Source organism: Physcomitrium patens, chromosome 24 (assembly GCF_059467195.1).
Source record: "Physcomitrium patens ecotype Gransden chromosome 24, ASM5946719v1, whole genome shotgun sequence".
Taxonomy (NCBI): Eukaryota; Viridiplantae; Streptophyta; class Bryopsida; order Funariales; family Funariaceae; genus Physcomitrium; species Physcomitrium patens.
Genome location: NC_143433.1, coordinates 5,592,172 through 5,650,224, shown reverse-complemented (window position 1 = coordinate 5,650,224; position 58,053 = coordinate 5,592,172). Strand labels below are relative to the sequence as shown.

At 32.8% G+C, this 58,053-nt stretch overlaps 4 protein-coding genes across 5 annotated transcripts; 2 read left to right on the top strand and 2 right to left on the bottom strand.

The window, feature by feature from the left end:
• Positions 1 to 7,407: 7,407 nt before the first annotated feature.
• LOC112276510 (uncharacterized) lies at positions 7,408 to 10,356 on the top strand. Its single transcript, XM_024507898.3, has 7 exons — positions 7,408 to 8,102; positions 8,230 to 8,313; positions 8,460 to 8,680; positions 8,832 to 9,023; positions 9,241 to 9,439; positions 9,653 to 9,700; positions 10,066 to 10,356. Exons 1-7 carry the CDS (start codon positions 7,632 to 7,634, stop codon positions 10,147 to 10,149), a joined length of 1,299 nt encoding a protein of 432 aa, XP_024363666.1. The 5' UTR covers positions 7,408 to 7,631; the 3' UTR covers positions 10,150 to 10,356.
• Positions 10,357 to 11,516: 1,160 nt separating this feature from the next.
• On the bottom strand, positions 11,517 to 14,352 carry LOC112276932 (FHA domain-containing protein FHA2). Its single transcript, XM_024508751.3, has one exon. The coding sequence runs from the start codon at positions 13,324 to 13,326 to the stop codon at positions 12,373 to 12,375; it is 954 nt and encodes a 317-aa protein (XP_024364519.1). The 5' UTR covers positions 13,327 to 14,352; the 3' UTR covers positions 11,517 to 12,372.
• Positions 14,353 to 16,277: 1,925 nt separating this feature from the next.
• Positions 16,278 to 19,113, bottom strand: LOC112276897 (transcription factor MAMYB). Its single transcript, XM_024508701.3, has 2 exons — positions 18,442 to 19,113; positions 16,278 to 17,785 (listed from the first exon to the last, which is right to left on the bottom strand). The coding sequence occupies exon 2, from the start codon at positions 17,749 to 17,751 to the stop codon at positions 16,816 to 16,818; it is 936 nt and encodes a 311-aa protein (XP_024364469.1). The 5' UTR covers positions 17,752 to 17,785; positions 18,442 to 19,113; the 3' UTR covers positions 16,278 to 16,815.
• Positions 19,114 to 24,369: 5,256 nt separating this feature from the next.
• Positions 24,370 to 33,884, top strand: LOC112276976 (uncharacterized). 2 transcript variants are annotated; one of them, XM_024508840.3, is made up of 23 exons: positions 24,370 to 25,176; positions 25,615 to 26,502; positions 26,662 to 26,766; positions 27,060 to 27,283; positions 27,474 to 27,563; positions 27,784 to 27,918; positions 28,087 to 28,205; positions 28,453 to 28,620; positions 28,755 to 28,842; positions 28,952 to 29,057; positions 29,195 to 29,305; positions 29,453 to 29,616; positions 29,770 to 29,887; positions 30,093 to 30,317; positions 30,565 to 30,755; positions 30,913 to 31,080; positions 31,239 to 31,344; positions 31,453 to 31,590; positions 31,694 to 31,858; positions 31,975 to 32,184; positions 32,309 to 32,503; positions 32,653 to 32,724; positions 32,849 to 33,884. In XM_024508840.3, exons 1-23 carry the CDS (start codon positions 25,120 to 25,122, stop codon positions 32,993 to 32,995), a joined length of 3,990 nt encoding a protein of 1,329 aa, XP_024364608.1. In that variant the 5' UTR covers positions 24,370 to 25,119; the 3' UTR covers positions 32,996 to 33,884. The 2 variants fall into 2 exon arrangements, with proteins under 2 accessions (XP_024364608.1, XP_024364610.1); XM_024508842.3 differs by having other exon boundaries at positions 24,977 to 25,176; positions 25,678 to 26,502.
• Positions 33,885 to 58,053: the final 24,169 nt, after the last annotated feature.

Genomic DNA, 58,053 nt, shown 5'->3' with positions numbered 1-58,053 from the left:
TGTTGATCACGTTTCTAATTCCAAAAAGTCAATTAAAAGATACCTATAAAGTCAAAGCAGCATCTATAAAGCTTCTAGAAAGCTTCCATACCAAATACTATAGAATCAATTTACTTCTACCTACTTTTATTTACTTCTACCTATTTAAACATGTAATTATTGGCTTACATGCATATGTCCGTGACATAATGTGTCAATTGATGGATTAATAATATGAAGAATGCTTGGTGAATCAAAACCAACATATATGCCTTCTTATCAATGAGCTCCAATGGTACACTATTGAGGTTCTGGTACTAGAATCCAAGCACGACAACCAAATACTTGTAAGTGAGATATATTTGAAACATGATCCAAAATGAGCTCATATAGTGAAACAATTTCAAGAAAAGAAGGGTGGAGGCATATTAATGCTGCAGCATGTAAAACTGCATGATTCCACATAGATGCAAGTAAAATTTGTGTGGAAGAGTGGCTGGGTAATGAATTGTATATGCTTTATAAATGAATCCACAAGTCCATTTTGAACATGTTCATATAGAACTCAATATGTCAAGTCAATTCTTAGTACAATACAATAGTCTTCAAAAGACTTTGATATAAATTCTTTTGCATTATGCATACGCAATGTTTCACAGGATAATCAAGAAAATATACCCGAGAATGAATAAGCATAGATATGAGATTGGCAAATACCATGTTTCAGATTGATAATAAAGAAACATGTGATTGTTTACCTGATGCATCAACAAGGATCAAAAAATAATTAAATAGTCCTGATATTGGATTAATAGGACCACAAATATTACCATGCAATCTTTCAAGCATTGGTGGTAATTCTTATGGGAGTTTCCAAATTGAAGGCCAAATAATCATCTTGCCTTGCACACATGCACAACATAATTCCATAGAGTCTACATCCACAGGCTTTAAATTGTGTCCAGTTATACATAGAATGATCTTTTTAAATAATATAGATCTTAGATGTCTCAATCGTCCATACCAGAGAGAAGCACGACTCTTTGTGATAGATGGTGTAAAATTAAATATAATGGGAGGCCGAATTGTAATTTGGTATAAACCATTTTCTATAGCAAAAGCTTCTTCAACAACTTTATAGTTCTTCACAAGAACCAAAGTCTCTTTTCTATTTAAAATGGTGGTCAAGAGGTGATAATCATTGATATGCACATCTCAATAGTTGATCGACTCTGAGGTGCTGAGGATGCAAACATCGCATGTTTACATTTTATGATGGAACCCGCAAGTAATTTTATCATTATTGTGCCTTCTTTGAAACAAAATACATTTATTCTAGCCATAGTCATTATATTTTTAATTTGCCAAATTGAAGATTTTTTAATAAAAAATTGTCTATCCACAAGATAGTATATGTTGTTGTAGAATCAATGAGTGCATCATTTGATTCATCATTAGAGGTTTTGTCATTCATATAAGCCTCTAAATTATCAATACCAATTAAATCCATGGATGCATCGATGGTATGAACTTTACAAGCTTCAATTTGTAGTTTTTTATTTTTTGAAAATATTTTAAATTAATTTTTTTGAAGTACGGCATGCATGTGCTAAATGTCCAATCATTCCACATTTATGGCAAGAATACATCTCTAATTTTTGTTTTTTACTATAATTAATAATAGAATGTTTATTCTTTCCATATGGGTAGAAATGGTCATGACTATGACTGCCCTAATGCTTATGAGCACGTTTTCCATATATATATAATTTTTTCTTAGACTTTGAAATATTAAATGCATGAGATTCTGGAACTATGGTTCTAATAGGATGAGCTTCCATATTGCACAAGAGTAACTCATTTTTCTTCTTCGCAAGAAGTAGATTGGACATGAGATTAGAATGACTTTGAAATTCCATTTTCCTATGTTGTTGTACAAACACAACAAATACAAGAGGAAATATAGAGAGAGTTTTTTTAATCATTTCTTCTTTAGAGATGCTTTGTCCACATAATTGTAATTGTGAGATAATACTATATATTTTACTATTGAAAGTATTTAAATTTGGAAAATCCAAGATACATAAATGTGTCTAATTATGATGTGTACGTGGAAGGAAAATGATCTTTTGATGATCAAACCTAGATTTAAGATTCTTCCAAAGTTTAATAGGATCTTTCATTTCCAAATATTGATGTTATAATGCAAGTATAAGATGACGACGAAAAAAAAGAAGTACTTTTCAACAAATAGTAGGAGGAATAGAAATACTTATTATATGAGATTCTTCAAACATAATGACATTTGAGAGTTGTTGTGCAAATAAATTTGCTTTTGCCATTTTTGTCCATAATAAATAATTATTTCCATCTACAATCAATGGTGGAAATAAAAAAATTTGAAAATGTTGAGATGCACAGTTAATAGTTGGAACCATATTAGAAGCAGTTGAAGATGTTGAAGCACTCATTATAAATAAATCTATAAAGAATACAAGATCAAGTAGAAAAGTTGAATAAAATATATATTAAAATATAAAATCAAATAATATGATAAAATTGAAATTGAAATCAAAAATATTAATTTATTAATTTTATTTTTTATTTTTTTAACAAGATTGTGGATTGTGGCAGCAGAGCAATAGTAGCGATAGCAATAGCAACAATTAGCAATAGGGTTGGCAGCTATTCAATGACAGTTCACGGTTAGCAACGACGGGTAGGTGGCAATGGTAGCAGTAGTCAGTGGTGATGTCGATGATAGTTTGGCAACAATTGGTGGTCAACAGTGGTGTCGTAATACGTGAAGTCTTACTTAAGAATGCTCTGGGCATTTGGTTGTGGAAGGTAGAATGGATATTGCTACATTAAAATCCTAATTCTAATAGAATACTAATAATACTAAACAAGCTTTAATCAAATTCAGAGAAACCTTAAAGAAATTACAAAGAAACAATAAGAAATCTTAAAGAAATATTAAAATGACTACAAACATATCTTAAATACATCTCAATTCAATCTTAATTTAATTCTAATTGAAATCTTATTGGACTTCATTCAAACTTTAGGCCAAAAACTAACTAAATCTAAAATCTTAAACAAACTCAAATAAAACCTTATACCCTAAAACAAATCGTGACCAAATCCTAACCAAACCTTAAATCCTAAACCAAATCCTAAACCCTAAATCAAATCTTAAATCCTAAATCCTAAACCAAATCCTAAACCATAAATAAAATCCTAACCAACCTTAAATCAAACTCTAAATCCTAACTAAATCCTAATCCTAAATCAAATCCTAACCAAATCCTAAACCCTAAATCAAATCCTAATCCTAAATCAAATCCTAACCAAATCCTAATCAAATCCTAACTCTAAATCAAATCCTAACCAAATCTTAAATCCTAAATCAAACTCTAACCAAACCCTAAAGCTTAAACCAAATCCTAATCCTAAATCAAATTCTAACCAAACCCTAAAGTTTAAACCAAATCCTAATCCTAAATCAAATCCTAACCAAATCTTGACCCTAAATCAAATCCTAGTAATTCCTATAACAGATTTAGACCTCAATTACTAATGAATGAAGTATTCATCTTAACTCAAAATTTACAAGCTTTTTAACAATTAAGTTGATAAGAAGTACAAAAGATTTTAAAAAGGATCGGAATTACCAAATAGACGATAGCCTCAAAAACGTGCTTGGATATTGGCCGGCCTCCTTCTCTGACCTTGATGCCAATCTCTTAGAACTAATATCTCTCCTTTTTGCTATTTGATTGATCTCAAAATTCTCATACACATAGTAAAACAAGTCCAAAATCTTCTCACGTAAATTTCCTCCAATCCAACTAGTAGATTGCAAAAAATCTTTAAAATCCTCACTAGCTCTAAAATTCTACTTTCTGAGACCTTAATCCACTTAAACCTCAATAACCCTCAATTCAACTATTAGATCAAGATAAGATTTACAACACATATTAAACACAACTATGACCATTAATCCACAAAATTTCACCCATAGATCTATTATAAAACTCTTGAAATCTCTAGAAACGTCAACCATAATTTATTTCACAAAACCCAAGTTATCCAAAAATAATCTTGATTTTGTAAAGCTCTTACAAAGTCATAACAACTTCAAATCACCCAAATCCAATGCTCATAGAAACTCTATCTAGTTTTCTATCAAATCCCACTTTCCAATCTACAAAAGAATCCCCAAGTTGCCGTAGGTGCTCAGTTTTGTGCCTCATGGTCTGATTTCGACCCAAGTTAATAACCACCCCTCCTCGGGTATCAATATCTAGTTTTTCTAGGTAATTTTTACTAGAATTTATTCTTAACTTCTTCCTAAAAATACTTATATCATTTATTTTTTCAATCTATCTTATTTTGCCTTATTTATGGCCCTATAAAGTAAATAGAAGTCACTTTTATAAAAAAGTAGTACTACTATTAAAAGTTTTATTACCTTCCTATCTTTTATCCATATTTTTCTACTTTATCTATTAACTAGGCTCTTCTATAATAAGATCCATATTATCATCTTTTACCATATAGTCATGTTACAACACAATGACGGTAGTAGGGCGGGAGTGGCAACAATAATCAGTGACAAGATTAGTAGCTATTCGGTGGCAATTAATAATCAGCAATGGTGGTCAGGCTGTTTAAGCAACAAGATTGGCAACAAGGTTGGCAGCAAGCGGCAGCAGTTTTTTGGTAGCAGTTTGGTAGCTGTTCGGCTGCAGGCACAAGGTGCAGTACGGAAGTTAGATTGGAGCAAGTATTCTAAGCAAGCAGGGCATAGAATAGAGCAAGTATTGTAAGCAAGCAACTAATGTATGAGGGGCCAACAAGAAGTGCAGCAAGATCATGAGTCACACAAGGAGCAGGAGTAGTAATAGGTTTGAAGAGTCAAGACTAGAGTAAAAAAAAAAAAAAAAAAAAAAAAAAAAAAAAAATTGATAGTGTAGAAGAGAGTCATGTTGATAACATGTTGAGATTGTTTAGAAAGACACAAGAGTAGTAATAAGTAATACATATACATACAAGAGAGTTTCTAAGGAGAGAGAGAGAGAGCTTCATACAAAAGTCTATTAATCTAGTTGTGTCTCATATACAAGAAGAGAAGGAGAGATAATAAACAGTTCCTCTCCATTATATTCCAAATATTGTAACTATAATTGTACTGTAGACTAAAGTAAATATTATGGAGAGCCGGCTACATTTAATGCTCTCGAATAAAATCCATTCCAAACTGAACTACCTTGAATGAAATTCAATCGATCAATTCCTTGCATTCATTCTAGGCAGTCTGCACACGAGGCAAATGGTGTGATGTTTAAGTGTTGGGACGGGATGCTCTCTTTACTTCTTCAATGCGCAGCCATAGATTGCGCTTTCAGTACCTAAGAAAAGGCTACAACAAGTGGGTTCAAAACAAAGTTAAAGGTATCATCTAGTCATGCTTAAAAGCTTGTTTTCATACATCTAGGCAACTTTTTTACTATAAGTTGCTTTTTTGGCTCGTGGTGGATTTTTATTAGATTTAATAAGAGTCCAAATTAAAATTGCAACTATATGTATTAAAGAAAAATATTCATGTAAAAGAATAAAAATAAAAAAATGAATGGTTACAAATATAAACAAAACAATGTAAGTGTTAAAAAATGCAACAAAAATAAAATTAATAATTATAACGTCATAGATCGTGTTGTTTTAATTGGTGATGGAATCCTAAACTATGTAATTATATTTATATGTGTGTGTATATGTTATTTTCAAATAAATTATTAACCTTTATTTATTTATTTTTCTACCAAAATTATTTTAGAAACTACCATCAGCTTTTACTTTAAAATGTATTATCACAATTACTATGAGATACTTTATTTTTTTTAATTTTTTTTAGCTTTCATTAATGAAACATTTATATATACATATGCATATGTACACATTTTGTTGATATTTCACTGACATGGAATTAATGAAACTCAACTCCTTTTATAAGCCAACATGAATATGAAATTGATTTTTCTACATAGATATGAAAAATCAAAAAGTTTGAAGTACAGGTTAAATAACAAAATAAAGTAAACCTTTGCACAATTAAACCTAAAATAATGATAACCGTAATTGGATCATCTAAATATTTGGAATTCAACTGGAAGATATGCTAATAAATTTAAAATTGTGTTAAGCAAAAATAGTCAATGAAATGAATATAAATAAGGTTAGACTATAGACCAAATTCAAATATGTACTAAATGAACTTCATTTCAAAAAAGTAAAATATGGAAATGATTGATAAGTGGAGATATAATATGAATAATGGTAACAATAATTATTATTATTATCATGATGTTTATATATAATAATTTCAAATATTATAACATCCATTATAAAAATATTGTTGGAAGTTAATATATTTATAAAATTACTAACTAGGAATTTGTACTATATTTTGAATAAAAAGATACATTGCAAAACCAACTGCAGAAATGTATCACTTAATGGTGTCTGAAAATATATATTTTACTTCTTGCAACTAGTATTCAAATACTTGTAATAAAATACAATGGTAAGAAAGCAATACATGTTACATGTAGATAATGTAAAGAAGATGTATGACTACAATTTCATATATATATATATATATATATAGATATTTTATTACATGCAATCATTTTGAGTTTGGGATTATAAACTAATCCCAAACTCAAAATGAATCATGTATTTTTCAAGTTAAATATCAAATCGAATGAACTTCAAAACCTCTTTATTCTTTTTTTAATAATTAGAAGCTTTAAACAATGTCAAAAGCCTCTTTATTTATTTATTTATTTATTTATTTATTTACAATACAAAAGATATCCTTTGAGATATCAAAGAATATTATTACCTTTTGAGTTGAAATATTTTAGGTTTGAGTTTAAAGGAACGTAAGGAAGGATGTAGAAAAAGAAAAAGACAAGAATGAAAGAAGTAGAAGAAGAAAAAGAAATGAGGTCAGTAATGCGGGGGATACAGGGCTCCGCTGGACCTTTTCGCCGGCGTCGGTATCCTCTTGAAAACCCGGCGCACTCGACCACTGTTAAACAAGCTAATCGTGGCTAGTCTGAGGAATTATAATACCAAGTCCTCGAAGCAGATCGAACTACTGATCCATAGCAAGTAGTAGTAGTAGTAGTAGTAATAAACTGGACCTAGACTATTGATTAGGAGATACTTTCTTTCTCAACATCATGCCGACGTGATCAGTGACGACTTCTACTAGAGTCACGGACAAAGGAATTTATTGTTATAATATAACTGATTGCAAGAGCACGTCGACCAGGACTTCAAGTGGATATATTGCACATGAGCGCACCAAGAGCCAAAAGCATCACGTCGCCCAGTGGAGCTAGCTAGAGATAAAGTTTAAGGGAAGATTAGTACAGTTTGCAAGCATGTTGTGACGTCGAGGCACATTTGCAATCGTTGAAACCGACACCGTTTTTGTGTTGTTATTGAAGTCATTCTAGTCCCTAGGCAAAATATTGCCATATAGTGCTGGTCCAGCAGCAGAAGGTGGATTTACGCTACATGTGAAGGGTTGAATTCTTGTTTTGTGAAATGAAAGTGAAGTGCTTGCTTCGGTTAGTTTGATGGACTCCATCTTGAAGAGCAGAAAGCGTTTGGCTTTCAGTAGATCGGTGGTTGTAGCATTATGTTTAGGTTTCATTGGAGGCATGGTTCTGCAAAGCATTACCGGTATGCCACCACTGCTTGGGGATGGTCGCTTTGTTCTGGACGCAGCAGGTTCTAGGTCTATACAACCTGTACGGCGTTGCGACTGCGTTCAGAATGCTACTCACGAAATTCAACCCCCTAGTGGAGTGCCTTCAACCGGGACTGGTGTCCAAAAACTTGATCAATCCTCGCCACCACCTTGTTGGCGAAACGAGACGGTCGAATTGGTGCCACCATCAGAAGGAAGTACAAACCAAATCGGGTCGCAGAATTGTTTGAGAGATGAGAGTGAATATGAATGGCGAGCTGTCAAAAAGCTGCCTCAGCAGTTCATTCATACGAATTCAGACTACCATCGCCGTAATTATACCAAGCTGCCGCCTCAGGTACTCGTAATAACCAGGTCCATCTCTTTGATTGTGATGAATCTCAAAGCAAGCTTGTTCGATCACACTGTAAGATTCGAAAGTTCCTCAATTCAATGACATGCGATATTGGTGGACACTGACGCAGGACAAGCCTCCGCTGAACATGAGTCTCCTTGCAATGGCAGTTGGGTTCAAGCACAAGACCCACGTCGACGCCATCGTTCGTAGGGTAAAAGGAAGTGTTTCCCGAGTCTGGGTGAATGGAGGGACGGTCTCACTAGGATCTGAATCATTTCGCATCCTTGTAGAGAAATAGTTCTGGACGAATCCGTTGATGTCTGAGATCGATCGACTTATGTGTGGTTTGCGATGCAGTTTTCCGGAGATCATTTTCAAGTGGTGCTGTTCCACTACGATAATACCGTCGACAAGTGGAGGCAATATGACTGGTTCCAGCGAGTGCTGCACATCCAGAGCGAAGGCCAAGGCAAGTGGTGGTTTGCAAAACGTTTTCTGCATCCAGACGTGGTGGCACCATACGAATACATTTTCATCTGGGACGAAGACCTCAATGTTAAAAATTGCGACCCTCACAAGTCGGTTCCCGCTCTTCCACTATCTCATCTCCTACGGGCTAGCCTCAACCTGGCAGTACTTCTTGTTTGTTGGCTAATGTTTGCAGCCAATTTGCGGGGAAACCGCTGTGTGTTCACCTGTCTCTTGACGACCAATCATGCTCTTGTCCAGATTCATTGACGTGATGAGGAGGAATGAGCTGCAAATCGCGCAACCAGGACTTGAGGGAGTTTCACACTGGCCGGTGACGAGACATGTAAAGCATCCTCAAAACGAGACAGAGATACACCTTCGCACTTCCATGGGAAAATCAAACGGCCAGCCGTGCTCGAATACCAACATCACAGCCCCTCCATGTGCAGGGTATGTCAGCGCAATTAATCCAATTCGTATCATGTGCCCTGAAGGGGCCGATCAACTATCCACGCATCTAGATCAAATGATGTGATCTATAGCAAAGAGCATTGAAAACTAGTAGCCACCGTAGAGCACCCTCACCATCACTTTGCACAGGCTGCCCTGGTCGTGTCTTGCACAACTTTACCACGATCTGACAATGGTTCTGCACTCTTTCTCCCAGGTACGTAGAAATCATGGCCCCGGTGATTGAGCACAAGGTCTGGCGTTGCGTATGGCACATGATTCACAACGACCTAATCGGAGGCTGGGGTCTCGACTTCCTCCTACACGTATGCGTGGATGGACCTCCGGAGAAGCACATCGGCATTGTGGACTCTCAATTCGTGGTTCACGACGACGGACGCTCTATTTACGCGAAGGTATTACGTTCGATCGATCGATACACTCAGGCCTTCGATTAGACTCTTGCACCGCGCATCTGCCCAACATTGATCTGCTGTGGCGCCAGCTGATCAGTAGCTGCGAACATGTTCCTAGATTCACACCAGTCAATGTATATCATGCTAGTCTACAGCCTGATCGAAAATCTGATTTGATCTTCGCTGGTAACATGTTTCTGTGGTCGCGTGTAGGCTGAAGGAAATCAAACTGCCAACGCCGCGAATGATTACGGGAAAGCGGTGCGATCACATCTTTCCCTTTCTCTGTTGTGCCTTGCAGTGCTATAAGCAAATGAAGTACTAAGGATGTTGTATAAGTTACGCTCTGAATACATGGCACCCACGTTTCTGCTTCTTATTGGTGTTTGTATCGGTGACGGTAGGTTTGACCTAGAATAAACATTGCTGTCTTGATTGTGAAACTTGAATGTTTCTGAACATGGATTTGTTGGTCATGGGGAGAAGATTATACCAGTTTAAGAATATAACTGGATTAGCCGAAACTGGTACACCATTCATCTAATGTAGACTTGGATATGATACCTTGCAAAGTAAATTATGATATGTTGCAAAATTTTAAACCTCAAGTGTTTGGATGTTATCAGGTTTTGCGAAGGAACTATTGGGAGCTTGAAGAATATTTTAAGAGATGGGGAGCAGCATTATCAGCGAATAATACTAAGTCATAGCATGCAAGCCTTCTTCGAACATCTTATGGATAGAAATCACGCTATGTGCATTTTCAACAATTAGATATTATAATCCTCAAAGAACTTTATTTAGATGAAAACTGTATATTAGAGATTCTGAAACACTTGGAGAATGAAAATTCATGACTAGCTCGTACCAAATTGTGAATCGAATAAATGTTTCTTCCCCTGGATTTACAAAAAAAATTGGTAGAAATGAATTTGTATATATATGCATATGCATACGTATTTTTTCATTTAAGTTTAATTGTGTAACATGTACGTGATGTAAAAACTTCAAATTCAAGATGGATTGCTTGCTGATAAATGTTTCCGTAAGATTTCATCAAGTATTTTCACAAGAAAGTTTTGCATAATTTATTAATTTCTCTACTGATTAATTAATTCATTTGGTTTCTTAAGTTCAATCATTTGTGGGAGGATTTTATTTTTAAATTTTAAATTTTAAATAAGTTTTAGTGAAACAATAAAAAGTGACGTCTGTCTGTGTGTATATATTTACACATAAACATGTAAAAATTGTTGCCACACAAAGAATTCACAACCTCCTTTAATGAATCAAGATTAAATAAACTCATTATAAATAAAATTTTATTATAATAAATATTGTGAATATGTATGAATGTATATACACACATTATATATGTGTATATATACATAGTATTCGAATTAACTATTAAAAGAAAAATTCGGTTTTTTTAAAACTATGATACCAACAAGCACATATCTTATACACTATTAAGAAATAAATAAAGACCATACTTTTTTTAAACTACCAGGTAAATTATAAAATAATTTAATGTCATATACAACAAAGAGTTAACCATGAGTAGTAATTATGTTGATTTATTTTTATGAAATAGTGGTTTCGAAAACAAGTACGTGTACAAGTTGAACAGTGCAATAGAAAAGATCTCACGTTAAAAACACCATATAACTTTTTTTTTAGTATCACACGATATATTCAATAATAAAAATCTATCATATTCATGACAAGCACATTACAGTAACCTTATTCATCACATTTACCATGAAAGACTACAGAATTTAGACAATTGTTCAAACATTACAACCCACTGTTATCCTAGAAATCTTGTCAATTTACAATGATTATGTGGTTTCGGTGTACGTTTTGCGCATGTGGAAGGCTAATTCCAAGTTTTCCTGTTCTCATTGCACTTCACAATCATTCATTTATTATCAATCCATGAAAAACTCATCGCAATAAAACTTTAAACAATGGTGGGTAAGATTGACAGATGGAGTGATAATATTCCATTCACAACCAGAACTACATTTTCCCACACGAGTAGAAGCATAGGAGTCAACACCAATGGAAACATGGGTGAAGGCGAGAAATATTTGGCAATGGGGCCCATTGCTAAACATCATTTATTCAGAGAGAACGAGCATGGGTATACGTGCAGGTCTCTCTCTCTCTCTCTCTCTCTCTCTATATATATATATATTGATGAATTGATACATAGGACACAGCCAACCATATGGCAGGGGAGGGGTGAGCCTTTAACTCTGCTATACTCTTGTGATGTAGAGTTGAGGGCTAAGAACCAGAATGGAAGAGCCATTCCTATTCCTGTTCCTGGTCCTGTTGCTGGGTTCATTCTGGAACCCACATAAGTGAGCAAAACTAGCATGATGGACTCGACGGAACATCACTGGATTCAAATCGGTCACCAAATGCGATGCCCAAACCCTCGCAGCATTCCAAACCAACGGCAGGATACCAATTATGTGGAATTGCACAATGGCAGATAGGAAAGAAGATCGAGATGGCACACTTGTGAGAATTCACAGAAGAGTGATCTCGGATGGGAAAGATGACTATCCTGGTCTAGCTAGAGATAACTCCGTCAAGCAAAGGATTTAACCATGATTTGTCCACTTGAGCGCAGCTCCCTCTATCTGTCTGTCTGTATGTCTGTCTGTCTCGTCCTGTTGACATGGATTGGATATCTTGGAGACCACCGTTGTATTAACATGGGATAGATCAGTTTCAACATGAACCCACCAAGTGGCACATTGCTTTGTATGCAACCCGAGCTCGTCGAATAGTTGCACCTCCACAAATCCTTACACGAGTAATTACACGATCAACCTCAACCTTTCCACCAAAAAGATTCAGGGGGGAGGATCACAGGAATAAAACTAATGATACCTTTCACCGCAAAAGTTGTAAGCTGGCTACTGCTCCTCAGGGTAGAGCGAGACGTATTCAACCCTGATTCCTCCTTTCAGCTTGGTGTTAATGACGAAGTTACCTTGATACTTTTTCAGGAGACTCACGAGTCCCGACCACGCTTTGCCATTCCCTTTACCGTCTAGCTCCTGTCCATCCTCATCTACACCCATGATGCTCATGAGTTGGGGCGACATTTGCCTGTTCCTGAAGTGGTCTAAGATGTCAGCGTGCAGTTTGGACACAGCCATCCACTCTCCAGGATGATACTGGCTTTTCAGCTTTTCTAAAATGATCTTCACCACTTCTCTTTCTTCAGCCTGTTCATGTAGAACGTCCGCTCCTTCCTCGTCGTACCCGTGTCCCTCCCTTGCCCCTGTGGTACTACCTTGCGGAGGAGAAGGTTCCACCTCCTGTTGTGCCATCCAAGGAGCACTGGCCTGTTTGCGCTCCCTAGCACCTGCTCCAGCCGGGCCGTTCTTACCTTGTCCCTGCCCTTTGATCTTCTTCGCAGGCGCAGCAGCAGATGACTGTACCAAAGTTGCCGAGGCCGCTCGACTGCCACCCACAGCCCGTTTTCTAGGGTTAATGGGGCTCGATCCGGACGCAACAGAGCGCGCAATTTTCTTAGCGGGGAGAAGGAAGTAGAATCGCTTCTCCCCAATTTGCAGAAGGTCCTGTGAATCCAACTTCACGGGAGAAGTCCCCGGGTAGTGCAGCACCCCTTCCACGTAGCACCCATTCTTCCCCAAAACCTCCAGCACAAACCGCTGCATCTCGAAGTCATACAAGATCCTCGCGTGCTGCCGGGAGATGTTCATTCCGCCCCCCAACCCCGCCAAATCCACATCCACCGACGATTTTTTACTATTCCTTCCCAACACTATCGAATACGTTTGCATGTAATACTCAAAATCCTCCCCTTGCAACTTCGCAAACCCCGCCTCCATCTCCCCCATCTTGCTTCGCTTGCTTGCCTGCCTTCTACTCTTTTCTGCTTAACGGACAGTCCACTCCTCACTCCCAACCTATCATACCATGGCCCTTAAATCCCTCTTGAATCCAGCACCTACACTCTGACAAAATGCCCCAATTCATCCCTTCCTCCTATCTCGTTGCTTCTCGAACACCCTCCCGTCTCAAATCACACACCTCTCACACACAGGCACTATCTCACTATGGACACAAGAACCAACCACACAACCAACTCGAGCACATCCCGTCTGCCAACCACCTATCTCCACGTCAATGCAAGTCTGTGCGGTGCCCCACTCATCCGGTGGCTCACAACCCAAATGCAAAAATACTCTCTCAATCAACGAAACTAAACTTCAATAACAGCAGATGAAAGGTGACCGGCACGGCAAACCCCCCCCCCCCCCCCCCCCCCCAAAAAAAAGGATGGGATGGGGGAAAAAAGAAGCTAAAAGCAATAAATCTGTCGACAAAGAAACTCAATATGCACATGCCGTGAGGCACGTCACGGACCGACATGCTTCACGAAGACTCTAGAGTGTCGTCGGATGAAGCTTCGCAATCTTTGTGCGAGGATGGAGTCAAACGGAGCGACGCTGACGACCGGGTCACAAGAGGGTAAACTTTGCGATGCTGGGGGTTTCATGTTTGGAATTGGCGGATGTCAATTTGGAAAACGGATAAAACAAGTGCCGCCTGTCGTGATTCCACCACTCGTACCACCTCCATCGCCGTCCAATTCTCGCTTCATCCGTCTGTCCGTCCGATTGCACTTCCAACTCTGTCTCGCTGTCTGTTTCTCGGTGCAAGAGGTGTGCCTGAAAAAGGATGCCAACACTCGCAGTAGACGGTTCCACACTGGGTATTGAGATAATTGCGACAATTGCGAGGATTGTGGCCACCCAACTTCGACTGTGAGTGAATGAATCGGTGGGCGTCGTCGGAGATAAGTAAGAAAATCGTGGGTCGTCGAATCACGACCCACGTCCAGGAGCAAAACAGAGTCCCGCGAGCACCGAGACGAGACGGGCCAGAATTAGGGCTTGAGGCGAAGGAAGAAAACAATGGCGAAAATAGTTCGGAGACGAGCCTCGAGGCTGGTCGGTTCGGTGGTCGAAGCTCTGGTGCCTGAGCTAAGCGCCTTTCATTTGTTTGCACAAATATATTTATATATATATATATATATATATATAGAATTGTTAAATTGACCCAAGTATTTATTAAAACGACCCAATTATTTACTAAATCCTAACCGTCATCAAAAAATTATCCACTGCTGGATCCATATTGGTCGAAAACCAATGAAAAAATGAAAAAATGGTGAGATCCTCAACCAACAATGATGAGTGGGTCAATTTAATAATTCCCTACATCTATATATATATATATACATATACATACGTACATACATTGCTCAACTGAAGATGTGATTTTTATATTTTTTTCTTATGTGTTGTTAATTTCTATCATTGCTGTGCTCTTATTCTCATCTACATCTAATGAATTTATTACATATTAAGGCTTTGAAATGAGAAGTGTGTTTGGTTTGTTGCATTCTTTTCAAGGTCCATCCATGCATGTGTTCTCTTGTAGGGTAAAGTTGGAAAAAAAATCACTTATATCTTTTTCAATAATACATTAGATTCTTGTAAAATCGACCTTGTATTATTTTATTTTGTACTTTAAAAATTAATCAAAATTAATGTCCTCCTAAGAATCTACCCTGAGCAGAAAAAGTTGTAAATCATGTTATAAAAACATGATTGATTATTTTACCAAAATTGACAATGAATTTACTTTTTAATTCTGTATATCAATATTATTAATCCCATTAGAGTTTGTTGTCAGAAAAAAATATTATGTTCCAGTCATGAGTTAAAAACATGTAAAAATTATATTGATTACAGGTTTCATAAAACCACTTCATAACCTGCACAACTAAAAAAATCCTACAAGAGTAAACTTTTATTTTATCAAAAAAAAAAAAAAAACAAACAAACAAACAAACTTAGTCATAGTAGTCTTGTAAGTTTGTTGTTGTTGTTGTTTTTGTTTTTTTTGTAATATTAAAATTATTATTAAAATAAAAAGATATAAAAAATATTAAAAAATTGCATGTAAGTATCGATTTTTAAAATTTTGTCTTTTATTCATAATTTTTAAATGCATTCCAATATTAAGTTGAGTAGTTGACACCACATTGTGCCAACAACATTATATAATCTTATTTTTATAATGACAATGTAACTCTTGATAATCCAATCTTAACAAAGTACTATGTTTAGTTGTATCATGTACTTAAAAGCATCACCTAGGAATAAAGTACAAAAAAGCCAAAATGTTTAGTTTTAAGTTTAAAGAAAATTATGCATTTCAGAAGCTTTTTAACATAGAGTTTTAAAACTTTAAGAGGAAAAGAGCAAGTTATACTAACATTTGTAATTAACATGTAATCATTTTTGTTATATGTATATGTTTTATTTTTGTAACACATATTTTATGATATAAATGTTGAAATAGGATATTAAATGCATCAAAATGGTTTAAAAGGTTAGAGAATGCATATACAATAGACATCAATTTTTCCATTTTTGGGGTTTTGAAGTAAAAGTCAAAAGATTAATTTTAAACTGTTGCTAGTGAGGAATAGGGAGGACAAGAAAAGGAAGGGAGTAAAGTGTGTAGTATGTGGAGCGGTAACCAGTGGAGGAGTAAATCAATGCTTTGCGCATTTCCAGCGCTACCCTAATCATATTTCATGTGACATGTTTTCAACGTGTCTTTAATATGCTCATTGTCTACATAACCCACTTAATGATGGTGCAATAAATGATCAAGTTGGCTTCAGAAGCAACATCGAATTCTCAGCTTAATTCTATGAGTCTAGCATCACCTTCACGTCGTATGCCACGTTTGCTTTTGCTGCACACATCTGTATTGTGAACTTGAGATCTTCCGTAAGTTAAATGATTCTTAAAACAAAGGTAAGGATCACTTATTGATGTAGATAAACCCTCATTGCTGACGCAACAGCAAAAGGTCAGAATTGTATACCTGGAAACTAGAAACAGTGCTAATTCTCTCTTCTACGCTGAGTGCTTCACTGTATGCTCTATAATTCATCTCTCATCTAGAAGGACTCTATAGAGCTCCATTTTGTCCACTGAAAAAGGTTCAGTTGCAACATTGATCTGCACTTTTTACTGTTTGGACAATGCACTAAAATAATCCTGTTCCGCAAGTGTGATGTACAGGCAATCGTAATTGCTTATTTCTCAACACGGAGAAAGAGAACTCTCTGACCTGTTGGTTGGAGTTCCGGGTCCCCTCACTAGCTTGTTTCATAAATGTTCAAGAATTCAAGTATTCTGCTCATTGACTGCAAATGCAGCTCATCAAGAGAAAAAAAACCGACACCGGAATTCTAAAAAAGCACGAAATACCCGATGGAGGAAAACGTACTCATCAACACATTATTCTAACGCTTGATCTACCCTAGAACTTCGAAAACTGTCTCGTAACTCAGAAAAACGCTTGAAACATTGAGCTTTTGATCGGCCTGGAACAGCGTCAGCAATCTTATCCCACCTCTTTAGAGTGTCTTTGGGGAATGTTTTCAACGCTGACACAAGCACCCTGTCTTCAGTCTCGGTCCAAACAGAAGTCGTTCCATTGGTAACATCGGCCTGACCACCCTCCCATCTCTGAGACAATGGCGAGTCAATAACTTTTTCACCACCTTTCCTCTGAGCAAGAAATTTTGCGTATGAGTCCCCATCTGTAAACTTCTTCTCTCCCAAAAGTTTAGCCGTCTTAATCACATCCTCTGTCGAGTGAGAGCCTGCAAAAACCTCTGAAATAACATCCCAACGCTGCAAGGTTCCCCGAGGGAATTTCAACAACTGCTTGCGCAGCAGCTCAATGTCCTCTCCGGTCCACTCTTTGTCTTTTCCACTCTTCAGTTGTTGAGGCACGACATTGACAGCTGTTCCATTCGCATAACTAGTCGAAACAAGAGAGGGCGATGACATCAAATTCTCTCTAGAAGAGATTCTTCCAACAAGTGCATCAGACTTTTTATTGAAACCTTTTGGTCGTTTCTCCGGTTCTCTCGGTGATTCTTCTAATGGTTCTGGTTCTGGAAGCAATTCTCCAACACCTACTCTGCAGTTTCCACCAGTCAATGACACCGGTGCAAAGGGACCTATGACTAAAGAAAGAGCCAGCCAGAGGCTTAAAAATTGAAGTACCCCAGTCTGAAACCACGAGAGAGCTAGAAATAAAACTCCAGCGCTTGAACAAACTCCAATATGAACGATGTTCAGTTCTTTCTCTTCGACGGTAGAATCCAGAGGCCCGGATTGAAGTTGGAACCTCGGCTTCACGTCATCTATTATGTCGAAATCCATCCTCTAATGGACGTTGTTAAATGCAACCAAAAACCTGGAAGTGTCACCCAGACGAGTAGAAAGTAAGAGACGCGAACGTAATCAATATCTTTACTCAAAGACCGAAAGCGACTGCAGAGGAGTCCAAATTCAATTACGACTGATACGAGACGGGTGTAAATGTTATATACAGAACTTCTCAACTAAACCAATATTTGTAAATCAGTAGACATCAGCGCGAAAAAGCAACACTAAACTATAAAAGTGCTAAATTTGCAAGTGAAAGTCACTAACCCTATAAAACTTAACGAAGCTATCAAAAAATCGGACCCTACTTCTCCAGTAGACAATGTCTACAACGACTCTTGATGAGTCAGAACTTTCGAACACAGCACGCTTTTCAGCGGCGTTGCTAACTCTTTTCTACAAGAGGAGAATGACAAGCACACATATTTCCTAAAACGCGAGACCTTTCCACGGCGACCCTAAACCAGCATCAGCAAGCTCGGTCGGTCTTGAATACTCATCCCTCTGGCCTAAAATAAAATATATATAGATCAAATAAAAACAAACAAACAAGAAAAAAGTCGGTGTGAAAGTCGCATTACACCTCACTGGAAAAAATGACAACGAAATGTATGATGGACGATAAATTGTCCACAGCAATCTGAAAGACAGCATTAAAGAATGAGGCATCAAGATGTAACGCACGTTCACTTCTACGGAAGGCTACAAACCCTTGCAAAAACGCATTTCCTCCCACCAGTCGCCCTCGAGTATAGATTTCCACAAGAGCAAGCAACAACTCGCCGTCACAATTTTGTCGCCACTCCCATTGCGTCGGAATTCAGCGGCGGTGGCTGAAAGGAAGACGATCCGCAACTTCAAAAAAATTAATACAATACTCCGTTAAAAAAAGTATCAATCAAAAACAAAGTGCGGCAGTCAACTGTTGCCATGGGCCTGAGCGGCAACAGCACATGCAAGATTGCAAATAAGTTGGGGGATAGATTTTCGCGAAGCAAATGAACGAGCCGAACACTCGTGTTTGTGGTCTGACGTGCTGCCGAAGCATGTCGTAGATGAAACCGACAATTTCATCCGACGAAATCGGAAACACATTCATTGTGCATTCCTTGACCAAGTGCCCCCTTGACTAGTGCCTACTAATACATTTCTTGAATACTTCGGCCATGGTTGCAATGTGCACGCAGATGGGTAGTGTTAATATTGATATGAAAACACATCCGGGTGTTGTTCCGCAGTCATAGAAAACCTAAAACCTCTGGGCCGTTGCTCCTAAGCTTGCACTCCAAGCTGGGCACCATCTGCAATCGATGCGCGCAGGCACGATGAGCCTGCGCCGCGATGTCGGCGACGTGAGTTCTGTTTGGGCAGATATGTGGAGGAGTCGCACTGATTTCATGTTAGGTCATCGTGAGCGGTATCGATGCGAGTTAGAGCGCGCGCCCGAGGCTCGTGGAATTAGGTGCTTGGTGATGTCTTTGGGATCCTTGGAACGAGGAGCATGGCGAGGAAGAGGACACGGTACGAGAACGTTCCATGAGCGAGGAGAGGGTGTTTAACATTGTGGTGTACTTGGTGGAGCGAATGCGAGGCGAGGCAAAGGGGCAGGGAGTTGCGGAAGAAGGAGAGGAAGGAGAAGAAGAAGGTGGGTTATTGAGGGACGATGGAGAGTGATGGGGCTGCGGCCATGGGTCCAGCCGAGGCATGCGTGTGGTGGAATGCGAGGATGCGAACTGACGATGGTGAGAGCGTGAGTGCGTGAGTGCGTGGAGTATGGGGTGCGGTTGAATTGGGAGAAGGGATGTGTGAAGAGAGCGTGCGAGAAAAGAGTGAGAGAATAGGCAGTTTCTGGTTTGTATTTGTTTGTCTGTCCAATGTAGTGCAGTGCTAGTACAATATAATGGAATGTTAGGGTGGTATAATAGAGATTGATAGTACAATTTAGGATGAAGGAAAAAAATAATTTAGGACAATTAGATGGTAGGTAATTTCTTTTTTCCTACATATCTTAAGGTAACAGTTTTTTCTCAGAATTGCAATATTAATAATATGTGGGAAATGGCTTCAAAAACAATTTAGTAATACTTGTGAAATTTTAGATATTAATTTTAACTCTATAGAAAAGTAAAAAAGAAAAATCACTCCATGAGCACAACTACATATCATGTGACAAAGACTTAATTAATCATTTGTTGTATCTACAAGATAATGATCTCCATTTTTTGTTGTTTCTTACCAATTTAGTACTTATTTTACATTAGCACTATTTCTTTCCATTGGTCTAAAACTTTAAAATCACTCCATAGAATACTAAAATTATTTCTGTATTATGTTTTCATTTTGTTTGTTGAAAAGTTTTATTACTATATATAATAAACTTTTAACAATGTGATTTATCAACACTTAGATTTAAAAAAAAAAAAAAAAAAAAAAAAAATCCACTTCAAATTGGTTGCATAGTATATATACACATTGATAGGCTTTGTTTTTTATTTATTACCTTGCTTATGATTTAGATTTGGGATCTACTTGATTGTTCCACTTGTCAAATTGAAACAAACATGTTTCTTGTTTTTTCAAAATTCTTAAAATATAAATACAAAATATTAAAGGTTTTGATACACTAAAGTTTGTAGTAATCAATGAGATGATACTGATAAAAATTTTGAAGTCACAAATACCTTTGTGGTCAGTGTTAACACTTGACATAACCATTTAAGCAATGCATGTTATGACATCAATTGAAGCATCTCAAATATTTTATTTATAACAACTTGGTCTTCTTCAACCAATTATTTTATTTGAATGAGTTACATTTTACAAGTGTCAAGTCTTATTGGAATATAAGTATTTTAATATTGGTATTCTACTATTGGTACATAAGATTTTTTTTAAAACAAGACAATATATGTAATTATGAACATTAATATCTTTTGATGTATTTAATTATAACTTAAAGATTCCACATTAGTGTTTGGGAGCAGATTTTTTTGGTTTCTTGCAACTTCATCAACAATTACATCAACAATTGCAACATTTACTTGTTACATCCTTTGTTTTAGAAAACAAACATATCAAATAAGTTATGTTCTATGCTTTTTAAATTGATAAACATGGTTTCATTATGAAGTTCTATGACAAGGTTTGAATCAATATCAAGAATATTATTATTTTTGGATTGATAAAAAAACAATACATCAAACTACAGATGCTTTAGATTTTAATAACTATTATTTATACTTTTTTTAGATAAGTAGTTTAAACTTATTGTTTGAAAAATGTTTATTAACTAATGTCTACTCCAACAACATCAAGGCTTTGAAACTATGTACTTAATTTGGTAAAATAGCATCAATGACAAAAATAGGCACAATAATTAAAAACTTTAAAGTTATTTTTTGTTCATAATTTGTCAAATTTGTTATTTGTGTCTTTTCTTTTAATTAAGAAAGAAAAGTGTATTATGAAAGATCAAAATTGCTCAAGTCTGTAATCAATCTAAGTTCTTTTGAAAGAATTATATGCCACAAGCAACTTGTGGAAGAAAAATTATATCTTTGACAAAAACCTCTTATATGTATATTTTGTAATATTTTTCAACACATGTTTACACATGTGTTATAGGAAGAATGTTTATGTAAGACACGTTTATTACATGATATTTTTTTTCTAGTTACTTTTATAAAATCTTATAACAAAGTAGAAAAATAATAAAATAAGATATTTAAATATATAAAACTGCATACTAATCTATTAAAAAGCCTTAAATTTTATAGGAATCTATATTTTTGTAGATGTTTATCAGTTATTGCATACAAAAAATTAAAAGAATATATATATATATATATATATATATATATATCAGATTTTTTTCCTAATTAAATATGCAAGTATCTATATTTATTTATATTCATATATATTATCTATTATCCAAAATTTTATTATAATTTTAGTATACACCAAAATGACTAAAAGTGTTATATTGGTATATAATAAATCAAATAAAATATATTTAATATACTTATTTTTTATAGTATAGTATATATATATATATATATATATTAATAAATAAATAAAATCCTTAGTAATAATCTCATATATTTTGCAATATTTAAAATAATATTAAATATACCTAGGTAGACATAAACATATAGTAAATCAGTTCATTAATTTAAAATTTTATTGTTTTTTCTCATTTTTGTAATTTATTTTTTTGGTAATTTTTTATTATTTTTGGGTTTTTAATTGTGTATGTGAGCTTTTTTTCACTGTTCAAAAAAAGGTTAAAACATCTTTATTCAAAATAATATTTTTTAAAATTGAGAATTTAATTTTTAGTATGAAAATAACAAAAATTTACTAGGTGCTTTCATGTTTGATGCAAAATTAATTATGCTTTCAACTTAAATCTGTTTTTGAACTATTATTAAACTTATAATCTTAATTTTTGAAATGTATTAAGCTAAATTTTATAATATTACTCAAGATTTACTAATTAAATATGTTATGCATTGTTAAAAATATATTATATTATAACTATCATTATATAGCAGAGATCTTTTGTGTATTAAATTAATTTACATGTAGATAGTTGAATTATATGAATTGTTTTCTAAATCTATTCTTTACAAAATAAATAACATTTATCAATAAATAAATTATCAGTAAATATTTATTGATAATTAAGTTGTTTATTGATAAATCAAATGGCTTTTATTATTAAAGTTCAGATGTTTAAATTGCTACAATAACATTAAATTTTACTTTTAATTCATGAGTTAAAAATATAATAACATACCAGCAAAAGAGCCAATGAAAAACCTTTTTTATATGATCTAGGAAAGTATTGTGGATCCTTGATAAGTACATCAGTCATTGTCAAAATAAGATAAGATCCTATGATAGTTTCGAACTCTTGGTTATTAATGCCTCTTGCTATCAGTATTTAGTGTGGAAAAGTAGGAGTTTTAATATATAATGTAGTAACTTATAAGACTTATTTATAAATTTTGTTAGCTAAAAGAATCTAAGCTAAAAAGTTCTTGGGCATAACAATACATATTTTTTTAAAATTTAAAAGCTGTTGATTAAAATAAATTAATCAAATATATTAAACAGGTAAATGCATTTTTAAATAATATATTATACAATTATTAGAAAACTTTCTACAAGAAACTATAGTTCTTTTTCATAAATGATACATTTTAATATGGATATATAAAATTTCGTCGAATAAATTAAATCTCTCAAAGATTTTTTTAGATAAAAATTTATTATGTTCATTGTTATTATATTATTATCAAAAAAATTTACAAATGTATAATTTTTCTCATCAAAGATGTTAGATTAAAGACATTTAAATTATTTTTTAAAAAATAATTTATAATTTATAATTAGTATTTTTTCAAATGGTTTTATAATTTCAGAAATATCCATGAAAAGTATATTTACAACACAAATATGTAATTTGAAAATAACTACAATAAATTTCTAGTTAAATTTGATTGGAATTTCCAAAAACATGTGCATGGGAGTGTACATGTGGAACCATTGATTTCCAAACGTTTAGTGGTCTTAAAAACTTAATTTTTTCCTGAATGTTTTTAAAATCCTGCAAAGAAAAGAAAAGAAACGAAATTAAGTGTATATATATATATATATATATATATATATATATGCAGTAACTTCATAAATTGAAAAATCATAATATTTTGTTGCTTACATAATTTTCAACTAAAAGAATAAAATCCATTGGCCTAAATAAATCCAATTTCAATGTAAGCATGAACTTACTTAGGCTTCTAAATTTAATGTAGTGCCTTGATTAATTTTCCTGCTTTTAGTGAGACCTCAAAGGCATTTGAGTATTGACTTTTCCTCATTGCATAGTTTAATTCAATAATTTTGAAATCTTGTTAAAAAATAAAGTTCATAATATTAGTAAGTAGGCAATGGATGTAACCAAAAAAGATATATTTAGACTAAAGAATAAAAACAGTGAAAACTGCGTTTTTCCATTGCTGTGTTTGACATTACCAATGGATTAGAGGAAAGCATTTCTAAACGAAACAATGAAGATTTAAGTGGGTAGTTATTGATTTCATTATATTTCACATGTGTTTCATTTAACATATCATTTTTTAATAAAAGTCTATGGAAAGGGGGGCTAAATGAGGAATACGAAATCAAAATAATGAGCATAATAAGTGTGAAGTGGATTTGTTTCTAGAGACTTGGTCTTTGATAAAAAGTATTGTGGCACGGTTACGCCCATGTGAATAAGTCTAATAGTCAGTAAGGCAGGGGAGTCCGTTTCCGTGGACAAGTAAGCAAATTGCCAACGGTTATCGGTGGGTCCCATGCGCGCAGATCCGCCTTTTACCAATGCGTCGCTTGATCTGAGGTTTCCGTTGAGCGTCCGTGCTGGCACCCGTCCCGAAAGCTCACCATCCCGTGAGAATTCGCGCTGGCGAATGGTCCGTAGTGAATATCACACCCCGACCCGGCCCCGACCCGGCTGAGGCTCTGTTCCATCGTTTCCGACGGGGCTTCTGCTGCTCACGAATTGCTTGATCACGTCGTGACGGTCCCTCCGCATTACGATTGAATGGTTCGATTTCTCTTGCGTCTTGGCGAGACTGAATTGATGGCCCACGTTTGTTGCGAATTCCTCTGATTTGGACACACATTCTACGTCTGGAGCCCCGCCTGACTTGCATATCTGTTCGATTTCTTGCGACCGAAGTGGCACGGCAATCTGTTCTTGGGACGCACGGTCGGATCGCGTTTGGAGAAAAAGGATCGGTAGACTTGTGAGATTGGATACTGTGTTTCGCGTCGATGTGCTCTTTGAGACGTTTGTGGTTGTGCAGAGTGTTGGAAAGTCGTTCTGGCTTGCTCGTGAGTCGCTGTGGTGTGTTGTGAATGAGTTAGTGGCATTCGGTTGCTTATTGAATATCTTCTTGGCTCGATCGCTGATCAGCTAGTAATTATGGCTGTTCATCGTTTACTAATTTGATCTAGAGTCCCGACGCGATGTCGTGTTGCCGTAGGTTCTAGTTCTGTGTATGTGCGTGATCTTCCCGAATTTTTGTGAAGAGCCCTATTCCCTTGCTTAGTAGTACCGATTTTATGCTGTAGAAGAATTTGATATTCAGCGGAGTAAAGATATCGCATCGGTGGTCGCGTATGGTCCTATGCCCTTTTAGATCGGCTCGTAGTTTTCCTGAAAGTGCGACCGACGCTAATTTCGAGTCCTACGAACTAGTTATCACGCTTTAGTACGATATTGGCACTGTAGTAGAACCACCCCTCGTAATTTTCAGTGATAAGAGCTTCACGGGGGATGCGCATTGCGACCGAATGGCAACTATGTTTACTGATGGACATGACAAAGGTTCTTTCCCTTGGATTCGCAAGGTATGTCTTCGCTCTGTCTTACGCCATTTCCGTTTAGTTTGGCTTAGTTTCATTCAAACATTCTTTGCCGTTGTGAGCTACAGTAGGCCCGAAAATGCGGCCCTTGATGCGGTACGGCGAGAAAATCGCAACTAGTGAAACGTAGAAACGACAGTATGGTTTAGAGTTGAAAGTGAGGCTCGCCTACTTAATTTCTCTCCACATATCCTTTCTACTTAATTTCCCAGGCAGAGGGCATCGTCTGGTGCGAAGATGTTGCACAATTATGTGTTGCGTTTCGCAGAATTTGTCGACATTCCCCAGGGAGACGACATGCTTATACTGAATCTAATCGCAGTGTGTATTATTTGTTGTATGTTCAGTCCGGTATTGAATTGGAATTTTCTTTGTCATACTGGTTTCGTCTAATGATACCTATAACTTATCGTTGGCATGCAGCACAAAACGACAATGACGAGGTTGGACGGTACTGACGGATCTAATCAAGAATTTGGAATGCAGGAGCTCACAAGAAATCTATGTAATCCATCTCCTGCTATTGCCATCCCTGAGGTGACCCGTGGCGACCGCCCTTATCCTAGTCACTCAACTACGTTTGAAGGTAGTGGAGTGCCGCATCTCCTATTCCCACGGACTACCAATCTTTCTGATAAGGTGAAGGGTCGGTCAGAGTGCATGGCAATCAGCACAAACGATTTAGAAGAGAGCGTGGGATCTATATCAGCTGGTAACCCTGGTCAAGATGACTGTGAGTCTGAGGATGAACAGGACTCAGGCCACTATTCCCCCATGTCCTCCACATCTGGACCGTCTCCGAACAATCTCAGTCACTTCCCCAATACTGATATTCGTACGAATGTCAATGCGCTTAAAGAGGCTAAAAGCAATTGGAGTCCCAAGAAAGGCGGGCAATACGAGCTAAGAGACAGTTATGACAGGAATGAGAAGGGACGGAGAGAGAGTTTAGAAGGAAAGGAAAACCTCGATCGAACTAATAGCTTTGCACTGAGCGATACACGCCAAGGTGATGAGAAGACACAGTCTGAAAGCAAACTAGAAGAGATACCGGCCAAGAAAAGCCCTCTCAGTGCGCCGCAGATACACGTGGATGAAAGTGAGCTTACCTCTGAAACTGAGATGTCCGAATCAGACTCTAGTCTTGTAGTCGATGACGACGACGACGATGAGGGCGAAGATGAAGGCGAAGATGACGACGACGACGACGACGACAATGCCGTAGGTTGGGTGCCTTACCGTACTTCTGTAGAAGATGCAGCTGCTTTAGCTCGGCTCAGACTGAGCTCAGACTCTGGTATAGTGAGATATGTAAGTGTGATCTTTTCTTCTTCCGCATGCCCCCTGCTGGTGAATTTTCGAATTGAGAGATTTTCTCTTTTAAATGAGTTATGTTTCAATGATCTTTTTGTGCTCCCTGTTCTTGAAGGTAATGTAATATTTGTAGGGTCGCTAACTGACCATACACAGGTTGACCAAAAGGAGAAGTGCGCCAAGCCTTCAAAATTAGCACCACCTACGCATACTCTTTCCCCACCACGGAAGTGGCTCTCAGAGCCTGATACGGACGAAAAGGTACTCACTCATTTGACTCTGTTGCCTGCTTAGTTACTGAATTTCCAACTCTCAAACTTCCCGCTCGATATATCCTACCCTGTACGGTCTCGGTTTGTACTATTCATGGTCCTTCCCCACGTATACAGCATTGTCGCAAAACGTTCCACCTTCATTTGACATCAGATCTGAAGTTCGTGGTTAGTACCATGCAGTAATTGCCGTTCTCAAGATGTGCAAAGCAGCTGTCAGTCTAAATTTGTGCTACTCCTCCAGAGTAACAGTGAAATTGATTCACGATTTGATATGAACAGGATAAAGGGGAGGATGTGAGATTTCTGCGGCGCAGTAATTCAGATGGTATCATCGGTCCTCCAAGCGCGCCCCCCATGCTAGACGATATGGTGTTAGAGCCGCCTGACCGGCCAGTTGAGCCGTCCCCCGCTTCCCCCACGTACTCTGCTCAAAATGCTTTCGGTTATGACGCAGCTGCAGTCGAGCAGAGTGCGCCGACAAAACGATTTGAAACTAGTGTGAGGTGATTGCTCATTGACATCTCTGCAGAGTGAAGTCATGCCCAGTACTTGCTTTCGCCTCAAGCCATGCACCCAACAGATTTCACCAAATTTTCGTTCACATGACTATTCTCCTGTAAGAAATTCGTGAAGACGATCTGTGGTCTGCTTTATCTTGATTAATTGGAACTGAATTCTTTGAGAACCGTACAGATCCGTCTCGACAATGGTCACTGAGGACGTGGGTGTATCGTGCCGGTATCCAGCAACTCCAGTGCCTCTCGCCAACCCGGTCTTCCTCAGGTTGAGATTTGGCACTATTTCACGCCCTCCACTCTACTGTTGAAGGATGCTTGGGCTGTTAATATGTTGAACGTAGAAGAGCTGCCTGCTGTTAGCTCTGGTTACTTTACCTGCCTAATCAATTCCAGGTTATAGGGTCCACACCACATCGAGTTGACATACTTTGCTGATTCATTCTCGTAAGGTTCAAACTTTTCACAAGAATCTCTTTGGGATGCAGTGGCCAGGCTGCATGGCAGTCAATGATAGCATACGATGGTTGCGTGCGGTTGTGTCTAAGGGCATGGTCCCGTGGATCGACGGAGGCTCCTGAATTTCTTCAAGATGAGTGCGCTGTACTAAGAGACGCCTTCGGGTAAGAGAACGAAGCGTGGCGAGCATTGAACATAATCTCTTGAGCTTATCTCAATTGGTGTGCATTTCCATTTGCATGCGAGTTCTAGTACTCGGAACCATTTTAGGCTTGTATGGCAACGACACATGCGTTTCCATCCAGACTTCAAATGTGGTAAGTGTTGTGCAGACTCACACAGATCCTATTGCAGCCTCAGGAAGATAGGTCGAGGACAGAAACGAATGGGGACTTGGAAGCTTCTGTGCCTGCCAAGCCTAAGATTACAAACGGCAAGTTGAAAATTCAAGGTACACATGGCTCGATCTATGTCCGAATTCATTTGAGTATAGATTGTTACGTTTCAGTTAGTCGGTGCACACGTGAAGTTTTACTCACGTGAAGAGAATTTTGTTATTCGGTTCAGCTTCGAGTGAATGCAGTACTGTATTGTAGTCCCCAAAAGCGTGTTTGATTGCATGGCCATGGCCATTTCAATCATTTGCGGGTATTCCTGAAGGTACGTTACTGATACTTTTGCTACTAACTTGACGACAGTGAAGAGGATTCGCATCATCACCAACAAACCAATTCTACGTGGCCACACCTCCGGTCAACGTAGTTTGGCATACATGAATGCTGGTGCACACTACATGCGTCAAATGTCCGGACTCTTTAAGGAAAAGGTCAATAACCTGCGTCTGAACGCTGTTAAAGACACTCAAGGTAATACCGCTGCTTAGCTAGGTTGTGAACATCCCAAGTCGCTCAATTACATTTATTTCACGGATGTTCCACATCACTGAGATTTTGAATCAGGACCCACCTAACGTCCCCAACTGCTTTTATGATCGTGGCAGAGATTTTTACCTGTGTGATCAAGTTGAAGAGCTCATCAGAAGAAGAACTAACCCGCATCCAGCCTGGATCTTCTGATTCCGCTGTACTGTAAGTATTAATGTTTTTCCCTCATTGGTGATAGCTCTTCCAGATGCTTACTGTCGCCTAATTCAGCAGGATGTGCAGAAGTTAACAGTTACCTTTTGATCATCCCCAGGTTTCCTGAGAGTTCAGGAGATGAGCTACTGATGGATATTCTGGACTCCAAGGGAACCTCTCAGGGTCGTTTGCTCATCCCCGTTGCATCAATCAGCAATGATCCGGTTCGTGCTTGATAACTCTTTCCCATATAATCTCATAGACCTGCATAATCGTAGGTGTTTATCATGAAGAAGCTTCTGGAATGTCCTTATCGGCTCGCTTCCGTTCCACTCGTCCTCACGTTGTGCGTTAGTTGCAGAATGATAGAGTGCGGTGGTATGGAATTTACAATCTTGGAGAGCACGATTGTGTGGGGAAAGTCCAGCTATTTTTGCACTACACCACTGAATCCAATGAATTTTCTACCAAGGTTGGTCTCATTTCAGGTCCCAAATTATTTTCTGTGCCTGCGAGAATCCTGGAATTTGACGCTTTTTCTTTGCCGATATATCTCTCACATTGAGTCCGGACATCTATGAAGATATTAATATCGTCCCGGTTCGTGTGCTGAATGCAGTGGGGTCCAGTTGGGGAAACAAGGGCCTATGACATAGTGCTTGATGTGGCCAAGCGTGTGCAACAATTTCAACGTCGCAATCTCCGACTTCAAGGGCCCTGGGTCTGGCTGCTTAGTGAATTTGCCTCCTGTTATGGGGTATCGGAATCCTACACCAAACTAAGGTATAGAGAACACTCTGGACTTACAAACCGAAACATAGCTCTCTGCATTCAAGCATTAGAGTAAAGTCAGTATAACCAATTTCTCTTCACGCACCAGTCTATGACAACACTTTTGAGGTGAACCAAAGCTGACCTACGTATGTGTGCCTTCAGGTACTTGGCCTGCATCATGGAGATTGCCACCCCAACACAAGACTGTTTGGTGCTTATCAACGAACTTCTTGAACCTATAATCAAAGCTCGTGATGAGAAATCCCTCAACCGGCAAGAGGTAGCCTGACCTATTTTTGTCTCTAATTGGTTAATCTTCTCACACTCAGTCTACTAACCTGGAATTTCCAGTATACTTGATAAGTATTGAACCAGTTTGACAGATCTCTATGCTGTACTACTTGTAGTTTAAGTCCTGCGCTAATTCTTGCTTTCTACTCGAAAATGAAATCATGTGGTAGACACTGATGAATTCTGTTTTGCAGAAACGAATCTTGGTCGAAGTCGAAGAGCATGTTGAGCAACTTTTAGCCTTGGTTTTCGAAAATTATAAATCTCTAGATGAAGCTTCCACCTCTGGTCTGGCAGAGGCCTTCACACTTGCTACGGGATCCGTATCTCCTGCATTAATACCTGCCGTGCAACTCTTCACGTTGATGCATGATATCCTCAGTGCGGAAGCCCAAAGTACTCTTCGTAAATATATCAAGGTAAATGTTCATCTCAAAATATACGTAGTGTTTACGCGACTCGCCTTGTAAAGTTCTTTAAATGCTTCAAGCACGGTTCGTACATTTTCTGATTGTAGAGTGGTGTATCTAGTTGTAACCAAATTCTCTTAAGTACATTCAGGTATCTTAATGTATTTTGGTATTTGGTCACTTCGTTTCGAAGTATCAACGACTACTACATTTGTGATTGAAAATCAGTCTGGGGTGTGAATGTGCTCCCTTGCAGACTGGGGCGTGGAAGAGGTGCAAGAGACATATGGCTGAAACGGATGAATATGTGTTAAATAACAGTGAAGGATTCTTGATGGATCCATTGAGTATGACTACTGCATACCAGAAGATGAAAACCCTATGCCAGAATTTAAGCAGTGAAATACGCACTGATATAGAGATTCACAATAAACATGTCCTCCCCAGGTCAGCAGTTACAGTCTGTTCCTATTATTGTTTGTTTGGTTCTGCAGACATAGAAGTTGCACTACTCGTCGAAGGACGAAGAATGTGGTGGAATCTGGTGGTAGTAGCGAGTAGATGAATGTTGTCTAACTGTTATCAAACTTGGGTCTTGCTGCAGTTCCATCGACCTTCCGAACTTGACAGCAACAATCTACGGTGTCGAGCTTGCTAACCGACTGCGCACCTTCTTGGTAGCTTGCCCACCATCATCTCCATTACCTATTGTGACGGATCTCATGCTCTCCACCGCCGATTTCCAACGGGATCTGGCTTCCTGGGGTATCAGGTGAATACAAACTATATTCGTGTTTCCTTTTTCTGGTAGCCGTGTTGAATAGGTGATTAGCATATCGGTATTCTGGTCCAACACCTGTATCAAGCCGTTACAGGACAATGGTATCGTTCAGCAATGTCCTACTCTAACACATGTGAAATTGGTCATAGGTCACACATGGGAGGAGTGGACGCGAAGGAGCTATTCCACTTATACGTCGTACTTTGGATTCAAGACAAGCGTCTACATCTTTTGGATTTCTGCAAGTTCGATAAAGTGATTATCTTACGCTCTTCCTTGGCTCTTAAGTGGAGTTCTACCTAACCTGCAAGATGACGCTGAAAATCTGAGTTGATAGTAATTCCAACTATTTGTGTCAAGCAGGAACGTTGTACATTGGTAACTACACAACACAATACTTCTGCATTTGTTGAAGAAGCGTACGAGCGCATAAAGGAGACTCTTAATGAATATGAAGTCATCATTCACCGGTGGCCAGAGTACACTATACCGTTGGAGCACGTAAGCTATCTTTATTGCATCTATAATTGCTCTTGCTGAAGCTTTTTATGCGTATTTTTTACACGCGTGTTATTCTGTTTATGACCCTCTCCTTGAGTTTCAGGCAATGGCAGACGTCGAAAGAGCGGTTGTTGGAACTTTGGAGAAGCAGTTCGCTGACGTGATTGCACCCTTAAAGGATTTTCTTGTGCCAAAGAAATTTGGTCTCCAATACATGCAGAAGCTTACTCGTCGTCAGAAACCTGTTATATACAACAGTCCGACGCAGGTCCACCATTATGACTTTATTACTCTCTTTTCTTTGGCTCAACTAGTGTTGTCATTACTACAAATATCATATGTAGCTATTTCAATTGAACTGACAGAAATGGACACGGGTTGCAGCTAGGGGTAATGGTTAATACTATCAAGCGACTATTGGATACACTGCGTCCCAAAATAGAGGCGCAAATGAAGACCTGGGCTGAATGTCTGCCAGAAGGAGCTGTTCAAGGTGGAGTTGTGTTTGGGGAGCGACACAACGAGGTCACCATCGAGCTGCGTGCCAAATACAAGAATTATTTGCATGCTATTGTTGAGAAACTAGCCGAAAATGTGAGCAGACCGCACGTCATAACGGTGTCGTTCAAACATTTGAAATCGATGTTTGGTTGCCTTTCATGTAAGGTTATTGCAATTTGACATCTGGTAATTATTTGGATTCATTTGTGTTTCACAGGCACGGCTGCAGAATTCAACAAAATTGAAGAGAATTCTTCATGACACAAGAGAAGCTGGGGGTGCATCAGACATCGGTGAACGTATGCAACCGCTGACAGCTCTACTAGAAGAGACAATCTCAAATCTGCATGACGTGTTCACGTCACGTGTCTTCGTTGCTGTGTGCCGAGGATATTGGGACAGGACTGCCCGAGTATGTATTTCTCCTCACCACTCATTGGTGTAGTATATGACTATTGTCTGCGAGGGCTGAAAATTATTGCTCGTTGGGGTCAGTTCCCTCGGCTTATGATGGACCGTCCGTCAGATTACTGACAAGTAGGGGTCTGCTTTTTTCCTCAGGACGTTCTTCAATTTCTGGAGAGCAAGAAGGAAAATAGGCTTTGGTACAAAAGCACGACACTTGCCCTCGGGGTGAGTTAAGCCTTCTCAACCATATTGAATAAATCAACTCTTTCGCTTAATTTCGTAAATGTTGTCCGCAGTAGACTTGACGTGCGGATGAAGATAATAGTTTTTGTACCTGTTTCCTTCACAGATATTAGATGACATCTTTGCAGCGCAAATGCAAAGATTACAAGGGCGGGCACTGCAAGATAAAGACTTAGAGCCCCCTCGATCAGTCGCCGAAGCCCGATCCATGCTATCTCGGGATACTCGGAATGGGGCCGACTCATTTTACTGATCCATGTGCACATGTGTATATCTTCAGTTGGACTGGAATCTACTTTCAAATTCAAAGTAATTTGGACAACAGTAGATAAGTGTACCCAGACTCTGGCAAAGGAGTCAGTCCAGCACCGTCATCAGATTATGAACCTAACGATATGAAGCGGGTATGAATCCTGGTCTGAGCACCGTAGTACTGATGAGGATCAATTCAAGACAGTGTGGGTAACTTCCCAGTCCGCGAAATTGTATAACAGCCTTAGGAAACCTTTAGCTTGTAGTCCCTCTCCACATTGGAGACGATAGCATGTTGGACCATCTCCATACCGTGCGTCGCATTGAAGTCCTTCCATTCGACCTGGTTGAACAGCTGCACTAGGAAAGCCTCTATTGAGCATCATTTTCCTGTGTGGACATGTTGAAGTCAGCTACTGCTTTCATTTGGAGGTAACGGAACGACTCTGTCTCTCCTGATAGTCTCGCACTGGTCTCACCCCTTGTTTGAAAATGCGGAAGCAAAAGATGAATGTATTGTCGTAGTACATGGAGAAATTTTAGGATAAGCTTTGGAAGTATCTTGACCTCTCAACCTTGTCCTCAATACACTTCATCATTGGCTTACAGAAGGTGTGCTATCATCTTTTCATATATTACGTACATTGTTGATGTAGTTCATTTAACCATTATGTCTTTTAGTGTTCACCGGAGAGATCTTGCAGGGTTGAGGCTCACCACCCCTGTTTTTTTGGTCATTCAAAGAATTTTTACTGCATTCTTTGTGGTGATGTCGAAACCTTTGTGACGAGAGTAGTGTTCTGCTAAAATACTCTATGCATGTATAGAGCGTATGTTCTTTTCAACTACTTTATAGTCAATCTTTCAAGCAAATGCACTTTCTATTCACACTTTCATTTGTAAATAAGGGATGTTATATTATCTTTGTTGATCTTCTCTATTGGTTTCAATCCTATTAATATATTGAAGTGAATATTTGTATTCTATAGATTTCATTAGTTTAGTATTGCAAGTGAGCCATTTCACATATTGTATAAGTTATGACTTGTATTTTTTAATCCTAAACTCAATTTTGCTCAGTTAGGCAGATAGTTTCATATTTTAATGGAAGAAATACAATTGTAAAAAAAACAAATATTAAACTACTTTTTTGGATGAATTTGAAGCATACAAATATGAAGGTATATAACCAAAATAATATAACCATATGCTTCAAATTTTGTTTTTTTAAATCTTGCATTGGCTACAATTTTCTTTTGTCTCTTATGAAATTTTTTAACATTGGATTCATGTAATAATCATGCAAATACAAGGGTCCATCTAATTTATATTTTTCCAATGTTATTTTCTTGCATATCAAGTTGAATTTGATCATATTTGTCTTTTGTCAAGTTTTCAACCAAATGTTTAATTTTTTCAAGATTATGATATTTCATATTCTTAGATTTCATGGAAATGTAGTCATTAATTTAGGAAGTCACCATTGAGTTGCAAAGTCATTGTATAACAACATAACTATAGAGAAAAGACAAAACACTATTTCTTAACCATCAAATGTGTTCTAATTTGAAGAATGCCTTATTGATTTTGTTACAAATATTATTCAAAAGTGATTCTCTGTCTTTTAAAATATACTTGCTTTGCCAATATATCATCTATCAAATGCAATAGCTAGTTCATGAATAATGTGATGAAGAAATCCAATAGAGGCACGTTATTAGAATAATATTGCTAGAAATGATTTTATAAAACACTCTTTGTAGAGATGGTGTCTAAGTTTGAAAGGGCTCTAAAAATTCTTCTAGGATAGAAAGGACTTAGCTACTAGGACTATGCTTTATTGAAAGTGATGATTAGGATTAACTTTTTCTATACAAATTTTGGTATATTATATGTTAGATATAATTACAAACATATTAGCAAGGAGATTGTAGAAGGTGTGACCATTCATATGAACAAGGATTCATACAATAGGGAACAAGACACATTGACAAGAGTGTACTTCCATACAATAATCAAGTACCATAAAAATCCTAAAAAATTATCTTAATTTAATTCTTTGCCTTGTGAATGTTGCCTATTCATATGCTTTAGTATATTCTTTAAGATTTGCTAAATTAAAAAATTAGAAGTAATCACATGATAGATACTATATCATCTATAAGGTCCCTACCTTGGAAATCCTCTTTCAAGACAATTTGCACCATACTCTACTTTTTTGGCTTCAAATTATATCCACATTGATTTTCAAATATCCTTGAATTTATTCAAAAAGATGCAAAAACCTTGTCTAGAGTTGCTTTGTTTGGATTTGCTTCTACTAGGCATCTTTTTAGAACAAAGTTGTAGAACTGGGTCTAGAAGAATTTAGTTGAATTTCTAGTAGAAGTTGTTAAAATGTGCATATTGTAGAAGGGTTACTTTGTTTTAGTTGTTGGTACCAAGCAAGGAGATAAGAAGCTTCTATAATTAAGCCTTCTCTAGTTTTGAATATATAAGATTTATTTCCATCCATAGCAACTACAATTCAAATGACTTCACTACAAAGAATTCATATGTCTTTTTCGATACACTTTCTTAGAGTAAATGACATCTAGTATAAAATCCAATCCATTAGTTATTCTAAAATTGATAAGATCATATGGATCAAGAAGTAAAAAGATTACTTGCATTAATCCTCTACTCTTCAAATCTGCATCCTTATTTCAAATGTGAAAAAAAATTCTATCATTGATTATACTCTTGGTACTTAATAGCCAAGAAAAAAATTGAAATCATTCTAGAATATGAAAAAAAATTCCTTGTCAATGTAATTATTGCATAAAACTAGAAGACAACAAAGAGAACTATATACATAAAAAATAAAAACAAAAAATCAAGAAAACGTTTAATCGTAAGAAAGCAGCAAAGCATTTAACAAAATTAAATGAGTCTATGTCTCGGATTGATAATTTGAATCAATCTTCAAATACGAAGGAAGCAACTGACATGGCTAAAATAAAAATTTCAAACTTCAAAGCTGCAATAGCTAATTTCATGGATTCCATGAAATATGTAGTGGTACTAGAATCCCATGGGCTCCTCTCCAATAAGATAAATTTTTTAATCATAGGCAAATATAGAAAATTATTTAAATTCCCTAACCATCGTACTTGAAAAAAACAATCTTTGACCACCAAAGATCCAATTTCCTTCAATTAACTAAAATATCATATATGACATACTTTAAACTTCCAAAATATATCAAAAGAGATAGAAAAAAGACAACAAATTTAGCGAATAATCCACATCACTAGAAATCAATCTCAACAAAGATATTTGAATACCTTGTTTGAAAAATTATATAGACCAAAGTTTTACTTTTCACTAACATGAAGCTCAACTTCAAAGATCTCCATAATCTGTGTTAGGAGCAACTCTAAGTTAACATACTATGTAATCTTAGTCTGAGAATTAAGGGTCTTACATAAAAAATATGTAAGACAATCACTTAGATTAATGAGTGATAGAAGTTAAATGAAAATAGCTATATTTTCCATATCTTAATCTTTATAGAAATCACTACTATAGATTACAATTTTTACTTTGATAAGGTACAATAGTAGTTGATGGATGCATAAGATCTCTCTATTTAGATACAACATGACTAAAAAAAGATATGAAAAGGAGAAATTTTTACTTACCATGTTAGCCCAATTTTAAAATATCAATATGAGCATATAGATAGATCAATGCAATCAATCTGCTATTAACTTGAAAGTTATTGATTACAGAGGGTGATTTGTATTGCAATTGTCTTGGACTCTATTAATTGCCCAGCATGAAGAAACTTGCACTGGATAATGAACCTACTTATCCATATCCAAGAATTCACTCCACTACCACAAAGGTATTACAAATGAAGGATAAGGTTCTTCCAAATATCCTTCAAACACACCATAGAGAATTTCCAAGCCACAAATATCTCTCTTCATTGCACTTACCTACTCAAATTCAAGTATAACAACTTCCAAGATAATTGGTTCTATTGATTGATATTATTATTTAAAAAACTTTATAATAAACTATAAATCATGTTATAATCAAACCAATGAAAATTATCTCTTGTGATAAATAATGAAAATTATCCAAGCTAGGAGATTAAATCCAAAGATACTCAAGTTGGAAATAATTGACAATATTTCTATGTAGATCCTTAAGAAAGACATAAATAATTACTATCTTCTTAAGACTTGGTACCTTAATATACAAAAAAAAGTAGAAAGTAGCAATTAGAAGTCAATAATTTTTTATATACTACAATACTTCAGAAGAGTGTCTATAAAGTGGCGCTTCGATATCTACTTCTATCACCTATACTTTCTATTCAAATATAATTTCTTAGAATATTTTTAATCTAAAGTTGACTTAATGCTATCTAAACTATACCATGTCTAATAATCTAATGATTCTAACCATTTGGAATGTCCAAAGAATATTTAATAAACAAATTGGAAGGATGAAATAGATGAAACTACAAGCTTGCCTTAAATCCATTTATTCCAAATTGGAATTAATCTTCTGACAAGAGTACAAGATGGAATAACCTGATTATGATAAAATAGGAATATTTGGCCTTTGCCAAGGAAATGCATTATAGAATGTAGTTAAGTTGAATGAACAAATTGATAGATATCATTGAAAAATAGTAATCCTTATTGCATCGACAGTCCACTATTAAGTTTTGAAATTCTAAGATATTAGTTTCAGGGCAAGTTCAATGGATGATTTTCAACTTTGATAAAAAACAAATATTTTTTAAATATCTATATTTTCAATCATAGAAAAGAAAGAGAGTCAAATTTGGAATATAATTAGTAGTAGACAATGTCCAATAGACTTTTTGGTAATAACCAATGACATGAATATTATAGAAAGAAAAAAAGACTATAGTGAAAATTCTCTCAAATATCTTAGTTTACAAAAACATGAAGCATGAGATTATTTTATACTCTAATTATAATTAAAAGACTTTTAGGCTTGCGATGATTTTAAATATCTTTTAAAAGAATAAAAATAATCTTTAAAAAATACTAAAAATATATTTTTTAAAAAAACAATAAAAAACCTTAAAAATAATAAAAATAGAAATTTTAAATAAATCTTAAATAAATTATACTTAAATCTTAATTTAATCCTAGTTAAAATCCTAATGGACCTTAATAAAATTCTAGGTCAAATTCTAATGAAATCCTAATAAGATCCTAAATCCTAAACTAATCTTAATGAATCCTAATAAATCCTAATAAATCCTAATAGAATCCTAAAACCTAAACCAATCCTAATGAATCCTAATAAAATCCTAGACAAATTCTAGATAAATCTTAATCAACTTTTAATCAAAATCTAATCATATCCTAATTAAATCTTAATCATATCCTAGTTAAATCCTAATAAAATCTAAATATAACTTAAATCCTAACCAAATCTTAGATCTTAAATCAATTATGAACTGAAAATCCTCCTTATCTAATTTAAGAAGAAAAATAACCATATAACAAGTTTGGAAGGTAGTAGGGATTAATTTTATAATTATTTTTATGATTGATTAATTAATCAAGCATTTGTAGTCCAAAAATTAGGATAATTTCCTTTCAAGTAATAGATCTAGATTTGACTCTTAGCAAACGTGCCAAAATGTGATCTAAAAATCCTTCTTATCTACTTTAAGAAGAAAAATAACTACACAACAAGTTTAGAAGATAGTAAGGGCCAATTTTGTGATTACTTTTATAGTTGGTTAATTAATCAAGTGACTATAGTTCCAACTTTCTAAATAATACCTTTCAAGAAATGATTACTAATTTATTTAACTTAGAATAAGTGATAAAAATAAAATAAGAGAAGAAAAGAATTAGATAGAAATAGCAAAATAGAAATAGCCAATTGAGAGAAAATGGATAAAGTAAAGTAACTAGATAGAAATAGCCCATCTAGATGAAAACCACATAATTGGATGGAAATAACGTAACTAAATGAAGACCATGTAATTGGATGAAAACTAGATGAAGACCACACAATTGAGTAGAGCAAGAGCAACAAAAGCAAAAAAACCTCCTAACTTCAAATCCTCATAACTTTTATATTTTAGCTCTAAATTTGATGATTCTTTTTCCCAACCTTATTAATTTTTTCTCTCCTAAAAAATGATCATATCTGAATATAAAAATAATTCTACTAACAGTGAACTCTAAGAGGACCAACAAAGAGATAAAACAACCAAATTATAACATAAGTTTATAACAAAAATAATATAATTTTTTGGTGCTTCAATGGGCCACCCTTGCCAAAGACTCAATTGAAAGGTGAGAGAAGAAGAACAAGGCTTTGAGAGGGCCTTATATATCCAAGCCCTTGAGCCATTTACCAATAATTATTGCTGCTGATAATTTGTAAGTAACGACTAATTTGAGAGCCTTTTTACTAATTAATCCATGTAAGTGGTACAACTAATATGCTACTTGATCTTATTCTAAGTAATTATAACTATGAACCAATGGTTTTCAAACCACTTCTTATTGTAAGATTGACATACACTCTCCATGATCTCCAACCAATGCTACTTATAGGAAGGACCAATGGTTGATATCTATTTATTATAATGTGATGATAAATCACCATGGATATGAATTAATGTATAGATTTTAATTCCTAATAATTTAATTAATCAAAATATATGCAAAACAAGTTATAACTTATTAGTAGAAATATTAATCTTTGAGAGGGATTTTTTAGAAGTGGATTTGATTTATTGTTGTGAGAATAATGGTTGAAGGGTAGAATAGCTCTTTATCTTCTTCTTTTATCATCACTTGTGGCTTTAAGAGTAAAGTAACTCTTTATCTTCTTCCTTTACTATCTCTTGTGGCTTGAAGAGTAGAGTAGTTCTTTATCTTTTTCTTTCACCATTTCTTGTGGCTTTAAGAGTAGAATAACTTCTCATCATTTTTTCACCTTAGTTCAATTATAATTAATTCCACCTTTCCTAATAATTTTATCTTAATTTTTTTTAGAATCTAACTTTTATAATTAGATTTTATTAGTACTAATTTAATAATCTAAGATATTGATTCATAATTTAGGCTAAAATTTCTATTTTTTTATAATAAATAAATAAATAATATAATATCTTATCAAAATATCAAAAATTGATTATATAAAATTTTAATGTATAATCTTAAGCTCACATCAATTCTAATCAATCTTTAATCGAATCCTAAATCTTAAACAAAACTCTTAACAATCCTATAGTAGAATAAAAATTCAGTAATAAATGATTGAATTATTGATTTTGACTCAAATTTTATACACCTTGTAATAATTAAATTAAAAAAAAGTATAATCTTTTTATAAAAGGTTGTATATACCAAATAGATGATAAAATCTAAAACTACTTAGATATTGACTGATCTCCTTCTTTAAGCTTAATGTTGATCTTTCCAAGCCAAAATCTCTTAATTCTACCATTAAATACGTCTTAAAATTCACATACATGTTGAAGATTAAGTCTACTATCCACACACATAAATTTCACTTCAATTTAATTGGCAAATTACTAAAGATATTAAAAACCTTAAAAATTCTATTTTTAAGACTAAAATCTACTTGAACTTTAATAACCTTCAATCTAATCATTTGATTACATTCAAATTTATAACATGTAATAAAAATAATTATAATTAAAAACCTACAAATTATCACATGTAGACGTACTACCAAACTTATAAAATTCTTTTGAATGCAAATTATTTTTTTATTTTACAAAACCAGATTCATTGAAAATAACATTAAAATTTTAAAATTCTCATAAAGTCATTACAAACTCAAATTATCCGAAATTAATATTCAAAAAAATCCTATGTAGTCTTCTTTCACATTCTACTCTTTCATTTAGAAAAGAATCTTAAAGTCACTGTAGGTGTATAATTTTGTGTCTTTGAGTTTGATTTCAATCTACGTTGACATCCAGTCGTCAACTTCTATTTATTTTTTAGAGGCATAAATGAGCTAAATTAAAATAAATAAAATAAAAAATTAATTTAGAATCATTTAAAAGTCTTAAAGTTAAGTTCTTTTTACAAAAGGCAATATTAAGAATAAAGTTTAGACTATCTTTCTATAATTTATCATTGCTTTTCCATTACAACTTTTTATTAGAATCTTTTATAATAATATCTATTTTATTTTTATTTTTCACTATATAGTCATATTACTACATGACATCTATCTTCTCTGAACTTGTGCATCTTTTGGTATGTACCAAATAATTCAAATCTTGTTTGATTCATATTATGCTCTTCATATCTTCATCCAATTCTTCTTCATTATTTTTGCTACTTAAGTCAAAATCATCCTTTTGTCTTAAAAGATTTAAATCTTTAATATATTTTTTTATATTTATTTTTATTTATCTTTGTTTGAATATCTTCACTTGCTTCTTTGTAACTAGTATTTTTAACCTTATTCCATCTAACTTTCATAATAAATAAGTTGCATTAACATGAACAATTATTATTACATATAGTCCAAACCATTGTTTAAAAAACTTTCATAAAATACTATATTGATTATCTAAGTTATTGTTACAGATCAAAATCCAATCACCTTCTTCAATTGTTTTAGGTTTCAATTGATATTGTTTATCAAATCATGCCTTATTTTGTAGCTTTATTTTTTTAAACCTTTATAATGATATTTTTACATCTTTCAATCTTTACTTAAGTTATTGGATTCTTATAGCTTAAAGTTCTTCTCTTATCAATTCATCTTTCTATGGTAGCATAATTGAAGTAAGTACTTTTTTTTAAATTGACATAATAGATTTTTGTCTTGTCATGAGTTCAATAGGCATAGAGTGACTCAAAAACTATTTTAATGTTAACATGTTTTGGAGAGAATGGTATATTATAGATGAAATATAGTGAATAATGACACGTGGTTTATATTAAAAATAAAGTATTCTTTTATAGCTACCAAATGAGTTGAGGTTGAAAATAATCAATTAGATAATTGTGGAGCTATGATCAATCCAATTTGGAACAATATTGAAACATTTTTTTTGAATGTGGTGTCCAATTACATATCACTACTTTGTAGGACCTCTTTTGGCCTTCATAACTACTTCCAACCTCCTAAGCATATATTTTTTTAAAGTTTTGGCATAAAATTACTTTAATATTATTCTATTTTGTAGCTATTCTTTTCTATAATTCTCAAACTTTTTTTGGTTTTAACTTCCAAATATTGAGCTAGTATTTGAGGTGCTTCCAAAGATATTCAATAGAATTAAGATCAAGAAATTGAGTAGGCTAATCCATTACTTTAATCCTATGATGATTAAACCACTTTCATGTTAATTTTGAGTTATCTTTGGGATTATTATCTTCTTGAAAAATCACTTCTTCTTCTTCTAAAATTCTAGATTTTCCAATGCTAAGAAGTAGGTTTTTTTTAAGAATTTCCACAAATTACTTAATATCTATCTTCCCTTCAACCTTTGCCATCCTTCCAACTCTATACTATTATCTTTCTATTTCCATGCTTAATTGTTTCTTGGATCTTCTCGACACGCAAGGAGTGACTTTTTTGTTTTTACACCTACTTTCTACCATCTGATCCAAATCTATTCATTTTTGTCTCATCTGACTAAATAACCTTCTTCCAATCTTCCATAGTCCTTTCCTTGTACTTTAGAGCAAAATCCAAGCATTATCTTTGATAGTGGATAGATAATAGTGCTTTTTTTTTCTTCACCATAGCTTTCATATTCTATTTCTTGAAAATATTTTGAATAGTTTGAATTGACATATGATTATTGATAATACTGTTAAAGTTTTTTGCAACTTCAATTGCATTTTCAACCTTCTTAGTGTTGATTTCACAAATGATTGTCCTTTCATCTTCTATAGTGAGCTTCTTTAGTCTATTTGATTTAAGGTTCTCCTTATTAAAAGTAATTTTTTTTTATTATCTTAAAAATAGTAACTTTACTGTATTGAAGTTCAAAACTAATTTGGCCATATTATTTTTGAGAATGGAAAAGAATAAAGGTGATATTGTCTTAGAGAAAGTGGAGAATAGGTCTTATAGTTGTTCAAAGAATTGTCAAGGATACAAGAATTTGACAAAGAAATATATCAAGATTAAAGACAAAGAATGATATTGATAGCAAAAGTGGTTCCAAAGACTCCTATTTATACTATATTGAAGATTATAGAAGTCTATGGTACTTTCTATGGATGTTTTTAGACGTCTAAAAAAGCTTCTAGAAGCCTATGGAATTTTTTAAAAGATTATAGAAGATTCTATAAATATCTAGAAGATTTTAAAAATTTATAGAAGATTCTAAAAGGTCCTAGAATGTGATAATTTGGAATATATCTATGCCAATAATTGTGATTAAGAATGGTACTTTTATAGCTGCTAATAAGTATTGATGATGTCATTAGATTAGTAATAATATTATCATAGTAAATCTAAAGATGATAGAATGCTGTAATATTGAGTAGTTGATAGAATCCAAAAATTAGACACCACATTCAAAAAATTATTTTAATACTATTCCAAATTAGATTGATCATAGCTCTACAATTATATAATGGATTCTTTTCAATATGGACTCATTTGGTAGTTGTAAAGGAGTAATTTATTTGCTATACAAACTATGTGTCATTATTCACTATAATTTATTTATAATACACTATTCTTTCTAAAATATGTCAATATTGAAATAATTTTTTGAATCATTGTATATCTCATAACTACACTATAAGTTATTCAATCAGTTCACAATGCAAATGGCAAAAGTCGAGACCATTTTTTAACCTTCCTATTACAAGCTTTAACTAATATTTTTATAATTGATGGGTAATTATGTTCACTTTTTGTATTTCTTTTAGGAACATAAGCAATAGTTAATGATAACTTAATTCCACAACTTTTAAAGAATTCACAAGTTTCTTTTACATTTAATTCTCTACAATGTGCAATGATTTTTTTTTATACATCCATGGTGGCAAATAATATCATCAAGCAAAAATCTACAAATTTCTTTTGTAAACTTTATTTTCAATGCTTTATCTTTTATTTGGTTTGATAAATCTTCATAAGTCAAGATTAAATATCTCATTTGCTATTATCCAATTGATATTATAATCAAATCAACAATCTATTTAAAATGAATATCCAAAGAATATATTGGATATAAGCTATCTCAATGTCATATATTAGAATATGTTTGATAAATTTTACATGATTTTACAAATAAAAGCACATCTCAATAGATATTTTTTTACCATTATCATTCTTTAAGTTTAGCAAAATTAGCCCAAATTTATTTTTATCCTATCCATAAATTATTATGAATTCTTTTAATAATTTATATTACTATTTCTTATTTTTTATGACTTGTTATGGCATTCTAATTTTTTTCTTTGGTATCTTCTATAAAAACCTTTTTTGAAGTAAAAATCCATATGCCTTATTCTTTATTCATTTAAATTTTTCTATAGACCAATTTTTTATTTAATCAAGATATGTAAATAATAACTAATATCCAATATTTTTCCTTCTTAAAGCTCTTCAAAAAATAACTTATCTTCCTTGCTAAGATATAATATTGAATAGAATTTTGATTTTACATCATTAACGTCTTCTACTCTCTTATCTTCTCTTTTATATCTTCCTCAAGATAACATATTTTCCATCAAATTGTCCTTTTTAGCTACATGCTTAAATTTTTGATTTAATAATTTAATATAAGTAATCTATTTTAGTATTTTAATATCTAATATTGAACAATTAATAATCATTCCAAGTAATGGCAAGTAATCTATTTCACTTACTATTATTATAGTAATCAAATAATTTTTTTAAGATTTTATAGCTGAAACAACCTTTTATAGTTTTCTTTTGACTTAAAAATATGCACGTTGATAAGTACTTAAAACTTTAGCTTCAAATCAAAGTGTAAATCTGTTTCCACTAAAATCATCTTAATCCATAATCCATTCAATAGTAATAAGACTAATGTCTGTAGTAAGTATTACTTGTCTATTACACTCATAATCAATTCTTTTTGAAATTAGAGGTATCAATAATAACACTTTTAGCTTTTGAATAGCTTTAGTATACTTTCTTTTCCATTTAAATTAACAATATTTATATAATAATTCATACAAAAGATCTATTATATGAGTATAATGAGGAATCCATATATAATAAAATATATTAGCTTTTAAAAACTTGCATACTTCTATTAAAGAGTCATATGTATCCTTCATCCTTCTAATCCTATGAAATTTGCTTGGATCTAGTTTTTTTTTATAAAATCTATACAAATGCCCAACAATGACAACATCTTATATTCCAAATGTAGATTTTGCTTCTAAAAGTATAAGATCAACTTCTTTAAGTCAAGTTAAAATCTTTTTATAATCTTCTATATATTCAATAATATACTTGCAACAACCCCTTTCATCTAAAGTCTCATTTTTTTTCCTACTTTCCATCATTTGATAGGAATATCATCTAAAAATGATATAGTTTTTTTTAGATCATAGAAGCAATAACATTAGGATCATAAAAGCAATAAAATTAGGATCCATACATCCTATTTCATGAGATCCAAAAATAAACTTTATACACCTTGTGACAACTAAGTTAATAACAAGTACAATTTTTTTGAAGAAGATTATATATACCAAATAAATGATAAATCCTAAAATCTGCTTGGATATTGATTATCCTCTTTTTGAAATCTTAATTCTCATCTCTTTGACTCAAAATTTCTTCACTCCATTGTTAAATACCTTTTAGAATTTACATATATGTTGAAAATCAAGTATACTATCTATATACAAAAATTTCACTTCAATCCAATAAATACATTTCTAAAGATCTTAAAAACCTTCACTGACCTTTAAAACCCTATTTCTAATATTCCAACTCACTTAAACTTCAACAAACTTTAATCTAATTATTTGATTGTGCTCAAATTTATAATATATAATAAAAAAAAACTATAATCATAAATCTACAAATTATCACATGTAGATCTTCTATCAAACTTATAAAATAATTTCAAATATATATATATATATATATATATATATATATATATATATTTTTAAATTTTACAAAACTAAATTCACCAAAAACAACATTAACTTTGGAAAGCTTTTATGAATTCATTACAAATTCAAATTGTCAAAAATAAATATTCAAAAAAATCTTATAAAGTCTTCTTTTACATTTTAATCTTTGATTTAGAAAAGAACCTTGGAATTGCTATAGAAGTTCAATTTTTTGCCTTGGAGTCTGATTTCAATCCAAGTTGGTAACTTCTCCTCTTTGAGTATCAATTTTTTATAATTTGAGGTTATTTTTTTAATCTATTATTAATTCTCTTCTAAACATGTCTATATTAATTTTTTTATCTCATTTTCTTTGATTTGGCTTATATTGGTAGCTTGTGGTATGTGAGGATATATTTTATATTTTTTACTTCAATATGGTGTTTAAAATCATCCAAGTAGATTAAGAACCTTATATGGCCATCAAATCTTATTCTATTTTTTTTAATGGCTCCTAAGATGATAAAACTTAATTTTATCAAGGTCTTAAAATCTTTTCTAAAAATTCCTAAAATATCCTAAATAAATTTCAAATAAATTCTAAAAAATCTTATAATATTTTTATAATATTAATATCTATCTAAGGCTATATTTTTTTACTTTTTTAATTTTTTTATAGTGATAAAAATATTTTAAATCTACCAAATATCCTATTATTAATATAACTAATTAAAAAGAGATGAAGTTCTTTTTTATGCTTCTTTTAATCACTAATTATTCATTGATAGTATTTTTATAATTAATTTATATATATAAGAGGCCAATAAAGACATTGGTCTTAATAATTAATCTTTAATACTTAATAATAAATAGAAATACTAAATCAACTAAGATAATTGTCTCTAAGATTTATTAAGATTCTATTTATTTTTATTTTTTAATAAGATATTTGTAACTTATAAATACTTTTAAATTCTAATAAATTCTTAAATAATCAAAAAGACTCTTTAATCTTAATATTTATATATTTAAATATCTTAAAACTATATTTTTAATCAATCCACCAATTAAAATATATTGATGGGATTTACATGGTAAAAGCTAAATATATGGCATATATATAAAAAACTTCTTTTGCAAGTTAGATATATGTGTCATAAGAATTATACATGAGTTAGAGGTCTTATAGAGGGTTTTATTATAGCTCCTAGTTAGATAGTATGTATAAAACATAAATAGATTTAATTTTCTTTGTCTTCTTTGTTTAAATCTATAGAATAAAAATTACTTTAGTTTTTTTTAGATTAGAAGTAAAGTACTCATTCTTGTCTTGAATAGTTGTTAAAATAATTTTGTAGTCAATTCTTCTTTTTATTTGATAGCATTTTGAAAGGTTAGTTCTAGGTTCTTTTTCTTTGCAAGTTTTTCCAAATAGTCGCCATGTGTGAGTCATCAAATTGACTCACTTATTATTTTAGGATAAAAATATTTATTTAGAATGCTTTAAATCATAATATATAGTAAGTAGTATAGAAATCCTTAGAGAAATAAAAATTAGAATGTTAGTGGTAGAAATTGAGTCTTAATAAGTCTTGAAGCCAATTATCTACGTTGGTTAAGTATTTTTATTTATTGTTGAATAATAAGAATTATTTATTAAGACCAATATTTTTATTGGTCTTCTATCTATATATACTACTTATAAAAACTATAAATGTTAGTAGTCAGAAGAAGCATGAGAAAGAGCCTCATATCATTTTAATTATTGATATAAAAATAATAATATTTATAGTGAATTTAAATTAATTTTTATTATTATAAAAAATTACAAAGGTAAAAAAATGTAGCCTTAGATGGATATTAGCATTATAAAAATATTATATAATTTTTCAGAATTTATTTAGAATTTATTTAGAATTTATTAGGAATTTTTAGAGTAATTTTTAAGATCTTGGTAAAAATGAGTTTTATCACTTTGGGAGCCTTTATGAAGAAATGGAGTAAGATTTGAAGGCCACACAAGGTTCTTGGTCTAATTGGATGTTTTTGAATATCATGACGAGGTCAAAATTACAAAAATATTGGTGCTTCTAATAGAGAATAGGAGGACTAACAGCTAGTGTAGTCCTTGTAGTAAGGGGAATGCACAAGTCTCATATGGATTGTAGCACCTTGAAGGTAGTTAGGAGGATAAGACTAAAGCTTTGTGGCCTCTCTAAAACACCCTTATACACTACATGTGAGCCTTGGTGAGGCTCGAACCCTTGATCTATAAGCAAGTTACCTTTGAAGTAAAATATTTTCACTTCACTTTTCAATTCTTTACTTCATATCTTTAAAACTTCATAACTTACTCATAGTAATCCGGATTTACATGTTTCTTATGTCATTGGAAAGACAATAAAATTAAATATTTAAAAATATAATTTTTATTTTTTAATTTTATTTTTTACTGGGTGAAAATACAGTGAACAGACTGTGACTTAGTTTTGGGTGTTGTAATTGCTTCATGTCAATTATTTCAATTGCATTGTGGTTGTTCTTCTTCTGTTCTTGTTATTTGCTTCCTTCACTTCATACCACTAATTAAAAGTAACTATTAATTGAGGCCATCTTGTAACTTGGGTTGAGGAGTAAAAATTTACATTCACATAGTGCTTTGCGGAAGTTTTCAAAATGTTGGTTTAGACCATATGTGGTAGTAACAGTTTATGATAATGCTACATATTTATTAAGGGAGTTAGATGGTACAAGGTTGAAGATACCTATTTTTAAGAAGCAAGTGAAGATTTTTAAAAGACAAGATAGAGAAATCAATATGGAAGATCATGTTGAAGATATGAATATTTTTGAAGAAGACAATGGTTTTGAAGAGAATGATGAAAATAAAAATGAAATATTTAATGAAGAAAATGGAGAGATGGTGTCGCACCAATTATGGCATATAATTCATTTAGCGCATGTTGGAAGATGCACAGATTAAGAAAAGGTGGATGTCTTGTTGTGACATGATTATATGATAAAAATATGATTAATAATAATTTTTTAATTAATAATCTATTATATTAATTCAATAAGAATTCAAAATATTTTAATAAGGCTTTTATAAAGCTTCTTAGCTTATTTTCTTATCTTAATAGCAAATAGATAAAAATTAGTTACTATTATTTCCTTCTAGGATGTAGAGACTTTTTTTACTACTTTAGAAAGGCCATAAATTGTTAAAATCATAGTAGAAGAGATAAATGGTTGATATAGTTGATACTAGGATGACACTGAGGGTAGGATTTGGCTAAAAAATCCTTAAAGTAGATTAGATTGATACCTAAGGATCGATCGTTTGTGAGGCAGGGTCGAAATCAGACCTCTGATCATTAAAACGACCGCCTAGGATAAATTAGGAATTCATTTGAAGATCGAAGATTAAGATTTGAGAACTAGCTTAAATTTCTTTTTAAAGGCCTAAGGATTTTTTTGTTAGGATTTTTGAAAACTTAACAATTATTGTTCAAAATCAAGATTTGTATTGGTGATTTAGATTTTATGTAATATAATTAAGGCTAACAATTTTAGTTAGTTTGTGTAATTGATATAACATCTATAGTTTAAAATATAATACTATTTGGATTATTGGGTGTGCTAAGTGTATACAACTTTTTGTGATAATCTAATGGTGTGGTTCAAAGATATCTGATTTTTAGTACAAGAGGGTTTCAAAAGTTGGCAGTTTGGAGTTGGGTAGAATATTTGTGATATCTAAAGATCTACTAGTCACATCAAAGTAAAATTTGGCATGGTGTTGAAGGACTTGAAGATCAAGCTACACATCAATTTTAAATCAAAGTTAATAGTTGAAAAAGAAAAAATCACTACTAGGATTTTTGCTTCACTTTTCAAGTTAGCAATTGAATGATATTAGTTCAATTTTTGGAGGTTTTCTTGCAATTTGTAAGTTGGATTGGGCTAAAAATTCTTGAATATATAAAAGACTTACATTAAAAATTTCATGCAAAATTTTACATCAAGTGGACAGTCAAATTAGAAGTTATAGCTTATTAAAGCACACTGATTTGTATTGAGGCTTATAAGAAAAATCTAAATTACTTAAATATGAAAGTAACAAGGTAATTGAAGTTTATGTGTGATTGAGGCTACTAAAAAGAGTTTTTTTTAATACTTTTGAATTAAAATTTGGATTATATTCTTTTCATATAGGTGAAATCTATTAAGATTTTTTAAAAGCTTGTAAAATAAAATATCATCTTCCATAGCTAGGTGCTTGGTGCATTCTTAAGGAAGACAACACGTAATATAATAGAGGTTGGAACCTTGCTCAATACCTAACAAAGGTCTGATTTTTTCCTCAAATTCCTCTTTTTATTTTATATTAAATATTATTTTAAGACCTATATATTACAAAGTCTCTACCTTGTTAGATTCAAGAGCCTCAACATGTTTCTTAGATGAAGAATTTGTTAAAAGTCTTAACATATCTTTAGTAAAGAAAACTAAACATGTTCACATAAAAATCATAGATAGTCGCCTATTATCTTTTAGATATGTTACTCGTAAAACCTTTTACTTAGAAGTAATAACTAATGGTCATAATAACTTTGTGGTATTTAATATTATTAGATCTCCCTCTAATCCAATTATTTTAGGTTTATTGTGGTTAAAAAAATACAATCCTCAAGTAAATTTTATTTCTTGTACTCTTGACTTTTTTAAAAGTATAACTAAAAGTGTAGTTAATCAACTAAAAAATCACAAGTCTTATACAATTAAACCTATATTTGTAGGTGCAATGGCTTTCTTGTATGCTGCAAAAGAAGGATTACCTTGTGTCATTTATGCCACATCCATTTCTAATGGTGCAAAGACTTTAAGTAGTATTTCAAGCCAATATCAAGATTTTTAAGATATATTTGAGAAGAAAAATGTAGATATTCTTTCAAAACATCATTCCTATGACTGCTCAATTGACCTTTAAGAAGGAATACAACAACTATTTGGACCAATCTATAATTTATCACAAAATGAGTTGGCCAAATTCAAGGAGTATATTGAAGAGAATTTAGCCAAAAACTTCATACACCATTCTAAATCTCTAGCAAGAGCTTTAATTCTATTTGTGAAGAAAAAAGATAGATCATTATGGATGTATGTTGATTATTGAAGATTCAACAAGATTACTATCAAGAATAGGTACTCACTACCTTTAATATCTAGACTTCTAGATGAATTGAATCAAGCTAAGATCTATACAAAAATAGATCTATAAGGAGCATACAGTCTAGTATGCATCAAAGAAAGAGATGAATAGAAGACTACATTTTGAACAAAGTACAGATATTTTGAATATAATATCATACCATTTGGACTTACAAATACACTATTAGCTTTTGAACATCTTATGAATGATGTTTTTTGAGATTATTTGGATAATTTTATTGTCTGTTATCTAGGCAACATCTTGAACTATTCTAAAAACACAGAAGAACATGAACTTTATATTCATTGTGTATTACAAAAAATTAAGAGATGAAAGATTATAAGCCAAGATAGAAAAGTATGTATTCTACACTATTCAAGTCGACTTCTTAGTTACATCATTTCAAACAATAAATTTATGATGGATCCTAAAAAAGTTTAAACTATTATAGATTGAAAGATTTCAAAAATAATCCGAGATGTCTAATATTTTTTGAGATTTGCCAATTATTATCAAGTCTTCATCAAAGGCTTCTCTTGAATTGTAGCTCTACTTACACGTTTGACTTGTAAAGACAAACTTCAATAAAACCAAGAAGCGAAAGCAGTATTTGAAGCTTTAAAGACAACCTTTGTTTTTGTATCAATCTTGTATCGCATCAACTTTTCTAAGGCATTCTTTATGGAAACAGACGCATCAAACTTTTTTTTGGATGCTATATTATCACAAATAGAAATAGATAATAAATTTCATTTAATAGCTTTTCATTCTAAGAAATTTTTGATAGCTGAAATTAACTATGAGATCCACAACAAAGAAATTTTTGCAATTGTAGATTCTTTTTATGAATACCATCATTATCTAGAAGGCACTTCTAATCCAATTATCATATATATAGATCACAAGAATTTCAAGTATTTTATGTCAACTTACATTTTGAATCGTCATTAGGCTTATTGGAGCATATCTTTGTGAAGATTTGAGTTTAATATCACTTATTGGCCAGAAAAACAAGGTTTGTCCAATGTCCTTTCAAGACGTTCTTATCTTGTATCTAAAGAAGGAGATGCAACTTTTGATCAATAAAGGATAATTTTATTGAAGCCAAAATAATTTCATCTTCTAGTAGTGAAATCAACATTGACTATTGATTCAAATTTTTTCAAAAAAATTCAATCAAGTATGTCCTTTGATTCTCTTATTCATGATATTGAAAATACTTCTTTTAAGTCTCGTGATACTTCTAAGTTTGAGTTCAAAAAAAACCTACTTTATTTTGAAGGACGTCCATATATGCCAAAAGAAAAAATATGTTTATATGTTCTTTAAGTACGTCATGACTTTCTAATAGTAGGACATTTTAGATATAACAAGATTCCAAAGCTAATATCTAGAGATTTTTTGTAGTTGTAAATATAGAAGGTTATAAAAGATTTTGTTCAATCATATGATATTTTTTGAAGATCAAAAATTCCTCACCATTGATCTTATAGACTCCTTCAACCATTACTTATACCAGAACAATCATGGTTTTTTTATTTCTATGGATTTTATTAGGGATCTTCCAGTCTCAAGATTGTGTAATTCTATATTTGTGATAGTAGATTGTTTTACCAAAATGGCTTATTTTGTACTATGCACAAAATCCATCACAGATGAAGAAACTGCCAAACTTTTCCTTGATGATATCTATCAATATCATGGATTGCCGAAAGATATTATATTAGATAGGAGGATTCAATTTGTATCAAGATGTTGGAGAATTCTTTTCAAGATTTTAAAGATGGACATAAAGCTTTCTTTGGCCTTTCATCTTCAAATTGATAGACAAGTAGAGTGCATGAACTAAGTTTTGGAATAATACTTAAGGTGTATCATCAATTATCAAAAAGACGATTGAAGAACCTTCTTGCCATTGGTAAAATTTGCTTATAATAATATGATGCATTCTTCTAAGTAATAAATATTTTTTTTTGCCAATTATTGTTACCATTCTTGATTTAATATTTTTGACTTTTCAAAAGTTGATAATCTTATGGTAGAAGGTTTGACAAATCATTTGTTAGAATTACATGTAAAAATAAAGGTCTAATTAAAGAAAGCTCAAGAATAACAAAAGATCAACACAGATGCTTATCAAAAAGAATAACCATAATTCAATGTAGGTGACAAGGTATGATTATTTTGTTATAATATCAAGACTATTCGTCCTTGTGATAAATTGGGCTATCGCAAGCTTGAATCTTTTCTTATTTATAGAAAAGTCAATCCAATTGCTTATTGATTACATCTATCAATTAATGAAGATCCATCTTGTCTTCCACATATCTCTTCTTGAACCATAGAAGACTATGAACATATGAAGAAGAAAACAAGTTCTACCTCTTCCTATAGAAGTGGAAAATAATAAAGAGTTCAAAGTGGAAGAAGTTCTAGACTAAAGTTAATACCAAAATAAATTGGAATATCTTATCTATTGGTGCAGATATGATATTATTGAATGCATATGGAAGCCAGTAAAGAATCTTCTAAATACAGCAAAGGTGGTGGAGACTTTTCATCAATCACATCTATCTAAACCAAGATGAAAAATAGTATGTCTTTGTTATAAAAGAAAGAAGGTCCAGAGAAGATTGCATTCTACCTTCTATCTTTTTTTGTAGCTTTTGTATATTTGTAATGCTAAGGAGATGGAGAACCAATAACCAATAAATTCAAGTCAAGAGCTTTCATTTGTGGACTTATCAAACGAGACATTGTGATTATTACAACTTTCAAGACAACAAAATCGAGATGAAGATCCTCAAGAATGACATGTCCTTCTTTGGATAGATGGCAAGATACAATGTATTTGGTATCATGACTTTAGAAGAGACTCCCAATGTTTGATGATTTTATTAGAGGTAGGAACAACTCTTGAAAATGTTTTAAATATTTTATTTGAAGAAAGTTATGAAGGCCTCAACAACGATCAAATAATAAGATAGTCTTCTTTCCTAATATACAACATTATTGATAGCTTAAAGGGCCTATCAACTATCTTTGAAGAGATCAAAATATGTGACAAATACAATTGGCCGCATCTTGAAATTCCTCAACATATGAATACTCTTTGTGGAACTTATCCCTAGAAGTGGGAATAATGTCATGGACATATACATGTAAACCAATAATTACCTATATGATTAGATAAAAATAAGTAAAAGTAGATAAAAATAGATTAATTCCATAATATCTTCTATAGAAGCTTTTTAGAAGCTTCATAGATGTTGGTTTGACTTTATAGGTATCTATAATTGATTTTTTAGATTAGAAACATGGTCAACAAGTTGATCATGTACCACACATGTTGATAGCTTGGAGAACAAGCTAACTATTTGGCTCACATGTAGAAAACTTGTATTATAAGCTAAGACATATATTTTGTGAAGTCAACACATATTAGAGGTCCTATAGAATATTGTCAGATAGCTCTTAGTTAGATAGTATATATAGAAGCAAGGATAAAGCCTTCTTTATTCTTATTAAGTCTTTTCTTACTTCTAATCTAGATTTAAGATTCTCTAATTTTCTTATCTTTTAGCAATATCCATTTTAGTTTCCTTTTAATATACAAATTATTTTATTACTATTTTATCACTTTTCATTTAATATAGATTTTTTAGGTTTATGCATCTCCTTCTAATTCATATCCTTGACATAATAACATCATCATTTAAAAGGTTCTTCTAATCTAATCATAATGTATATAATGTCGTGATGTAATATGACTAATAGATAAAAAAATGTGAAGAAACTATTATATTATAGAAGATCTTATCTCAAATACTATAGCAAATTATCTTAGAAAATACACAATAGTCTAAAAGAAAGTAAGACTAAAGATGTAAATGCTACCATTTTGCAAAGTAAGCTTCTACTTACTTTGTAAGGCCATTAATAAAACAAAATCAAATAAGATAGAGTAGAAAAATAAAAAATATGAGCATATATACAAAGAAGTTAAGAGTAGATTTTAGCAAAAAAAACTGAAAAAGACAAAATTTGGTACCTAGAGAGGACTCGTTATCAACTTGAATCAAAATCAGATCCCGAGGTACAAAATCGGGTACCTATGGCAACTCTAGGATTTTTTTGCAGATTGAAAAATGAGAATTAAGAACAAACTTGTTAGAATTTTTTTAAAAATTGATTTTGAGTGATTTGATTATGTAATGATTTTGAAAGAGGTTTGCAAATTCATAGTTTTTTTGGGTGATTCTAGAATTTATGAAATAAAAAAGATATTATGTTTTAGAAAATTTTATGAGTTTGGTAGTGGATTTATAGTTCAAATTTTGAGTACTTATATGAATAATTGTATGGAGTGTATTTTGTAAGTTTGAGCTTCATCAAACAATTGAATTAAAGGTTATTGAATTTCAAGTAAGTTAAGGTCTTAGAATTGAACTTTGAAGAATAATTAGGATTTTTAAGATCTTTAATAATTTACTAGTTGAATTGGAGTGAAATTTGTGTATAAAAATAATAGACTTGATTTACTATATATATGTAAAATTTGAGAACAATTGAATGGTTTAAAAAGAAAAAATTAGTACTAAAAGTTCAATATTTAGATTGGAATAGGAAGCCAGCCAACATCCAATCAGATTTTAGGATTTTCCTTCTATTTTGTAGATGGAATTATCTTCAAATTTTGTGTATTTCTGATAAATTTAGTTTTTAAAAAGTACATAAAATTTTAAGCAAGGTCAATAATTTAATCAATAAATATGGAAGTTCTAAATTATGCTAGAATTAGGTTGAGTTAGTTAGGTTTTGATTAAGGATTGATTTAGAATTAAGATTGGATTAAGATTTAGGATTTGATTAAATTTTGATTTATATTTAGAATTAAATTAAGATTTAGAATTTGGATTAGGATTTTTTTAGGATTTAGGATTTAGGATTTGCTTAGGATTTGGTTAAGGTTTAGTTAAGATTTGAAGTTGGACTAGGATTTAGGATTTGATTTAGGATTTTCTTAAGATTTAGGATTTAGGATTTAAAATTTACTTAGGATTAAAGATTTGGCTTAGAATTTGATTGAAGTCTATTAGGATTTTAAATAGGATTAAATTAGAACTTGATTGAGATTTATTTAAGACATATTTGTAATTATTTTAATATTTTTTTAGGATTCTTTACAAATTATCTTAAGATTTGTTGTTGATTTCTTTTTAACTACTTTAAGATTTCATATTATTTTCTTTCTAATTTCTTTAAGGTTTCTTTTGAATTTGATTAAAGCTTGTTAAGTATTGTTAAGGTTTAATTAGAGTTTATTTAATATTCTATTAGAGTTAGGATTTTATTGTTGCAATTTCTATTCTACCTACTATAACCAAGTATCTAGTGTATTCTCAAGCAAGACTTTATGAAATACAACAATGGATTACAAGAATCTCAAATATTTTATGTTAACATGCATTTTGAATTATTGCTACATTCATTGGAACATATTCTTGTCAAGATTTAAATTTAAGATGACATGTTGACCAAAACAAATATAAGATTTGTTAAATATATTTTTTAAAAAATCTTATTTTGTACCAAATAAAAAAAATGTAGCTTTTGATTAACAATGGAATATTTTCTTAAAGCTAGAGCAATTTCATCTACTAACAATAAAATCAATACTAACTATTGATTTAATTTTTTTTAAAAAATTATATTTAGAATATTTTTTAATCATCTTATTTGTGATATTAAATAAATTCTTCAAAATTTCATGATACTTCTAAGTTTGAATTCAAAAATAATCTACTCTATTTTGAAAAATACTTATATATTTTAGAAAATAAAGTATAATTACATATTTTTTAAGCTTGTCAAGACTTTCAAATAGCAAGACATTTTTTTATATATCAAAAATTAAGAGCTAATATCCAAAGGATTTTGATAGTTTCAAATATAAAAATAAGTTAAAGACTTTATTCAATCATGCGACATTTGCTCAAGATTAAAAACTCCTTGTAATTGACCTTTGTCAACTTCTTCAGCTATTACCTATTCTAAAATAATCATAGTCTTTTATTTCTATAGATTTTATCATAAGTCTTCTAATTTTAGATTTTTATGTATCTATCTTTTTAATAGTAGATTTTTTTATTAAGATGATATATTTTATATCTTATATAAAATTTATTATAGGTAAAGTATTAGTTAAGTTTTTTCTTCACAATGTTTATTTCTATCTTTAATTATTTAAGAATATTGTATTAGATAAAGAAATTTAATTGTATCAAGATTTTAGAAAATTATTTTTAAGATTCATATGGTAGACATAAAACTATCTCCCACTTTATATCATCAAATTAATAACCAAATGAAGTATACAAATTAAGTTTTGAAGGAATATTTGAGGTGTCTTATCAACTAGCGGAAAGATGATTGGAAAATTCTTTTGCTATTGGTAGAATTTGCTTATAATAATATAATTTATTCTTCTATTTATCAAACATCTTTCTTTGCTAATTATTGTTATCATCCATAATTTAATACTTTAGACTTTTCAAATGTTGATATTTCTATAACAAAAGATTTGACAAATTATTTATCTGAGCTATATACAATAATGAAGATACAATTAAATGAAGCTCAAGAATGACAAAAAATCAATGTAAATGCCTATTGCAAAGAACAACTTCAATTCTATGTTAGCAATAATATTTGATAATAACTTATAGAAAAGCT

Bases quoted from the DNA above. Each gene is read 5' to 3' on its own strand.
- LOC112276510 (XM_024507898.3), top strand. From the start codon at position 7,632: ATGGACTCCATCTTGAAGAGCAGAAAGCGTTTGGCTTTCAGTAGATCG. The intron at 8,314-8,459 runs GTAAAAGGAAGT...TTTGCGATGCAG, and splicing joins TCGACGCCATCGTTCGTAGG to TTTTCCGGAGATCATTTTCA. The intron at 8,681-8,831 runs GTCGGTTCCCGC...GCTCTTGTCCAG, and splicing joins AAAAATTGCGACCCTCACAA to ATTCATTGACGTGATGAGGA.
- LOC112276932 (XM_024508751.3), bottom strand. From the start codon at position 13,326: ATGGGGGAGATGGAGGCGGGGTTTGCGAAGTTGCAAGGGGAGGATTTT.
- LOC112276897 (XM_024508701.3), bottom strand. From the start codon at position 17,751: ATGGATTTCGACATAATAGATGACGTGAAGCCGAGGTTCCAACTTCAA.
- LOC112276976 (XM_024508840.3), top strand. From the start codon at position 25,120: ATGGCAACTATGTTTACTGATGGACATGACAAAGGTTCTTTCCCTTGG. The intron at 25,177-25,614 runs GTATGTCTTCGC...GTTGGCATGCAG, and splicing joins CTTTCCCTTGGATTCGCAAG to CACAAAACGACAATGACGAG. The intron at 29,306-29,452 runs GTTGGTCTCATT...TGCTGAATGCAG, and splicing joins CCAATGAATTTTCTACCAAG to TGGGGTCCAGTTGGGGAAAC.